This window comes from Nyctibius grandis, chromosome 8, assembly GCF_013368605.1.
Source record: "Nyctibius grandis isolate bNycGra1 chromosome 8, bNycGra1.pri, whole genome shotgun sequence".
Lineage (NCBI taxonomy): Eukaryota > Metazoa > Chordata > Aves > Nyctibiiformes > Nyctibiidae > Nyctibius > Nyctibius grandis.
Window position 1 is genome coordinate 9,116,962 of NC_090665.1, and position 72,089 is coordinate 9,189,050.

Consider the following 72,089-nt stretch of genomic DNA (forward strand, 5'->3'; position numbering starts at 1 on the left):
AACAAGTGAACTTTAAAAAATGTTTGCAGATATATGAGAGATCTGATAGAACTGGGGAATATGCCAAAAGTTTGAACAGACTCTAAAGGCCTCAGAAGAACTTTTTGGATTCTACTGTCATGAGATTAGGATTTTCCTGGTGAAAATGCTTCATTTTATCAGACCTCTGTCAGACTTAATGTTAAAGAAAAAAAAAAACCACACAGAAAATGAGGATATGGCGTTTTTGGCCATGTGGATTATGTTTGAACGTGGAGATTGTGGTACGTAGGCAGTTTCCAGACTTTCCTACTTTTGATGCCATTTTAGACTTTTACCCTATTTTTTCTTTTTTTCTTTTCCAATTACATTTTCATCCTGTGGGTGACCCCATATGGGTTGTGATGCCTAATTTTAGAATTACTGTACTAGTTGTTTGAATATTTTTTTATGTTGGCACACCTGAGCAAACTGCACATGTTTAAAAAGCAGATTGAGTAATTAAAGCCCAACTTATTGGATGTTTAGAAAATTGTTATCACTTGTAGATGGTACCAGGTGGGGGAAAAAAGGCAAATTATTGGGCAAGAAAGGGCTTGTCAGGGAGAGTAATGAGTTATGAGATGGATAAACACAAGGCGAGTGATGAAAACAGTGACTGGTAAGATTCTTGGCAAGAAGCTAGCAATACATCGCAGAAAATGTTTCACGCAATGGGATGGACTGATTGCTCAAGTTTCTATGACTATGTGACCTGTCACCCTGGGTATCCTCCAAACCCAGAAAGGCCACAGAAAATAGAAGAAAGAATTTTCTTTTGTTTGTTTCATATGAATTTTAAAAAGAACAGATTTTTTCAGACAATATTTAAGTATTAAGTAAATGTTATTTGATAATAGTCTGTCACTTCATCTGAAGAATTAAAAATGCTTCATGCTTGAGCTGTTGGTGTCATCACTTTTTCAAATGATATCAAGTATAAATAAATTATATTACTTACAATAAGATGCAGTTTTTGTTTTGCTGCAAAAGATTAAAATGAAAATTAAAGTGATGTTGCTTGAAGACTAAAAATGTGGACTGCATCTTATTCCAAAGCAGGTACTAGAGACTTTAACACAAAAAGTGATAGTGAAACAGAGTGATAGATGTTAATGCTCCCTTGTGTCTGTCTGAGAGTGCTCTAATATAAAAGCACGGCCCCTTTTAATCTAATTCAAAAGTTTGTCATTTAAATATCCCATAATAAGCACCAGCTTTGCAACATCCCTCATCCTACTTAACTAGCACACAGCTGTTTTGAAAATCTGTCTGTAAGAGCCATAGTGAAAGATCTGGAAATCTGAGCCTTATTGTAGAGGCAGGATGGTAAAGAAATTCAATATTTACCTGGTATAAAAATATATACTATAATTTTTTTCTTTCTTTTGACAGCAATATTGGTTGATTCAAGAAATATTCTTAACTTTGGGGTAATATTTTCCTGGTAGTGGTATACTTTAGCTCATCATTTTGCCGCCTTAGAGCTGGAGCAGTGGTTGTGTTGTAAGGAGGAATAATTTCTTGTGCAGCTCGATTTTTTTTCATTCATTTGTCTCCACCTCAACTTTCTGAACTCAGAGTATGTGCACTGTCAGTTATGTGCCTCTAAAACATTTTCAGTCAGGTTGAAGCTGACTCTGAATCTCACAATTTTCTTGTGGATTTAAAAGAAATTACATCATCTATTGTCTGGTAAATGATTGAGCTGCAGTTTTTCTCGAGGCAAAATAATCCAAGGATTTGATTGTTGTATAGAAATCATAGTCACAGCATACTGGCAAATATCTTTCTCCTGGAATGAGTTATTTTAAAAAGTATCTCGCTAACACCAAAACATCCGAAGCAATTAAGAGCTTTGTATCTTGCTTTCCCTGAGACCCAGGTGGTTGCAATAGGTTAAATTTCTTCAGGTTAGCAGTGTTTCTTTGTGAGGCTGGTGAGCCTTGGATGTGGTACTTGTTAGTAGATGTTCTTGGGGCAAGCAAAAGAAGTGAGGGAATGGAAAGCAAGCAAAGAGGTGAATCTAAGGTGTGATGATTTTGTGTAGTAGCATTAGTATGTTGAAGATATCTGGTCTATCTATTGGCCTCAAAGGAGGCAACTGTATTTACATCATTCCTAGCTGTTGGTTATCCATGCTTTTCTCCAAGCCCTGTCGTAGTGGAGGATCCATCAACACCCAGGCAATCTGGGTCAGTATTTTGCTGGTCTCATCAGCAGGGTTTGTTCCCTAAGGTTTAGTCTGGCTCTTTCCTTACTGCAGCTGCTGTCATCACTACCTGGTCTGTCTGTCCTGGCATGGAGAACAGACTGTCTTTTCCTGGTCTGCAACAACTTCAAATGCATTAGAAGGCAATCTTCTGTATCCATGCCTCTCTTGAAAAGCAACCTCAGTTCTACCTTCCCACATGTTTTCCAGACCTCTGATTATATTGTGTGACTCTGAAATCAATAATCATCACCTTCTTGTGTCCATGCATTGAATTTCAGGGCTAAGGAAAACCACACACTCCTTTTTTCTTTCTTGTCCAGGGTGATGCAGTCTCCTGGAATGTTGTTTTTGGAAACCACAGCTACTGCAGAGTTGTGTAATAGAGCTGAGTGACAAATGATCTGTGGGGAAAAGCAATGGAAGAATGTCCCAGAGGTGTATCTCTGAGAAAATCCCCTTTGATGCATGGGCAGCTGCAGGGTCTTCTCTCCTGCTTTTTGGTTTGTAAGCAGCAGAACAACAGAAGTCTGTCACTATCTCTAAGCACAGTAGCTCAGATACTTTGATAAGCATATATCTGCCTTGGCTAAGTAACAGCTACATCCTTAGCATTAAAATCCTAGTGACTTTGACAGGAGGTGTCTTGGCAGCAGAGTAGAGGGATCAGGCCCTAATGCTGCAGTTACAATTATGGAGCTGTTGTGTTGTAGCTGCAATGAGGCACTCCAGCTGAGCCTTCTCCAGGCCCTCTTCAGGCACAGGATGGTGAACAGCCTGCTCTGAAGGACTTAAGGTCTAAGGCAGGGGTGACAGACCACAGTGTAGAGGAGAAAGGGAAGAGTGAGGCTGAAGTTGTATGCCTTGTCCTGTTGTTGAGGAAGCAAACAAAACTTACTGCTCTTTGCACCCCCTTAGCTGCTGCGTAGTATCCTGCTCAGATCACCAGCCTCCCTATGTGTGTGATTGCTCCCAGGTCCAATTCTGCCTGCATGAAACTAGTTAATAAAAATGTTTTTAGTTAATAGCTTTCTCTAAACCAGACTCTTTCACCAAAGTCAGGCACAGAGGAGCTGTGAGATAGGAGCAGAGTGCTGGTTCCTAGGGCTGCAGGCTGGCCACAGCACCAAAATGGTTCTCCTGAATAAGCTAATCTGACCCATGAAAGTGGAGAGCAAAGCCCAGCTTGCCTGTCCCAGTGCTCTTTTACTGATTGCTATTATATTAATGTGAGGGCAGAACTCTTTCCTGTACATTAAAAAAACCTCCCCCTACATGCCTCTGTCGTATTTAATTTCTTTCTATAAAAACCTCTGCAGTAAAATGAATGCAGCAGATGTCTACTCTTCTGCAAAAAGATTATGCTTTGAAGCCACACAGTAGCCTTGCTTTTCATGGCATTAATGATGTGGACTAAGCTTTGGGAATTGTATTTAAAAAATACTCCAAAGAGGGCTATTCAACTGCTAAGCACACCCATATTTTTAATAGCTAACGTGTGTGTGTGTACACGTATACAGAGAGTTCTTTTCAATTCTTCTTTTTCCCGGGTGTAAGTGCAGGCTGTTTTTTTTTTTTCCAGTTTGAAATAACCAGAACAAGATTTTCTCTTTGGATACATGCAAGCAGTTTTCAGTGGTGTGGTTCCCTGGTTGTTCACTGCAGGGATCTCCCCACAGTAGGAAGTGCACGGCTTTTGCTGGGAGTTGAGCCATGGGCTGAGCAGCTGCGGGTGGCTGGTGCAGTCTCTTATCAGGGACGAGGTGTTAGGAGCGTCAGTGTAGTGCCACCAACATTATCTTCACAAATCCTGCACATTTGTAGATTTTTTTTTTTTTCCGAGTAATTGTTTTCACAGGACGATGAGCTTCAGAGATGGATCAAGTAATCTCTTAAGTCAGGTACTGTAACCTTTCTGAAGGTACTTTGAGCTCCCTGAGGTTGAAGCAGCCTGGGAGAGCTGGAGAGCCAGGGTCTGCTAAAGTGAACTGCAAGAACTTTTTTGAACTATCTTTGGAGAAAAGAAAAACCGAACGCAAATCCGAAATTGAAAAGTTTACAGTTGAAAAGTGAACTAAAAATTTGGTTTCCAGGGGGATAAAATGCAAAAAACGTTCTGTGGGATTCTTCTCTTAACTGAGAATTCAGTTACACATACCTGTGTGATTCTGGAGTGGTGGTTTCTCTGTACTTGTCCTTGCAAAGACCCAGAGGAGCGAGATTCAGTCAGTTCATAACTAATGATACAACCATGTCCTATGTAAGAGAATAATATATGTAATAAACTCACAGGCAATGCAATTCATCTTCAAATCAGTCCATTTATATGAAATGGAGGCAAGACAAGTTTTTTCATGCTGTAGTGTCTTTGTAATTCTATAACAATTTACCTGCTTTTCATATGGAATAGATGAAGTGAGAATTAAATCCAAATAATTTTCTTACGTATTGGCTTTGTTTCTGTTTTTGAGGCAGTGTTTTAATGCCCAACAAAACAGTTTTGCCTGAATGCCAACGCAGTATTTAGAGATGCTCTGGTGTTTTGGGTTTGGGGTTTGTGTGGTTCCACCCCTCCCTTGTTGATAGTGCTTCTGTAGATAAATTTCTGCCTTTTATTGTTTGCATTTTTTTTTAAACATGACTTAGGTTTAAAGTGTGACCTAAAGCGTGAATCCTAACCTGTGAAGCTTTACTATATTAAAGATAGATCACACCATCTATTTAAAAAAAAAAAAAAGTTTATTCTTTCTACTAAACTGAAAAATCCACAAAGCTGAGGGCATTTGAAAGCTTTGGAAACATGATCTTTACATATTTACGTTTTCTCCATTTGATGATGTATTGTACTGTTCTGCTATGAAAAGTTAAAAGAATCACATTGTTTATTATGTTTTATTTTTAGAGGTAATAAATTCATCAAAGTAACCACACTTGTTTAACATAGACTGAAATTAATCCAGGAAAATACTAATGAATAATATCACCGAATAATAGTATCAATGAATGTTTTAAACCATTTGTGATATTTTTGTATTTTGTAGAATCCAGTGTTCCGCAAGTATTCAACATTATGTTGACATAAGATTAGAGAATGTAGTCCCACGTAGCAATGTAGCTAGCTAAAACCATACAGCAGTGCTATAGTCCACGAGTGGAAGATTGCATTAATAGTTCCATATGTTTTTCAATAAAATTCTGTAATTTTTCATCAAATGTACGTTGCATAAACTTTCAGCACCATTTTTCCCTGCAGTGAACGTTTCTGGAAAGACCAAAGAATGAAGCTCTGATGTTTGAATAAAGATAATTACATCTAATTGATTAACTGTGTGGGGTATAGTTGCAGAATTTTCTGTTTTATCAGAATTTTTACATACTGGGTTGTTTATCTGTAGAAAGCTGGCTGTCTTACTGCTAGTTCTGCTGGTAAATCCATTGTAACAGCAGAGGACTAAAGGGTGACCTGATGGCTTTTTAGAAACATTTATTTATGCAAGTTATCATTTTACCTCTGCAAAACCAAATAATCTGAAATGCTTTTACGATGCAAAGTTTGGGACAGGAGTTATTAAAGGTGGTCAGAAGCTCCATTTGGAGAAATTGTTTTCAATGGGCTTTAAAAACTTAGATGGGAAGCAGCTACCATTTGCATGCACCATGTTATTGCCTAAATTTGAGAGAGATGAACTTATTTGTAAGAGAGCTGCTGCGCTCAGTTCTGCAGAGCTGAGTTCTAGGTAACCCAGGGAGACTTCCCAGAAAGTTGAGAGAGTGTCTTTGTTCCAGGGTCTTACGACAGGGAATCAGCAAGGGCCTCTGGCTAAAAAGTGTAAGCTGACCTGCAATATTGCAAGTGCAGGAGGTCAGCTATTTGATGTGGGATATATCTTCAGGCCATTCGAATAACTTCATATAGCTGGGTCTCAAAATGTGACTTCCTGCAGTTGTGACCCATGGACCTTTCAAGTACAGTGGAAGTTTTGAGAGATCAGTCATGCAGTTCCCAGGACTCTCAAACATAATTTGCTTCTCGGCTGGTTTTCTGGTCTTTGCAACATTAAGACAATCATGCAACATTAAGACAATCATCCAACATTTTTCTTCTGTTGTGAACTAAAGAACACTTTATTAAAATATATATATTGTAAAAACTTAATAAAGCAGCTCAAACTTTTTCAAGGCTAGACAATACTTTGAAAACTGGTTCCAAATCTCTGGCCTCAATATATGAATACTAATTGTATCTTATCTACTGTCGGTTACTGAAATCCCAACAAGTAGGAAAGCTAATCTGACATCTCCATTCACATACACCTCCTTTTGAGCCTCTTTACAATTCAGTCAGTTATCAATGATTAAATATCCCAGTCCCTACAGTTTTAACTTTTTTTTTTTTAAATCCCTTAACTTTTATTTTTGGTTGTTACTTTCAGTTAGTGAACAGCTCATTTTTGAGCGAAGACATTGTGAATTCCACTTAAAATGGTTGTTTGAATATTTTATTTAAAAAATGTCTCTATGGACAGACTCTGTCCTTCATTACAACAATAGAAATCCTCATTGTCTCAGCAGTATCACTCCAAATTTACAGGAAGGCTAGAATCTGAACTAAAAGATGTAAAATACATTTGAATGTGTGAGCTATCAATTGAGAACAGTGCAGGTGTTTGTTTTCACTGTGACTCATTTTGCTCACAGCTAACATGTAATTATTGAGACCATTCTTAGGTAGATGCATGCAACCCTTGGAGACATCAAAGCAGATGGACCCAGGTCATTGAAATTAGAATTTGACCCTATTAGTACAATAATGGTTAAAACTGTATGTAGTTTGTTTGCGTTTTCCAGAGCTTGCATTTCAATGGTTTTGTGCAAGTTATTTCTAAATTGAATAGCTCTTCTCTAATTTCACTCTTCGTGTTCAGCTTTAAGTCAATTTTGAAGAGTAAGTGCAAAGCCAAATTGTCCAAGGCACTCTCCATTTTGTACTCAAATCACAGATCCAGGCCTGGAAGAATATCAAAGTATATGCTAGTATGATTGAAAATATTACTACAGTCCTTGGATTTTTGACCAACTGGTGTTGACTTTGCAATGAAAAATGCAACCAGCTGTATATTTTCTGTTTGTGACTTTTGTTGACTTTTTACACAACCTCGATTTATTTACTTATTTTCAAGCACCCCTATTTTTATAACATGGGAATAAGGAGAGGAATTAAGTTGAACAGAGACCTTTTTGCTGAGGCCTTACAAAGGAACAGATACTTGACTCCTGCATAGGAAAGCAACATTTTCTGTTTCTTTGTGATGACTCACTATGGGTCAGATAATGGAATCCTATTAGTGCCACCACAGGAGTATTAAGGAGGTTTGCGTGTTTTAGTGGCGAGAGGAAAAAATGAGGGCAAAAAGACTTTTTTTAAAAGAAAAATCAACTTTTGAGAAATAATAGATAAGGCGTTTGTTTTGTTAATTAAAGTTAACAGTGAAGATGAAGGCTGGCAAATGGTTGAATTTGGACTCTGGCCGCTGTGTGTGTACAGTCTGCTTGGAACATAGAAGAAGCCCATTGCTTACAAGCAATTTGAAATGGGTTAACTTACAGCAGTCCTGCTAATCTATAGGGGGTTTATTTGGTTGGGGTTTTTTTGGTATTTTCACTTCTTAACCAGGAAACATCAAAGTCTGGGCTTCAGCCCAGTGTTTTAGGAGCCAAGCTGAAGGAGTTTGCTTTGTTTTTCATCAGATACAACTCTGCTCTGTTTCCACAGGATTTCTCTCATATGTATGTGTGAGACTTGAGTCAGATTTTTGCCTGTGAGAGGCTTGCAGTGGGTGCAGTCAGTATCATTAGCTGTGGGTATTTTTCTCTCTGAGTTTGTAGAAATAATTAGTGTTTTCTTCAAGTCATAACTTCTGGAGTCATGTGTTAACATGACAGGCTGAGTTTTCATTTAATGAAAGTAGTAAATTTGTCACGTTTGTAGTTTGCAAGTGGACATTAACCTTAAAGAATCAATCATGAAGATGCTACAGGACTTCTTGTAGATCTTGCGAGTAATAAGAAAATTTTGTGACTTTTGGTTGGCCTGGGTAATGTTTAAATATCAAGGCAAGTGTTCTGTATCAAACAAACTAATAACCCAAAGTCAAAAGACTTGGCTGGTGTAAAGTATTGTAAATCCATGTAGCCGTGGCAGTTACATGTGAACAGGATCCAAATTTAGGATACTGAGAACAGGATCCAGATTTGCATTTTGGTATCTGATACATGTGTATACTTTTAAACTGCAGTGCACCTTATATATTTGCATTTTACATGTCTAAGAAGCACACTTAAGGACAGGCTTTCAGCAGCCAGACCTGAACTCAGACTTCCTACTGTTGGAGAGGAGAAAAATGCACAGTGCTCTTTCTTATATTTTTCTTTTTTTCCTGCTTTTTCCCCTTCATCTGTGACTGTATGTTTTGCTCTTCGTTTAAATATAATGATCACTGTCACAGATTACAGGGCCGGGGCTCAGTGAAATGTTTTTAAGCATCTGAAGATAATAAGGAAAAAATATATTTCTTTTAGAACAAGTAACAATTTACAACGTTTTGTGGAAAATGGTGATTTGAAAATGGCTGATCACTGCAAAATATGAAAATTAAGATTATTCCCCCCAAATATATAGGAATTTTGCATTTAGTTGTGACTTGACACATGTTCAGAACTGTGCAATTCAGACATTGGCTCAAGATATCCCTGGAAGCAGATCTGGGTTGTCGTGTTTCATTATAGCTATTGAACTATTGCAAGCATGCTATTATGCTGTAATGAAAGGGGTCTTCTTCTCTTTTCAACTTGCAAATCTAGGAGAAAGACCATATGTCGTTAGTCCCTGGCACAGATTCCAGGGAAAGGAGTACTCCAAAGTGCTAAAATATATGCGAGGCTTTTTCCCTTGAAAAAGGCAAAGGAAATATAGTTTTGTCCAGCTGAACCTCAATCTTTTAAGTAAAGTGTATATATATATATATAAAGTATATATATAAAAAAATATGTATAATTGCAATCACAATGCACTTTTTGGAGGATGATCCAGGTTACGTTTGTGTTGACCCATGAGGATAGCATTTGGCCCTATGGGATCTGTGGAAAAAGTGATTCAAATGCTATCTGTAAGTGTAGTGTTCCCTGCTGAGCCCCTCTAGGCCAGGGGTGCCTAACTGGGGAACACCTGGACAGGATCTTAGGCAGCAATTAGGCTCTCGGGATCTGGGGCTCTGCTGGTGCTTCATTCATCATTGTTGCATGTGGAATCATTCATCATTGTTGCATGTGGAATCATTCATCATTGTTGCACGTGGAAAAAAGCTGTGCTTGTGAAATTAAGAAGTGAATCACGGTGGTGGTATATTGGGCATCTGAGACTGAGCTCTGAACCGTCCACCTTCCTTTAGCCTTGGTGTTTCTACACTTGCTTCAACTTGCCAGGGTAATGTCTTCAGTAACATATGTGAATCAAGCATTAAAATCTCTGGTCATCTTCTTGAGAAATCATTCAAACAGCCTGATATTGCAAGGTTGTTTTAAAAAGATTAATGTGGCATTTATTTAATTGGTGAAATATGCATGAAATAGAACAAAAGTCCTGACATTCAGTATACAGGACTTTCAAAAAAGCAGATGTCTTATCAAGGATATGGATGCATTTATTCCTTCTCTTTTCTGTTGAATTCTCTGCTGCAAAATGGACTTCTGGAGGAAGTATGTCCCTAGACTATCTTTTCCTTATGATATAACAATATCTTCCTTTTGATAAGGATCTAATGGTACGTTAATCTCTATTCAAGATTTTGGGTGAAGGTGGCAGTATCTTTCAAGTCCTTTGGTGCCTTCTCTTACCTGTAGACGCCTGCAAAATATCTACCTACCTAACTACAGAATGAGTAACATCTGCAAATGCATTGGGTAGATTAAGTTAAGTGGGGATGCATCCTGAAGAAACATCATGTGGTTTCAGCCATTTGAAACCCAGCCAATACAGATGGAACTTGGAAAAATACCATAAAAAACTGCATTGAAATCTTAACTGTTAGTGAGATAATGAGAGATGATTTTGTGGCCATGGCCAATGAAATTTTCTGTTGAGCTTGCTAGAAATACTGCCTTTATTGCTGATGGGCTGCAATTTCAGAAATGGGCAAATGTTGAGTTCTTCATGCATGCTCTCTATTAAAAGAAAAAAAAAAAAGCTTTTGTAGGTTTACAGCCTTTTTTTGTTCCTTGTTTTTTGGATTTTGGTTGGGTTTTTTTTTTTTTGGGGGGTGGAGGAGGACGGGGTTGGTTTTGTTTTGTTTCTTTTTCAACTGGAAGTAAAGCCCCTATAGGGAGCAGCAGGATGCTGAGTGCTCTCTATAAGAGTCTGTTTTTGAGTCCTTTAGAATAAGTAGAAGAGTCCCCATTAAATCAGTGGACTTTGGATCAGGCCCTTGATATAAAACCAGCCCTTCTGAGACAGACAAAAAGCCCATCTTCCCTGATATTGCCTTCCGTGAGGATGGCCAGTAGTGGATTCTTAGGGACACCACATTCTCAAAGCCAAGGATTCAAAGAATTCCTGAGATGCAGGTTGCTACTGATCCAGCATGTCATTAATACTTGATAGGTCTTTCTTCACATTAATTTGTTTAATCTCTGTTGGAGCCAGCTTATGTTTTGGCTTGCAGAGCATACTATAACACTGCCTTGCACAGTTCTGCATATCGATGCATTGTATGTATGGACCTGCCTTACAGAGAACGCTATGGATTCCAAAATTGTAGGAAAAGATAAGGACAGTTTGTGGGCCAGATGCAGAAACATGGATGGAATTAATTTAAGTAGGAGGAAAAAACACTGAAAGAACGGTGAATTTCTTATGGTCTAGATCACCAATCATAATCTGAAAGAATATTAAGGAGTGAGTTAAAGTATTTGCAAGGCAAAGACAGAATTCATTATTTGGCAGTGCTAGCCCAGGGTGGGTTCAGGACCACAGTGCATCCTCATATTTCTTTAGGGACCGGCTACTTTGAATGTTAATTTTTTGGAAAAAAAAAAAAAAAAAAAAAAAAGAGAAGAAAAAGGGAAAAGGAAGAGAGACAGGCAATTAATCTTTGATAGTAATATTTTCGGTTAACAATGTGTCATTTAGGTGTCTGTTTTCTGATATTAATTTTCAGAAACGTTGGAGAATTCAGCAGTATAGTACTATATCATGGGGATTTGTTTGACTTGTGTTAGGATAAGAGGGAGTGCCTCTATTTGTATTAGCTGGAGGAGGATTGTGAACTATTATCTTACTTTGTTATCTGAGCTAGGAGTGTACAAGGAAGTTTCTTCTACTAATGGTTGAGCCACTCTTCAGATAAAGCCCTCCACAGGATCCCTGTAGCCCTAATTAATCAGCTGTTAAAACAGTAGTTGATAGACAGGCTTGCTTTAAGTTTGAATTGCCTGCAATCAGAGATAACAGGTTAGTCCCATTTGGCAGCGAGATATGAAAGTAGAAGAGTGATCTGTTATCAAAATGATTATGACACTCAAATCAAAATTGCAGTGTGCAGAAGGAACCAGCAAAGTAAACCAAAAGGGAATCTTTTTTACTTTAAGTGATCAAAATACCTTCACTTTAGTGATTGTTTTAGACAGGTTTGAATCCGTTTTGTAAATCCTTGTACTAAGAGCATGCGTTATCAAGACAAATTTAGGCTTTTGGAGAACACTTGCTACTCCAGTAATATTGCTAAAATCATTGGCAGGTAACACTAACAAGGTGCTATAGCAATTACTGCTCCCACAGGACAGGCTGGTGGCTAGCAGACCCAGCCAGCGTGCGGGAGCTGCAGGTTAAATGGCTGTGTTTCAAGTCAGGAATTTAACATGTGTCTTTCTGTATACTGGCCTAATCATCAGGCTGTAGAGTAACTTCTTTCCTTATTCAGTTCATATTTAATAAATTATGCAGAATGCTTCAGCACCAGTGGTGTAGAGGGGAAAAATGTATCCCAATAGCTGGGTCACTTGCCTGGGTGTTATGGCAGGTCTGGGCTTGAGTCCCTCTCTGCTGGGTTTAGAGCCACAAAGAATGACCTTTTCTTTGCTCACATTCAGCATTAAAAGACAGATTAGAGGGATAATGGCAAACTTTGTAGGCAGTAGGTACCTGATTTATTTTAAAACATTATTTTGTTATTGACTCGTTTGTATCACACTAACCATCAGAGGCATCTCTCAGGCCTGATGCCACTGCTAGTTCCTGCACAAGTAGTGATAAAAACATTCTCTCAGTCTAGATTAAATTTACATTTTAAATTCTCTGTATGTAACAAGAAGGTACCTGCTTCAGAGAGGCATGCAGAGAGCCTGAGAGAGAGATAGACCTCTCTATAAACAACCAAGCGCCTTTCATGTCTTTCAGCCTTGGCATTGTTTGATAGTCCCATGTTCACAAGTGGGATAGAAGTCCCTCTAAAACAGAGGTACTGTTTCTTTTGACTACTCTGTATGCAGGTGAATATTCTTCTGTTGACCCCATTGTTTAGTCTCAAGACTGATGCTTATCCGTGCTTCAGGAATGAAATTACCACTGGCTTCATACCGATGAAAGCAAGTTGGTCACTGATCACCACAAACAGTCACAAACAGGGCAACAGCATGGCCAACAGCCTTTTCTTGAGATCACATGCCTTAGTATTTTTTTTTTTTTAAATGTGCTACAGACCTCAGTAGATGTGTTAGTTCTCATTGGAATTCTCTGTAACCATAATTAGTTCATGTACATTTACTTTTTCTTCCTGGGATTCCTGTCATTGGGACACAGAGTTCTATTTTCCCCATTCACCATGGGCAGACATTGTCTTTCTTTTTCTTTCCATATTCTATGTCTTAGGTCATGGACCCTCTATTTCTTGCTCCTTATCTCTGCTAGAAACTACGCCCTCCTTATGCTCTAGTACTTGTTATTACTTTGTACTTTTGGGCGCCTATTCAGCTGTCCTTGTTGTCCGGAGGCAAGTTTCTCTAGGCTAACACTTCTTTTCCCTGTGAATCAATCTTCTAAGTTCAAAAGATGTATCCTGCTCTTAAACCACTCACTATCTAGAAGATCATATAGGTCTTCAAGATTACATGTGTGCGCGCCATGGCTTTCAGCTCTGAGGGTAAAATTTGTTCCCTTTTTTTAATAGGTAAGCCCTATCCCCTCTGCGTAGCCTCATTCTGGTTTGGCTGATGCTTCTCATCAAATACCTCTATCTGGTGTTCTGCTGTTTTAGATGTTATTTTTGACACCTGAGTTTTACTTGCTCCTAATTCTTTTTCACTGATGAAATGGTAAGGAAAAAAAAAGTTTTAACTTTCTGTTTTCCTTTTCATCCATCAATGTTCATCTCTCTGTACCAATTCAAGTCTCAGTTCTGCTGTGCCCTCAGGTTTACTTCTGAAAATCCGGCATCCTGGTGGTCACTCCTTTTGATGCAGTCTGTTTGCTCTGTTTCAAGGTGCTGCTTGGCCCCTCAGATAATCATGCTTCTTTTCTTGTGGCGTCTGTTTTAGGTCAGCTGATTCCTGCATCTATTGCCTACCACCTGGTGGGTAAATAATATGAGAGTACTTCATGTTTCTAAAATTAAACTCTCTCTTTTACTTAGAAAACTCTTTTCGGAGCCTTTGCAATTAATTTACTGCTGCTATAGTGGCCATGTGCATGTATACTAGCTCTCCAGTGTACCGGCCAAGCTTTCTCCCAGTAGCCATCCAAGTTCCATGTAGACCGCTACCCAAGGAGCCCACAGCTGCTCAATGCCAGATCAGCAGGGCATACAGCCATCTAGCAGATTTTCTCACCACTTCAGTATGCATTGCTCCCAGGTACCATTGACCAGATTTTCAACAGCCCTCCTTTGCTAGGGATCCTGTTGGAAGTAGAGCAGTGACTGTGGAAAAGTCACCCTGCCTTAAGACACAGCAAAGGGCATAAGGGATGCAGACCTTGCTCCTGTGAGCCCAAACGTGTGCGACTGATGTGATGTTCCCCATTCCTACCAAACCTTCAGAGTAGATTTACCCACTGCTGTCAAAAAAATCATTCTTCTAGGACCCATATTTTACTTCCATTTTAGTCATATATCATGGAATGAAACAGTAACACTTGGAAGCGTAATGTTCCTATTTATACATTTAACCGTTAACTAGACATGCACACACATGTATGCATGTGTGTGTGCACACACAGCGGTTGTATTAAAGACACATTAGAAGAAACATTTCCAGCACAGGGATTTAGCTGTGTGAATCCCATTAACATTAATGGGAGTTGTTCCTCTAAATCCCCAAGTATCTTGTTAAAATATACCTATTAGTGACAGGCTGAAGCCTACAAAATCCATCAGTTTCCAAGTTAAAACTGAAACTTCATCATTAACTTATCCTATTGTGCCTAGGTAATGCAACACCCTTTAACTTCTCAAATTCAAAGGTATCTTTTCTCTATAGAACTTAAAAAAAATCTTGTCTTGTTAATACAATAGGTTCTGCTGTAGTTAGCCCACTCTAATTCTTGATCGTGTTGGAAATGTTTTCTCTCTCAACCAATACCATTTAAGAAGGGACACTGTTACAAAAATATCTTTGAAACCATTATGAGAAATAGAATATAAAATATAAATGGACTAATGCATTCTCTAGTAGTAGGTCATAGTATTGAAGTATGTCAGTGATAAACTGTCAGGTACTGGATTATTGTTCTTGGGATTTTTAAAAATAAAGACTGAGAGCTTGATATGTAACACCCGAGTCACTCTAGAAGATGAATACCTGAAGAAATCAGATACATGAAGGAAACTTAATGTACAGTAAACTCATTTAACAATGCCATTATGACAGACAAAGACCTTAAAATGGACACTCCAAATTTTTACCAGTGTAGTTATATGTGTTCTAGACATGATGAGGTTGTATTCCTGTGTGATGATAAAGGTCTGTATTGTAGATGTTGTAGGGCAGCAGTAGAGATGACGAAGCTGAGTAAATTATCTGTTTCGGCTGCAGAGTTGCCTTTTCTGAGTTACTGGAGAGGGTGAGTTTAAGGGTAGATTAGCATGTGCGGATATCTGTACTAATGCTGTTGTGTTGTTTCTGATACATGAGGTAGCTCACTTACTGTTGGCTCAGGTAACTCTGCACTGTAGATATAATAGAATGCCATGCTTTTATAGCTTTGATAATGGTATAACTTTTTCAGGTTTTGGTAGGAAGCTGAAAAAAGGAGTGCCAGAAAAAGCAGGATCCACAGTGACATACTGGTAAAATATTTGGAACATAGACCTGCATCAAATATAATTTCCTCCCAGTTTAACATCAGAGATAAAAGGGTTACAGTGAAAGTGAGTATCAGATCCAGTAAGTCCTGCTCTTTTTGAGTAGAGCACGGCACAAAAATAGACATCTATGCAACCCCACTGCGGTTGCTTTCATTTTCACCACAGTGGAAACAGCCCTTCACCTCTGGGCTGGAACCAGTAAGTGAAAATATCCTCCCATGCAAGAAGAAATGACTGTAATTGCACTGTATGTGTGTATTTATTTCCCCCTTCCCTCTCCCAGTGTAGACCTCTGTTTTAATATATTGCAAATAATTTTTCTGACTATAGGTCCCCAAATGGCTCTTGTTAACCTGTGACCAGTACTCCTGCTCTCAACAAAATGTGCTCCCTGCTAGACCTAGCACATGAGTTTGTTCGGTCAGGAGGAGCTCTGGTAGGGCTTCTTCCAGTAGCTTAACTATTAACAATAAGCAGTGAAATGAGTCATCCATACTTTATTTTTAATTAGAGCTGCAGTGAGCTCAAGCTTGAGATTTTTTTTTTTTGCCTGCAGAGCTCAGGAGCTGAAACCTGCAGTACTCTCCTGGTACTGGCTGTGCAGGGATTTCTGTAAAGCAACATCGTTAGGTTGTTGTGGATACAAACAGTGGAGCAAAACCAACACAACATGCAGATTCACAGGGGCAAGTTATCATAATTCCTGTTGGCTTAGTGTGGCTGGAGGTGTTTTTCTTGCTCTGTTTCTGGTTTCCCTCTCACCGCCCACCCCCTCTGAAACAGAAGCCCGAATAATGAGTGAGACAGCACTGGATAAAGGGGAAATTAGTATTTAGATATGAGGGTTGGTTGTTTTAGATGCATTTAATTGTTTGTATTTTAGATATGCTTAACAAGCTTAGTATGATGTTTTCAAGTTACCAATGGACTGGAAAAATATCTCCACTGACTCCTGGATTCAAGTGGCACATTTGCATTTTAAACACCTTTTGAATTCATTTCACATCCAGCACATGAACAAGCCCAGAACTTCCCGTACAAAACAAAGTTCTGATGAACTATCCCTGATAGTGCCTGTGATCCGTCCAGAAATGGTTAATGCCTTTAAAATGAGGAGTGCATCCAGTGCTCACCTAAGCTGCAGTGCCAGCCTTTGCCAAAACGACACTGCAGTCGATCTGCTATGCTAATACAGACACTGGCTTTAAAGGAAAATAGTTCTTGAAATGTATTGGAAAGCAGCAGGAAAATGTGTTGTGCTGTTTGGCATTTTGTTATATCTTGGTGAATTAAAATCCTCAATAGAGAGTTCCATTTTTTCTTATCTGGGTTGCTGTTATCTGTGGAGGAAAATCTAACTTGTTAAGCCTGTATGCTTTGCGATGTCAGTGCCAAGCATTTGGGAAGCTGGCTGTCGGAGCCCTGGACCCACTTCTGGCAGCTTCCATCAGATTGGTCACAGCAGCTCTTCACTCTCCTTCTTCCTTACCTGTGTTTTATTTTGTCTCTTGTTTTGGAAGTTTGTTGGGGCAGAAAATGTCGTGAGATTTCTGAGATGGTATCCTTAATTTCAGCAAGCAGGACCATAGTGAAGGTCATGCTGTTTGTTACGTACGCATGGTATTTATTTCTCAAGTGCTGTAACTGTTCCTTTCTACAAACGCATTAGGCAGATAATGACTTAAGCTTCATCTTACGATGGGTGCATTCATTTTTAGCCTGGGTCGCTCTGAGATTTCTTTTGCATCCCTAGTTAATGGGTGGGAGGACAGGTTGTGATGGAACAACCAGTGTGGTAATGGTGAAAGGGTAGGAAGCAAGCTATGCTGGGCCAAGGACCTGGGCTCTGCAGAGCGTTTCAAAGCAGCACACAAAATATTAATCAGTCAGGTGCTTCTTTCTTCACAGCCTAAACACAGAATCCCTCGTTCTGGGGTGCAGGCAGAGTCACGCTCATCATGAGGTTTCTGTGGCTCAGGTCTAGATGGCTCTAGTGGTGCTTTTGCTTAGAGGGCAGAGACAGTCTTTGGTGAGTGTAGCAGCAGAGGGGAGCAGGTGAGAGCCCCGAACCCAGGCTGTCTGCCTTGCTCCTCATCACTGCAGCTATACTGGGTGGCTTGGGAGAGAGGCAGAGGTGGCATACAGGTTGTGTGTGGCTGGTGACGGTTATATTCAGGCAGGAGAAGTGTGCAGACCAGTAGCAGGGAAGGACTTGTGGATAGAGGCATGAGTGCATTTGGAACAAGAGCTCACCCAAGTTGTACTGGGATGGTATTGTGACAGTTTGCTGTTATCTGGAGCCCTCGCTGAAGCAGTGCACTGGAGCACCAGTGGGGCCTGTGAGCCAGGGGAACATGCAGCTTCTTGCTGGGCTGGGCTAGTTTAGGCTGCAGGAAATTTGATATTTACCCTCACGAAGAACAGCCTTGATAAAAGACCTCACTTTGTAGCATTTTTCATGAGAAGAGCCACACTGAATAACACAGTTACAGAGAACAATGCAGATAGGAGCTTGTCGGGGGGAGGGGAGATTAATTGACACAGAAACTGGAGAAGAACGACCACTACGATGGATAAGGCAAGGAGTTAGAGATCGAGATACCGGGCTTGGTGGACAGTACTTGAAAAATAAGCACCCTTATGCTGTGCAAAAGGACCAAGAGGAGGACAATGTAGCTTGGGGAAAGAAGCACAGGAAAAAAGATCGGTGAGGTGGGTTGGTTACAAATCCAACAGTAATTTAGAGTTTCAAAGCTAAGAGACTTAAGCATATAGGTGAAGAGGGCTGTCTGTGTGTATGAACCAGACAATATCTGCTTCTGATCTGAGATTCCATCTTTCTCTGTTTCTCTCACTCTCTGCACCTCATTGTGATTAGTACATGTTTTGGTAGTAAAATCCAAATTGCGAAGTAGCTGAAAAATTATATTCAAGAGTATCCATATAGTGATTTGTCATTACTATAGATTTTTATGTCTTTGTGTAGTTAATGTAACCTTTTTTGGAGAGAGTTGGAAGGCAGCATTAAAAAAATCAGTTGCTTCACCACTGGTTTGAATTGCTCTAATTGAAACCAGTATTATTTCATTTGATCTTGTAATTAAACAATGTAATTTATATTAATCCATTAAATAATTTGGCTAATTGCTTTTACACTGATTGTATCTTAGCCTTTTTTCTTTTAAATTATTATTGGAACCAAGCGGATATCTACTGAAAACCAGTAAGCCACAAGTGAAGAAAAAAATCTTTTTTATTTGTGGGAATTTTTTTTTTTAGGCTCTTTGATAAAAAACTGTGTTAAAATATAATCACAGAGGCCCTGATTCAGTCAAATGTTTAAGCATATCATTTCACTGCTGCTCAGTAAACTTTGGGGCTTTCTTGAATCAGAGTCTAAATGATGAAAAGCCAGACTTTCACTGGAAATTAAAGCTTTGCATCCTAGGGAGGGAAAAGATGGTCTCATACTAGCAAAAGAAATGGACTTTATTCCTGTTTCCATATCACTGACCTACATAGGGTAACCTCTGTGAGTTACTCATCCTAAGCCCCATCTGCTTGCTGTGTACAGCTGAGAACGCTCACCGCTTTCCAGGGAATGGTATGAGGCAGTAGCAGCTGTAAACTGTGCTCACATGCATAGGGCTTAGGTGACTAATGGAGTACAACAAATAATGCCCAGCAAACAGTCAGCTTCACAATCTCTCTTTAAGTTGAAATCTGTTTATATGCATTCAGATAACATTCATTCATAGGAATACATTTGCAGAGATCAGATTGTGAACTACCTGAGAACCTGAAAAGTTCTCTTGTACTTCGAAAAATCTGTTCACAGTTCACACACTTGAGTATAATTGGACTTGCTGAAGTTAAGATCATTGTGTTAGGAGTACCCATGATGCATATGCCCTAGTGACAAATTCAAAAAGGACTCGCCTATTGCAGTGAATTCTTGCTTCTGTACTCATGGTACCTAATTATTGCCTTGCTATATGCAATTCCAACTGAGAACCTGCCTGACCATACAGGAAAGTGCACATACCAAAATAAGCAATGGTGTAAGAAACCAGAATGGATGAGAATGCATTAAGCTAATTCTTCAGGATAAAATAATTTCCCTCCAGGTCTGCCAGAGTTCAGATTTTTTAGGATGCTCACCTCTACCGCTTGTCAGCAATGTGCCTGTCAGCTTAAAAGAGCAAAAAAGAGACGAGGTGCACCAAGATGTTTGACAAAGGTAGGAGCAAGCATCAGAAGACAGCAGATATGTCCATGATACTTGAGTGCATCACGCTGCTTTTGCTATCTCTGTGTTGTTTATTTTTGGTGTCATTTTGGATAGTTGCAGTCATGAATGTCTTTTTTTTTTTTTTTTTTTATTATACAGTCTGTGGTCCTCTTCTTGGCATCTGCTTGCTGTGGTATAGTTGGACTTTGCCATGAGTGAAATTCTGCAGCATATTCATTGTTGATATGCTGAGTGGGTGAGATAGTTTAGTGTTGGTGGAATAGGCAATAACTTTGCATCTGAGGGAGATCCTCCAAAATGTTGTTCTGCAGATGTTCAAACTTTAGCTTCTGAGCAAAAAACCGATTGCTTTATATCTATCTCACTGATTACTAGTCCCGGGTCCCTGCGAGCCTGTTTAGTGCTTTGCTGTGTTATTAATCTTGTTATTACTAAGGCCCATAACCTGAGGGCTGCATGAGTTAGACTAAAATTTACAATGTATTTAATAGATGTATATTGCCGCTTTACACACTGCCCTGTGATACCTGTATGTTGCTGTTGCCGTAACATTTTTGAAATACACATATTGCAATTTTGCCATCTATTATTGTTCTTTTTCTCAAGCATTCTTACTCTGTTGAGCTGGCCCAGACAGCCAGATTTTCCCTACCCATCCTTCTATCCATTTAAAAAAATATAATTTTGTAGATTCAAGCCTGTTTCTTACAGTATTTCTGGTAAATTGTAGTTGGATTAGACTTATTTCTTATGGCCTCATTTTGTCTTTTTATTTCTACATTCTAGTACTAATTACTAGTGATGTGATTAATGTTCCACATACCTGGTAGCTTTGCTCTTTCTGGTTTTGAGATAATGTTAATTAATCCAACTTTGAAAAAAATACCTGCAGTCCTGATCGTATGTCACATTTCTAATTCTTCCTGGAAACCAGAGGCTATATAAAAGCAGAGTAATTAGAGATATATTTATGCGACTGTGCTTGCAGAAACTTTCAGTCTAGGTATCACTGTTAGAAATACCGATTGCATTTAAGAGGATAACTATAAGCAATTCTTTGTTACATTTATTTTATATAGGATTAACACAAAGGCTGTAATATCATTTCAGTGTCTTTTCATAGAACTATAGTGAGGGGTTGTTCAGTTTGGAGGAAAAAAAACCCACACCATAAACCACCAAAAACTCCACTCTTTAAAAATGTCTAACTCGTTCTGACACATTCTTTAAATGTCTAATAAATACCTGAAGTGGTTTTGGGGTTTCCTGTATTGATAACCTTCTGTGTATGAATATTAAATTGCATTAAACTGCCATGATTTTGTTGACTCTAGACAGGGTGAGATCATAGCATAATAGCAGTTTGGGAGAAAATAAAGAAACAAGTATACTAGCTGCAATGCATGCTAGTCACATCCCTTACTATGCTACTGGAAAGTGATCAGATACAACAAGGATAAGGGTAGTTCAGGAACATAGAGAAGAAAGAATAGCAGTTACTTTCAGAGCACTTTGGTTTATCTTGTGATGCCTGTTTTCTTTGCAAAATCACTAATGGTCACTATTACTGGAATTGTTAAAGTGACCTTTAAATTGCTTTACAAATATCGAGTTGTGGATGCAATCTACCTTTGCACAATAGTCAATTGTCCATCCCAACTTAAACAAAACAAAAACCAAGAGTGTATTTCAAAGTATTTCAAGTAAATTCCTTCAAGTATTTTTAAGAGTGTCACCTATAGTCCTTAGCTTTGCAATAATGTCACCTTTTATACAATGTTAGGAGTGATTTTTGTCCTGGAGAATGGCTAAAATCTTGGAAGATGATAAAAGCTGGGTGTTTTGTGTTTTTTTTTTTCCAGCCATCCTAGATTTTGGTACTGTACGACTGAGCATACAATTGTCATTGAACTTTGTGTGTGTGTATATATACACGCACTTATGTACATAAATGTATGCATAGGCACACACACCTTTCAGGTCAGAATGTAACAAGAATTTATACAATTGAGTGCAAATCTTTTCCGCTGCCAATAATTCTGATGCGGCAGCTATCTCTCCCCAGATTTATGGGTATCTGCCCTCTCTCATCTTCTGAGTTGCTAATATAATCTCCCCCCAACCCATATGGTCAGGTTAGAAAACTGGCAAATGGTAGTGCTTTGGTTCCCAGGTCACATTGAGACAACTTCGGGAGACTCATCAAGCAGTGCAGCTGGCACATCTGTGCAACCAGTGTGTCCCATATGATGGTGGGGGCAAGTCCCACATGAGGGTGGAACCTTATAGGCTCTTCAGCAGAAATGAAATGCATTATATGAGCAACTTTATACATTTATAACTCGCATTTATTGTACAGTGGCTATAGCACTGTATTAGTTGAACAGCACGTTTGTGTGCTACTAAAAGGTTTGTCTCTCCCTATAGAGAACTGCAGTCTTGATGCTTACACTTTACTAACCTGTATACCAAAAGTCATTGCATTAAAACAAACTGGAGTTCTGTTAGGCTCTCATCCCATTCATGATATTTCAGATTTACTTACTGGATTCCCAGATTAAAATCTAATTAAAACTTTGATGCTAGTTGTTCTGTAAATTAGGACAAGCAAATGCTTTCCATATGTTAGTGTGACACTTCAAAAAAAATTTTTGTGTGGAAGATCAATTCAAGAGAAGAGGTTTGGGTCTAAGTGGCCTCATACATTTCTTTACCTCCTGTGCATCAATACAGTTCTCTGTTTTTCTGGCACCAATATCCCAGGTGATGTGACTGATATTTCAGTGATGACCTGACCCCCATCTTACAGATATTAACCCAGATGAATGATTCTGATCAAACTTTCCCAGCCTGAAGTTATTTTCTTTGTCTGCATCAACAGAGTTGATGTTAAGATCCTGCAGTGGACTCTCAACACCACTTAGGGTATGAGTTGTTAAAGTGCCTACTTGTTATATTATCATTGTTGCTGTTATTTATTATTTATACACTGCTATTGCTGTTTGTGAGACTTTACAGAAAATACAAGTCCCTGACCTTGAGGTGCCCCTATGTTGCTGCCAATGGAGTGTAGGAGAGGTGTCAAACAAAAGCCTGAAGTGAGGTGAGGGTTGATGTTTATGGGAAGGATGAGCGTGAGGGTGGGTAAAGCACTGAGGTACATTTGGTTATGTAAAGCTCATTTTGACTAAGCTGAGTGTTGCCCTGAGTGCTGAGAGGATTTCTCTGCACAGAGGAAACTTGTTAAGATGAAAAGCAGTGTCAGCTCAGTTGGTCCCTGCTTGGGGATGGCATACAGGTGTGCTGTGTGTCCTGGCAGGTGATGGAGTGTGCTGCCACCCACCAGCCCTGCTGCTGAGATGGTCTCCCAGGACAGTGGAAGTTGCAGGGTGGCACACGAAGGTGATTGAGCTGCTGGCTGGCTCAAGCACTCTTTCATGCAGTTTGGGATACCTCAACTTTCAGCACTCTTGCACCGAAGCTAGTCTAATGGGTCAAAAGGTGGCCCCTAGAAAAAGTTGCCACATCCCAGAGATAGCGACATTCTGGCATCCCCTGAAGGTAACAGATAGAAACTCTTTTAATGAGGGGGAAAAAAAGTATACTGGACAAGACTGATTAACTGTAAGCATAGAGACTGGAAGCAGCCAGCTATGTAACTGCTTGATAATTTTTCTCTATACAGAAACTGAGGGAAATATAGACTTTTTTTTGTGAATACCCAAATATCATACATAAAGAATAACTTTCTCACACTCTAAGGTAGAGGCAAAATGCCTGGTGCAGGTGGGGAGAGGACCCAGTTTATTGTTCTGGGTCTTCAGTATCGGACACTGCTAAGGGTTCAGGTACCCAGTCAGGTTCCTGTATGTCAATATAACCGCATGCGTGCCCTTTGATCCATAGAAAATGCAAGATAATTTAACATAGCTTGGTCAAGACATAAGGATAGTTAGCTGCAATCTTGCTTGTATTTTTATGAATGCAAAACAATATGTAAAATGTCCTCTGTACACTGGAAATCTGAAATGTGCCTTGAGGCAAAAGGCAGAATTCAGACCTGGTATAAGTATATTGAACTCCATTGAAATCTCTGTCCTTACAGTTTTACTCACTCAGGCCTGATTTTGACCCTAAATTAATCATAAGGGACTAAATTTAACTTGACATAAATGTACTCTTGTATGCACGTATACATAAAAAGGCACAAAAAGGTTCAGTTAGCATAGAAAATAAAATGCAGCTAATTATTGCAGATCTTTTTTAAGTATGTTTGCAAGTGATGTGTTTTCAAAACAAGCTAAACAATAATTCATCAGCTTGTGTACCACATGCTGGCTAATGAATAAAGTCAAGAATCAGGAAGCAAATGTAAATATGGGGTCTAATTCCCAACTGCCAAATTAGAAGTATTTTGTGCCCACTTTGCACAGGTGCAAGTGACAACATAAGTTACAAAACAGCTGGGAATCTGGTCTCACAGTCTGTTGTACTGTTCAAATAATTGAATTTAAAGTGCGGTTACTGACTAACTAAAGCCTCTCCAACTGTATTGGTCCTCATTTCCCAACCCCAGGCCTGAGAGAAGACCAAGCCATTTGAGAAGATTGTCATTCAAGCTTATCCTTTCAATCAGAATCCACAGGAAAAAAAATGCCAGTTTCTTTTATGGTGGCAGTTAATCTGTCAGGAGCAGATTCAAGTTTTGGCAAAGATCTGTGGTGAGATAAAATGAAAAAGCTGCCAAACAGCATTGTTAGCATGGGGAGGAGGAAGGGAGGGGAGCTGACATGACTTCCCAAGTTAAATGCCAAGCACACCTACATCGTTTTCAATCAGGCCATGTGAAAACACGGATATTTATAGCTGTAGTAAGCTTTAGTGCTCATTTACCCTGGGGCCAGTGTGTTCACTGCAGAAATGGATTCATAATAGCTAATGCTCGTTTCTACAAGGTTTTTGTAGTTTACTTGAGTAAGTATAGCATAACACGCTAATAGTTTTTATATAAAGCACATATAAAAAATTGGTTTGCAGTGCCATGTGGTTTGTGGCTCAGTGCAGTGTTGTGCTCATCATTTCAACTTCATGCTTTGACTGCTTTCAAATGTATTTCTTTCTTCTCTTGCCATTGTCATCTGCATTTGAGACCTGGAAAGGATTTGGTGCCAATTTTAGGATGGTAACTTGATTAAGCAACTTTTCTTTTCTAAAGGGGATTTAAAAATCTGTCTTCAAGTGTGTTTTTAGATAGTTGCTGTTGGCTGAAAATGCATATTTATGCCTTGGTGGGATGCTGTTTTATCTGCTAAGTCAGAAACAAGATATGTTTAAGGGGAGATGTTAATAAATAAACATGACTGTGAGCCTGTATCATATTCAGTACTTGCCTCACCTGACTGTCATTTTTTTTCATGGGGTCCAGATTTGAATATAAGCTGCTAAAATAACACATAAAATTAAAGACCAGGTAGTTGTACAGTTTCTGTGTTGCACGATGTCCTCACACCACTATGCACTTGTAATTCAGGAAGCGTGGAGCCACGTTCTCCTTGCTGCTGGGGCAGAGGAGCTCACAGACACCTGGATTAGCTGCCACGATTCTGTTTTCTGCAAAGGAGGAGAGCGGGAATCTTTCCTTCCCTGGGTTTCCCCTTGGTAACTTGAATGCTGTTCTCATGTTTTAGTTCACGAAACTTTGTGCTACCCAGAGCACAATCTGGCTGGTGCTGCAGAGCCTGGTGGTGCCTGGTGAGGGGTGCTGAGCCTCCTGCTGCGAGATCCTGCCACTGGGTAGCCTCCATCTGTCTGTGCCAACTGTCGTCTCTGCTTTTTGCTGCTTGCCTGGTGCTTTAGGGCACAGCTTGTTCTTTTGGGAGTGAAGGATTGGAAAGGACCATGAGGGTTACCAAGACTGCTCTGCTGTAACTGCAAGTGTCTGCGGAGTTCGTTTCATGTGTAGATGACACCTGGTAGGATCCTCAGCCAGAATAATCCAGCTAGTTTTATTAATAAACACTACATGGCCATTTTTGTCTTGAAATATTCTGACTCCACAGAGATTACAAGTTCCCTGAATTTCATTTGCAGTTTTAAAATGAGCATGCAGAACAGCATATTGGGTCATTGGGATGCTCTTAGGACATATGTTTTAAGTGTCTCTGTTTTCTCACAAGCTTCTATTTTTATCCTCCATTATTTTCACAAGTTCATAGTTTAGGCAGAAAAGTGTTTCAGGGGTTAGAAGTGCATCCCTTGAGGAAGCGTGTCGATATAATAAAGCACTGAGTGCATAGCTGGCGTGGTACTCTGCTCTCTGGTTGGGTAACTTCTAATGAGATCTTTTGAAGATGTCAGCTGTTTGCATAAAATGTAGAGGAAATCTGGGATAAACAGAGCCTTTCAGCTTTTGTGGGTCTCTTAACTCTGTTTTCTCTTCATAGCCTTTCAATCTTAGCCAGCATTTTACTCCCCTAGAGCTGGTCAGGCTTGTTTGAGTGAAAATTAGGTCTTAGTGTCTTTATTTCCATTGAGTATCAGATAGCTTGATCAATTTTAATTACAGGAATGACCTGACTTGGTTGTAACCCATTACTGGCTTTGTACTGGAGAGGAAATCTGACCAGGATTTCTAGAATCTTTTGGGTATGGTAACTATGCAAAACATAACCTACAAGATAAAATAATGAAAAGGTGAGGAGAGGCTTTTCCTTGACCATGGGAAAAACAAGTTTCTGCATCTAAAGACAAACAGCTCATGTAAGTGGAAACACTTGAGAGTTCATGCTGGCTGGAGGTGGCTTATAGTACAGCACAGGTCAAGGATCAATCCTGGGAGGCCTGATTTTGTTCACTTTATATGTTAATAGTCTTAAAGTAGAAACATGAAGTAAAGTGATAACACTTGCTGATGACAGAGTCTTGTGGAGAACAAGTTAATGTGAGGTCAAAAGACTGTAAAATTCAAAATAACTTAAATAGACTAAGAAAATGGGTAGATAAGTGGCGTATGGAAGCTAGTTTAGAGAAGTTTAAGGTAGAGAGGCTCACACAGCTACCTGGTGTCCTGCACACAGAAATTTCCTCCTACCTGTGGCAGCTGGAGCACTTGCAAACTTGAAATGTAAGGAGAAGATGTAGCTACAGGAGTTTAATGCTTACAGCCACACCAGCAGCAATGGGTGGGAGATGCCATCATAAATCCCAAGTGACTATACTTACACGTGCAAAGGCTTATAGTAAAATATCTGGAGACTTCAAGGAAGCTGTTGAAGTAGTTCCTAATTAAAGATATCACTGTAAGTTTTCTTATGGCAAATGAATTTTCAGTGGATAGAGATAATCATCCATGCAAGGTTTAGAGACCATTCCTTGTGCAGGGGGTACTGCTGTGGAAAAGGGTATAGTAAGTATACCCTTTACTCTTATGGTAAAGAGTATAATAGACCTAACACTAGATACACTTTGAAATATTTCATAGTGTGTGTTTAATCATAGCTACATGTAAATCCATTCACATTCCAACATTGCTCAGATTTTCTAATTACAAATTGACGGTTGGTTTTGTGTTTTTAATTTCAAAGCTGCTATCTACTCCCATTTTTTTTTTTCTCTAAACTGCCATACAGTAACGTTGAGAAATTGAGTTGGCTAGGACTGCTGAGTAACCCCATGAACTAATGAAGTAAACATTTGCAACCACTGTGACATGGAAATCATCCAGCTCTCCCTGGTGTACACCTGCAGAAACCTGTGATTCACCTCTGAGTCACTCTGCAAATGTTAGCAGGGCAAAGCTGACAGCCGTGTAGAGAGCTCACTCTGCTGCCAGTTCTCTCCCTCTCCCCTGGAATAATGACATTAATGATGCTTCCAAATGGCTCACAGGGTTGCAAAATGAGAGATCTAAAAATCCATGTGGCAGCTTCATTTCCTAATAGGATGCATTAAGTAGGACATTGCATGTTTTACAGGCTGAAGTTGATTAGACAATAAGATTTAAAATATGTAACTAAAGTGGTTGGAAAAATAGGTTTTGGAAGCTCAGATCAAAGCTTTACAGGGGGGTGATTAGATAAATAAAAAGTTTAAGCCTAACTGAGCAAATAATTGCACATCCTCTGAAAAGAACAGTTCATAGGGATTGATCAAATGTGAGTCACCCGAGGCACAGATGTCTTTCTAAGAATATTCCATTTAATTTTCTTAATGTACACCAAAAGCAAAGAGATACTGCTGCTGATCAGTGAATACTCTTATTTGCATAAGGAAAGGCTCTTTAAAAATAATGGAGAATGAAAAACAATACAATGAAGTAACCACCAAAAAATGATTCAGTTCCTGTTGTCTAATAGGGATAATTTCCTTTTTAGCAGTGGTTTCCCTCCCTCATTACAAAGTGTAGGCTTTCTGTTCTTTAGTATATACTAGAACCACATAGCACATGCTCAAAGCTGAAGAGAAATGCAAGTCTCATTGCAGTCTGTTCTTAAGGGTGGTTTTGTACTTTCCGTTGGAAACATCAGCCTCAGGAGACTGGTAAGAACCTTAGAAGCACAAAATAAATAGATCCTAAAAATCTGTGAGGTTCTCACTGTGCACTATTGTCTCCTCAGGTAAGGAATGGAGTTTGAGGACAAAGTAGGAGAGACTGGAGGTAAAGAGGGTCTCTGTAGAGGGGAATCCTGTTCCCTGAGGACAGACTTTTTGGAAGAACTTTTCCCTTCTTGACTTTGGCATTGTTTTTTGTGAATCTACCTGCAAACCCCTGTCCTCTGAAGGATGTGTGTATAGGGAGGCTGAATTAACATTACAGAGAAGAGCCTGACAGGGTGAAATTCTGCCCTTCAAGATTTTGGCATGTGTTCCATTTATTGCAACAAAGCCAGAGTTTCACCTTTGCTGTTTCTGAAGGGAAATAAATAATAGCAGGGAGCTTGGCTTCTTCCAACCCATTCCTCAGACCTCCCTCTGACACGGGGAGTGCTTATGGAGTGAAGCTGGGGAAAAAGTAACAAGAAAAAGGTTATGCAAAAAAATCCCAAGATCCTTACAAAGAAGCTCTGTGCACAATCCTGAGACATGCAGCACTGTCACATTAAAGGCGCCATACAGATGTTGAGTATCTCACTGACTGGAATATATTTTTTTTATTCAAATACTTATGTTTTGCTTTACTTGTTCACTCTTTGAACACCAAGCTGTTAAATAAGGGATACACAAACTCAAAGAAAATTCAATCTGCCCCTGTGTTCCCCTCTATCATATCTTTTATGTCTCTGCAGATTGCAGTAGGCATCTTCTGAATGCTTCCAACAAGCTGATAGTGGTAGGACGTGTGTATCCGTTGGAAGGTTAGAGTTGGTAATGAAATAATGGCTATTGAATTTCACTTTAATGAGTGGCTTGGAACCATGACTAAACCTGCTTGTTCTTAACAAAGGATACCTGACCTTCTGTCTTGAGCTCTTTTATTTCATGTAATACCTAATTTCTGAAGGCAGCTGATCTTTTCTCACTACTCCCTCCCTTCTCTCTCCCTCCTCTACTTTCATGGCAGGCATTCATATACTTGAATTTGGCATTAACTGAAATCCAGTATGAGGAGTGCCGTTCAGAAATTGTCTTGCTGAGATGAGATGCTGTGTAGGTTTTGGTATGTCTCTGGCATCACTAGTGTGATTGCCAGCTCTAGGATAACTGGCTACGCCATGTGAGCCATGGTTTGCAAGCACCTTTCATATATACTTCACAGCTGATGTAGAAATATTCCTGATGTAGTAAAGAATGTTGTAATTCTGACTTTGAGAACCATTTGTGATCTCCAGTAGTGTGGAAAGGAGGTAAATAATGAAAAAATGGGAGTGAAATTCTCACTTGGTTTGTTTCCAACCTTTGCATTTGGTTTGACTTACTCTCTTTGTAATTTGGTTCTTATGTTCATATTTAATGCCTACCTCTTTCCTCCTGTAACTTATATTATCTATTTAAGTTCAGTAACAATCTTGGGCTGGAGAACCAAAGGCTCTATAGAAAGTTTGACTCTGTGGTGAAAACAATTTGCTCTGTGATTCAGACTGAGGGGTATGTTCTCTTCTGTCAAGTGGAGAAACTTTCCTTTATCTAACAGCAATTTGCTTTTATTCATGATTAACATTGCCACTTGTGATGTGTCCTTAAAACTCTTACCTTCCCACTCTCGCATCTTAAATCCTCTTTCACTTGGGAGATGTAAACATTTGATGTGTGTTCATATAGAAAAGGGCTTGGTCTTATGTACAGAGTGGGTTAAGGGTGTGAAGCACCTCAAGGTAGCTGCCTAGTACTTTGGAAAATCAGACACATTATGTATCACCAATTTCTCCTTGCAGCTGGGAAATAAATACATAGCTTGGTATTTCTAAAAGAAAAAAATTACTAGTTCTGATTGAAATGTTTAGCAGTGTAGACAGTTAAAGTAAACATTTTTCCTGTCTCATTTTTTATAGCCATACACTTCCTTAATTTTGTTCTGTTATATATTGAACTTCAAGAAAATGATATGTCCAAAAAATGTGGAAAGATTAAAATTTTTCTTTTATTTATTCCAAGCAGCACCTAGAAAACGTCTATTCATTTTTCAATACATTAAAACTGATAAACTGATGTTCAGGAAATGCAAAAGAGCTAAATTCAGGTCAAGTAGTAAGTGTTTACATGCTTTGAGACAAGGCCGCTGTTGCAAATGTCTCAGAGGAAGATTATTGCATTGTTGCTGTACCTGTGGAGAGGAATCTCCCAACACCCCCTTTTTGATGTAAAGTTGCTTCTATGACAGGGAAGGGTAATTCTGATTGCCTTGAATCTGGTATAAACCGTATGTTTATGCAAAACAGATGAGTACAAATGTGAATAAACATTTATTTTCTCGGACGTACCTCCACTCTGTAGCTCATGTCTTACTTCTAGCATTGCTCTAGATTTACACCAATGCTATTGAGTTGAGGTAACACGTAGCATATAGATTTCAAATTTACTTTATGAAGAATTCAGTGAAAGACACTATGTTGAAGATCAGCTTGTGTTTTTATTATTGTAATTTTACATTTTTGGGTCATATTTAGAAGAGATGATTTGAGCATGGCAATTAACTCAGTTTCAAGAGGATGCAACATATTAACATGCAGTTGTTGCTTATTGATGTAAGAACTTCTGTTCAGAAGAGGCTTATTTCATTACTACCCTTGACTACAATTTTAATTTTTCGACTATATGAGAACTATTTTTTTTGTGGGGTGGATGGATAAAATGCAAAGGAAATGGGGATTTAGCAGGGTCCAATCAGGAGTTAATTAGCTATTTATATGACAGACAGCCTCAGTGTAGCCCTACTAATCCCCTCTTTTGTGGCTTCAGTCTAGAGTAAGGCTCAGACCTGGGTAAAAGTCAGTAATGCTGGCAGAGTTCTGAGAAATGTACACAAAGCTGCATTTGCTAAGTATCTCTTCATGGGAATGTTCCACAAAGCTCGAAAAAGCCACACGTGTTCTTAACATCCACTGTCATTAGGTCACAGGATGTTGAAATTCTTTTCAATTTCAGAATTTAGCAATGGCATTTTCTGTTAAAATAGGAATTGGTTTTAAAAAATAAACTCACATCCATTCAGCATACTGTGCGGAAAAGAGCTGCTTGGGTGTTTTTGCAAAACCAGCAATTGCCTCATGAGCAAGTGCGACCCTTGAGAGGAAAGATACCCTGTCCTCAGGGTGCTTACCTGGAGTCAAGAAAGGCACAGCCTTAATGATGGGACTTTGGGCAAGTCACTTATTCTCTCTATATTTTGGTTGCCCTGCTCTAAGATAGTAATTACAACAGTTCCTTTCTCCATAGAGGTGTTGGGATGTACTCAGATATTTAGAAGTGTCCATACAAGCTAGATAGGCAGGAGTGAAGTTCCTCAAATCTAATATGGAAATGCCCTCTTGTGCAATAATTCCTAAGCCCTCTGTTTTAATGGTATCAATCAGAAATCTAATTTGGTGATCTAAAGGCAGCTAAAAATAATGCTGAAGCTGAGCATGCTGTTTAGGAGACTGGTATAGAAGTTTGTTCCTGTTCCTTTCCTGCATCTTCGTGCTCCTTTTGGCCAGGCAGTTCTTCATTTATTCTTCCTTCCTAGCCTCTCTTCTTCCCAGGATGTGTGTGCATGGCTCAGGCTCTCATAAAGCACTGTCACAGGGCATGACAACTGTGGTGTGAAACATTTTCATCCCACTGCAGGAGCTGCTCTACGTTCCGGTCAGCCAAACTCAAGACTGTAATGTTTGAACTTGGTCCAGTGAACTGAAGCAACTTGGTTTCAAGCAGCTTCATGTATTTTCCCAAAGGGTTTTCCCAAGCGCATTATCTACTGCTGCATTGTGTTTAGTGGTTAGCCTCAAAGAAATGGGTTACTAATGTATTCGTGTCATTCTTTTCTTTACAATAAACCCTGTGCCATTAAGTAGGTTCATATGACCTTCAAATGAGACAATAAAGACCTGAACCCAGTTACTAGCCATTATTTCAAGCACATCTTTCATGCATCAGTGCTGACTATGCTGGGGGCCTGGGCAAAATGGTCAAGTACTCCAGCTCTGCACTGGATAACTTGGACTATTTTTGGGTGGACAGGGATCCACGCTGCCAAATCGTCACTTGGCCAAGCATGTCATAGTTAGATGCTTTTGAAAAGTGATAAAGACCTGGAGCCAGCCTGATGGCCTCCTCACACCCAGAGCTGGCTTGAGGTGAGCCTTGTATGGGGATTCTTTGGGCAGCACTGGGGTTATTTATTTTCCCTGTAATAGCTGGAAGGCCAAGTTATGGAATTGGGGAAGTTTGGTGCTGTATAAGTACAGATCACTTTGGTGTCTTCTATTCTGCATCTGGTTTGTTGACTTATACAAAACAAATACTAAAGATAGATCTGTGTAAAAAGCAGAAGGCATACATTTTTCCTGAAATATCTGAGAACTGAAACTTCTTGCAAGTATGACTTGCTTACTGGATGAGGGAAAGGCCGTGGATATTGTCTGCCTAGACCTTAGTAAAGCCTTTGACACTGTTTCCCACAGCATTCTCCTGGAGAAACTGACTGCTCATGGCTTGGACGAGTGTACGCTTAGCTGGGTAAAAAAACTGGCTGGATGGCCGGGCCCAACAAGGCTAAGTGTCGGGTCTTGCACTTGGGTCACAACAACCCCATGCAACACTACAGGCTTGGGGAAGAATGGCTGACAAGCTGCCTGGTGGAAAAGGACCTGGGGGTGTTGATCGATGGCCGGCTGAATATGAGCCAGCAGTGGGCCCAGGTGGCCAAGAAGGTCAACAGCATCCTGGCTTGTATCAGAAACAGTGTGGCCAGCAGGACTAGGGAAGGGATCGTCCCCCTGTACTCAGCACTGGTGAGGCTGCATCTTGAATACCATGTGCAGTATTGGGCCCCTCACTGCAAGAAAGACATTGAGGTGCTGGAGTGAGTCCAAAGAAGGGCAATGAAGCTGATGAAGGGTCTAGAGCACAAGTCTTATCAGGAGCAGCTGAGGGAACGGGGATTGTTTAGTCTGGAGAAAAGGAGGCTGAGGGGAGACCATATTGCTCTCTACAACTACCTGAAAGGAGGTTGTAGTGAGGTGGGTGTCGGTCTCTTCTCCCAAGTAACAAATGATAGAACGAGAGGAAACGGCCTCAAGTTGCACCAAGGGAGGTTTAGATTGGATATCAGGAAAAATTTCTTCACTGAAAGGGTTGTTAAGCATTGGAACAGGCTGCCCAGGGAAGTGGTGGAGTCACCATCCCTGGAGGTATTTAAAAGATGTGTAGATGTGGTGCTTAGGGACATGGTTTAGCGGTGGACTTGGCAGTGCCAGGTTAATGATTGGACTTGATTATCTTAAAGGTCTTTTCAAACCAAAATGATTCTATGGTTCTATAATTCAGTCTTAGTCTAATTATTTTTAAATGCTGCTTTTGCAGGAAAAAAGGGGGGAAAAAAAAGGTGTGAGCTTTTACAATCTTATTCATTCAATCGATGTAAAAGCTTTTTATTTGGCTTCAAAGTGAATCTACCACTTCACAACAAAATTTCATTATTTCCCAGCTGAGTTCTGTTTAATGGAATTAAATTTCCCCCTTTTAATTATCTTTTGGAACAGACAATCTTTACAGAATAATTAGTAATAGAAGTACACAATGGATCATTGTCTTTATTACTTGCAAAGAAATTCTAGATGGTGTACTAAATCTTGAGGTATGATCTTACAAAAAGTAAAATATCTCACCCCTTTCCTCCTAAATTATATAACATTCAACATAGTCAACATAATTTAGGCACAATGGGTGGTAATTTTGCTTCTTTGAGATGACCAGCTTTAAGTTGCTTTTATAGAATAACTTTCCTGATCCCATTCTAATTAAGCAAGACTAGAGATAGGCAATCTTTTTGTCTTCAATTAATTTTCAAGATTCCTAAATGAAGGACTTAATGTGTTTTTATTAAGGAGATAAAAACAACTGTATATTTCCTTATCAAGCCTCTGGTTTTCCTTCAACGGTCATTTATATTGTGGCATTGTTTTAAAACACCTTCTTCCAGTTCTGCTAAAATGAAGTTAATAACCACACAAGTACAGGATTTAAAAAGGTAGGTACCCCTGCACTTGAATGAACATGTACAATCATAAATGAAAATAAATAATCCTGGCATAGGTGAAAGTCATTTGGAATACATGGCCTCTTCCTCTCTGGCTTTTCCAAATGTTATAAAAATTATTAAGTCTTCCTGAATTATACTCAAAGATGTAGTTCTCCTTGTCAAAAAAAGGGAGAAACAACTTAATGAAAAGAAAATTAATTTTGTATCAAAATGTGTTGTTTCTCTAAGAATCAAGGTTGAAACCAACCTTTCATTGATTTAAAATTTGCCACAAAACTGTGAGAAAAAAAGAAAATGTGCAAGAAAAATTGTTAGGGTGCTCCTTGGACTGCTAGTCTTTATAATTTAATTTGTTGAGAATTTAAAATTACATTAATTGTGCTTAAATAACTGACATTATTTGACACTGCAACAACAGAGCAACGGAAATGAGTGACAAATACACAAAAGACTTTTGTTATCTTTGTTTGTCTGCCTGAATAAATCTCAACAAGTAGTTCAAAGATTTAAATTTATAGCATACTTAATCGTCATTAGATGGCCAATCCTATTGACTCTAAACTGCATTTCACTGATATTGAATAGTTTTGGCATCCGCTTCAGTTTGATGCATCAAGAATCTTAATTTTCAAATCACTGAAATTGTGTAAAGAGAGGTCATAAAGAAGGATTGTACACAGTGTTATGCTATACATGTGTTTTTAAAATGTGTATTTTTCTTTCTCTTTCTAAAGATGTCTGTTTATATTATTTCAATACTACAGTGCTGTTCAGAAATGCAACCTGTGATGGGGACAACTAATAAAGGTTTTCAATTTAAAAAGTAATTAATTATTTTGAGACTTACCTTACTTGCATGAATTGGTGTATTTTTAGTTCATAATAGCACTCACCTGAGAAAAGCAAGGTTGATCTTTCCCATTACCCAAAAGGGCAGTGCATCCTGACCCAAAAATATCATGGACTGCAGTGTGAACAATCCCTTTAAAACAAAATAATTTGGTTAAAACCAGCCAGTCACAATTGTGTGTCTGATTATGCAGTGAGATATACAGACACATTGTTGGATCTTGCTATCAGAGTATCATATTAATGCTCTTTGTTTATCCATTTGCCTATAGTTGTACAGGAAAAATGTATACTATGCTGTCTGGCAACAAAAGCCTCTTACAACCAGTGTCTGAGATGGGGAGAAAAGCCAAACTCCAAACCCTTTTCAAGAACTCATATTAACTGCTTCCTTTTATAAAAATCTCACAAAATATGCTTAAGCACTGCAGACTCTACAGTGAAATGAAATATCTGTTCTATTTGCTAAAAACTAGTCAATTTAAGTTAATGGAAATGATTTACATATTTATATTGAATTTTCCCATCTCTCTGCATTGAAAAGAATTAATAAAATTGGATTGCTGTCAACTTTTATTTTCACAATATTATATTTAAACAGTTTGAATGGGTTTTGGTTTAGTTTTTATTTTTGTATTTGAAGTTATAAAACCTTTTCTCTAAAAATGACCCAAATTCGATGTAAAATAGCTGTGGTTTTGTAGGAAAATGGGTAAACTTTAATTTGAAGTCATTTGTTTCTTATCTTCCCCACCCTTTCTGATTTTCAGCTAACCAATCATTTATTGAAATAGCACTATGTAATATATACCAAACACCAATGAATATAACAAATACCTTTATTTAGTATCAATGGATATTTGTTAAACAGCATTACAGTCCTGTTTGAGAAGAGCATCTCTCTAGCAATGACATGCTAGATTCAGCATTCCATTGAATCAGTGTCTCTTCACATGCTGTCAATTATACTGAACTGTAGGCTTAAAATTAAGCAGGCATTTTGAACTGTTCTGAGGAACAGGGATATGTAGTTATTAGTTAGCTACAGAAGTCCTAAGTCAGGAAGTTATTCAGACTTGTCCTTCTTTCCATACCTACTGGTATGGAAATGATGGAGCCAGTGCAGCACTGTAACAGAAATGAGAACAAGTTCAGAATCTGTCAAAGAGATTTGCCTCCATTAAAATGTTCTGTACTTTGCTGTATAAAATTAATAGCCAAGTTTCGTATTTTCCCTTATTCTAGAGAAGAAAGGGATTGAAATCAAAACCAGCCTGAGAAGTTGAGGGACAATTACGCATTCAAATGTGTGAGAGGCTGATGTTCACTAGTGACATTTACTTTGATTATTACATCTGTATGGTCCGACTCTGAGTCCATTTACAACAGTAGCTATATAAACTCAATATGAATATTGAATTTACTAGAGCCTTCCAACAGAAATGAAATCAGAATTTGGCCCATCTGGACTCAACACTGATATTTGGTGGGGGTATATTTTCCCTTAGCTGTTGGCTGTTTAATTAATCAGCTGGATGATGTTATTTCACTCCAGTGTCTGTTTATGACTGTGAAATAAATTAAAAAAAAAAAATCAGGATCTTGTCCTTTAGGCTAAGCAATAACATTCCTCACTGATGTAGGTGAAGAATTATTTTCTTGTTTGAAAAAAGCTGCTCCACAAAGTCTTGCTCTGAACTTATGGCTAATGAACACATTAGTCTCAGTGTAAAAGGAGGGACACACCTATTGAACCACTCTTACTGGAAACAAATATATTTTCAATTTTCTTATACGTAATAGCAAATATGAAGGGTTGAAATACAGTACCTGTCTTCCTGCAGCTCTCATGTAGCCTTACATAGTAAGAGCCCATCTTGCCTTTATGGGAGGACTTAGGCAGGAAGGCACAATGCAAGACCAGTAGTATCCACTCTAAAATTCCGGGGAGAAAGAGGAACGCAAATGTCTTGGGTTTGCTATTAGCAATTTTGCTCCCTCCTTCAATAAACGCAGACAAACCATTCATTGCCATTTATGGAAGAACCCCAAATTCCATTATTTATAGTGAATCCAAAATGCAAGGGTTAGGCCTTTCAGTTCCTAGGAGACTGAGAGATTTTGTTATTATATGCTTACTCTTGAAGGGCCAAAATCTCCTGAAATAAGCAACTTGAGCATCTGCGAGTGAAGCAGAACAGGGACCGTAACCCTTGATCTTTGTATTGGCATTTGAAAGATTTCCCTTTGAACAGCACAACTGAAGGCCCAGCTGGATGCTGAGCAATCATTTCCTTCTGATGATGTAAATAAATAAGTAAAATGTAACATTGCGATGAAAAAAATACTAGCTGGTCCCAGTAATTCCTGACTATCTGGTTATTTAATTTGTTGTACACTACTAAGGACGTGCTAGAGTGCCTGATGTCTTTGCCATGCTTTAAAAAAGGACATAATAGTCAAGAGCACTAGTGCCTTCTTTTGAGTGTAGCAGTGTGCTATTAAGCTGATAGGATCAGTAAACTTCCTAAAGCCTGCAGGATGAATTGATGTTTTTCAAAGACTTGTTTAGGAAAACAAGGGAAGCAAATGTTCATAGTCTTTTAAGCAGGGGAAAAAGAGAGCGAGAAAGAGAGAAACCTCTCAACAAGGGATTATTCCTTTGTCGATTCCATTCTGACAAGAGAAGAGAATGTGCACTGATGATGTTTTGCTTTTGCTTGAATACCTATTTTTACTACTCCATGTGAGTGGGGGAAGAAAATTTGTCATGTCAGTAGGATGCAACAAGCAACGGGAGATTTATAAACAGATCGCTTAAAGGTAGGGGCTAGTTTACAGCTTCAGTTCATGTACTTAAGCCTTCGTATACTGAAACGTAGAAACATACAGTGATGGATGGTCACTGATGAGTGTAGTGATGAAAAAGAACAAGTTACTGGTAGGCTGAGATTTTTCTTTGGTTTGCTTAATAGAAAAAATTCCTAACTTAGTAATTCTAGCTTGGTGATGAAGTATATAACTGTTAAGAGGGATTTCATCCATGGTGTTTTGGTTTGAGAACTCTTGGTTTTGTTCCTTTTAGCTAGAGAGATAGAGGGACCCTAAAAGACCCTTGCTTCTCTGAGGAGAACCGATAAAATTTACGGGAGAGTCAAGTCCTGTTCTGTATTTCCATGCACACCCAAAAACTGATGAGATGGGATTAAATCCTTGGCATAGGGGGTTTATATTAATTTCCAAAAGATTTTCTATTAGCATAGTTTGGTAAAAATCCTAGTATTGGTGCAAAATTAATCTCTACTCTTTTTTAACTCCTTTTTTAAAGAATTATTTTCTCTCTGGAGAAGGGATATTTTCTGTCTTATCAGAAAGATAAGCAAAATGGAGGTGTAGTGAAGAACTAGTGCTGGCATGAGAAGAAATGAGCAGGGATTGGCCATGACTGGTCAGGTTTAACATCAGAAGACTGATCATCAGAACAACATTTCCCCATGAGAAAATGGGCTAATACATATTTTTAAATTAATCTTGACTGGTTTATGTAAGAGATTTTGCAATAATACCGGAAAACTGGACTTGAAGACCCAGGGTGGCATTTCCAGGTCAGTTTTCCAAATTTTGTTTGGCTCCTGCTTTATTTTCAGTCTCCACAAGCACCTCTGTAGATGAACTTTATCAGCACAAATGTCCACAGAAGAAAATTACTGGGCTTCCACACTTGTATTTTTTCTGAAAATAAATGTGGACTGCTAATTTAAGAATCAGATAATGTGCCTGGCATTGCATGAGATGTATATTAAAAAAATATATATCAGCATGAGTCTTAGACAAGACACAAGGTTGGCTGGACTTTGGGTTTCATTCACTGTGAGAGTTTCTGTGTAATCAAAGGTATCTGTGCACATACCCTTTTATGTAGGAGCAATACAGCTCACAGAACTCCTGGCCACCTATTCCTGACCCAGGCTTGCCCCTCCGTTTTATTGGTATGACGGTTTATGAGAGTGTCTTGTTGGGGAGAAGGCAGCACACTTGGATACAAACCTTGCCAGATAAAAATAACCGTGATAAAAGAGAGAGTGAGGGATATTTTAACTGGAGATCCATCACAGAGTTTGTTTGCTGTTGTGGCATGTGTTGTGTTGCTATTTGTTTATGCTGGTGCTAGCACATAAAACTGTGCTGTTCTGATTTGGAAGAATTTTACACCCACTCAGCACAGGTACAAGTGTCTGCACAAAGGGCAGAGCAATGGAGAAGTGGATTTAACTAGTGCAAGGACATTCGTACAAGTTGGGATGCTTAGAAGCAGAGAAGAATCCTGTCGCAGTCTTAAATGAAAGGGTATTCACTTATTCTGTTAAAGTATGTACTGTAGATATTTACAGATATAAATATGTTTACAGATGTTTAGTCTTCCTCTTGAAGGAAAGTTTTCCCAACAATGCGTTTACTCGCACAAGTGAACATAAAAAAGAAATAACTCTGTACATTGTTGGTTTTTTTTCCTTGCCTTGTCTATATTGCCAATAGGGAACTGGCATAATCACGTAGTTGAATTAAAGTTAAGACTGTGCAGCAGAAGAGTTAAGATGTATTAGATTTAGGGCTACATTCTGACACATTTTCTCTAGGAGAATAAATTGTTGTTTACTCTGTGAGTAACTGAAAAAGCAGGATCTACAAAAAATGTACAACTTCCAGAAATCCCCAGCAATTTCTAATGTTTATACTTCTGCAATCATCTCTGTGTATAACTCAAATTCCATCTTAAAATTCACTTATTTTTATTTTTGTTCGGAAAGGAGGATTCCACAGAATTCTAACTGCATTTGAGTCCAAGAGATTTTTTTTAGCTGTAAAACTCTGAAGAGCCTATTATGCTACTGCCCTGTCTAAAGTAATGTAAAGTGAAGTTGTTCCAGTATGAGTAACGATGTGTCAGACTAATTGTTTTGACTAGCTGGGCATCCTCTGAGCTCACTGGATCATGAATACAGCGGCTACATTAGGTTTCATGCCACTGCGCTCTGAATGTGGTGCTTGCTTCTAACTGTTGCTTTTATAGCATTTTACTTTGCACCTATTGTGTTACATTTTTGTTGCTCAATGTTTGTCAACATCATATTTCAAAATACCACGGAAGCGCTAAGTGCTATACAATCAATGCCTAATGGTTAAAGAACACTATTTTGTATGGGACAACCTGCTGTTAGTTTGAATATCAAGTATCCCATTTACATTTTGGTGGATAGTTCAGAAATTTGATGTTTGCCAAATACGAAGTGTTGAAGAACACTTCATATGCTGGATTAGTTCACTGTTATGATCTCCTTCGCAATGAGCAGCCATCTAATAAAATTTTGTATGCACAAATTTACATGGCTGCATTATGGTATCTTGTGGGTGACAGTTCAAACATGCAGTAAAAGAATCTTTAGATTCCTTTATTGTTTTTATCAGATGGGCAGAAGATCTTTCAGAAAAGGAAACCAAAAGAAAATATTTGCCTACAGCTGTTAAAAAAACATTCATAAATCAGCTGTAGCAAATAGACTGGAAAATAGTTGGCTTGATCATAGATGTGTTAAACTATTTTGTGACAGTTCATAGTGAATTATTTTAAAAATTCACTTGGCATATGCCAGAAGCGAAACTTTACAATGTTGTGCGCAGTAGTAAAAATAATATAATAAATCTCCTTAAGAAGCTGTTGCCAGAAAGTTTGCCTTGCCTTGCAGTGTAACATGTGGCTTCCACCAGAGGAGTCCAGTAATCTGTGCAAAACCTGTGATTTGTGGAAACACCGCTCACATCCTTTTTACCCTGCAAATATCTCCTCATCCATGAGTTTTGGTAGCACAGCCCAGAATACCTTGCTGACTGGAACCCCCCACCCTGCATAAAACATAATAAACAGAGTTGGTAGTGGTGAGATTTGGTACAAAATAAGGAGCTTTAATTAATTTTAAATGGTGCTTTTCAGAGTGTCAAAAGCTCAGCCCACTGAAGTGGAAAAGGGGGTTAGAGTGGCTAGAGCCTGGCAACACAGCTAATCTAGGCACTCCTGAGCAAGCTCATTTCAAATGCTTACATCAGTACATCGGCATTTCGAGGTAGAGCTGCCTGGGGACAGCCAAGGGAACAAGCCACATTAGACAGGCCGGCTAGTGCTGGGCTGAGAAGTTAAGGGTCTGTGGCAGCTTCTGTGACAAGCACGCATTGTCACAGCACGGGGCCTGCGCTGCTGGGACAGGGTTGTTGGAGCTCTTGGCGGTTGGAAGTAACCCAGACAAAGTGGGAGATTGATGCTTGGTGCACACAAAACCCTCTGAGATGGAGGCTGTAGAAATACATGGATTAGATACAATACTGTGGCCCACACTTTCAGTCATCATAAATCAGGGCAGCCCCACTGCAGCAAACTGTTGCTCTGCTGGCCCAGGGCATTTAGATAGTGTTTTTAAAATTGGTGGTTACATGTTTACTTTAAAAGACAGGGACTTTGCCCATGAAAGTATTCAGTTTTAATTTTATAGTGCATAAAGCAAAATGTATTTTGAGTAGTTCCTTTTTGATTGTTTAAAAGACAAACTAAATTGTTTTTGAACTTAGTGTATAGAGAATTTGCTCTTCTGGAGGTTGTTCTGGAATCTGTTTTCTAAAGGCTAATAGTTATAAGCACAAATACCATTAAATAAGCTATCAAATATTTTAAGCTTTTTTTTGTTTTATATTTTCTATTATCATTTTAACAATAGCCAAGATATGCTTGTCTACCCAGTCTTTTTTCTCTTTAATTCAGTGGCAGAACTCCCATTGACTTCTACTGCAGCACATATTGTGAATCAGTACTTAATATATGTTAAACTTAGACAAAAAAGTCTAGAATATGAGCCTGGTGCTGAAATGGATGTGCAAGACTTCAGCTAAAAACCCCTCTCAGACTTATAAGGCCTCTGGTAATGCCCCTTAAAATTAACCTGACACTTCATAGTAAGTTCTTATTCTTTCGTTATTTACAGAATGGAAAAAAAAGAAAATCTCAGTTTCTGGAACTTCTACTAAGCCCTGAGTAGTCCTCTCCAGCATCTGTGTTGGTGACATATTTTCTAGCTCTTCTGGTAATATGTTATCTGTGGGGTGTAGAAGCTGAATCCAGACAGTCCTTTGGAAGCTGCAGTAGCTCCTGAGGTCCTGCCAGGGAACACAGTTAGGAGGATCCATGAAGTAGCCTCCCCACTGACCCTGTGCCCGGCCTTGTATTGTATACTCTGTGCGGATCTGCCTGCTGCACAGTGACCTGGGGCTGCCTCCCCCCCACATAACACCCTACTCCCATTCCCCCTCTGCATTTTCCTATAGAAACACTTGTTCTCCCAGTTGCATAGGAAGGGTGCAGGAACTCTCTTTGTTCTGCCTGTAGCAATCTCTGTTCATTTAGGGATTTTGTCTGGGTGATGTGTTGCCAGCCCCCCTGTGATCATATTCATACTGTGTAAGAAGTGACAGCAAATTTGGTTATGTGTAATTAAAGGAACAGTTTTCTCCTAATATACATTGGTTCCTATTAGTCTCTTCCAGCTTAAATTGTTTCCCAAATAACAGACAGAAAGCTTTAGCTTAGAGATTGATTTTAACCAAAAGCTGTCAGGGGGACCAGATAGCCGGGGAGATGGATTTTGGCATAAAGAATAAACATCCCCCGAGAAATATGTTGGCTCAAGTTTTTGTTTATTCACGGTCTATCTTGAAAATATAAGTGTTTTGCTTCTGTGGTAAGATACCTTTACTGGGAAACCTCATCTCCTCATGGCTCTATTCTGGTACTGTACTGTGGCTTGTCCTGCTTTCATAAGTAAGTGTTTTGGGCCTAGTCCTGAACATTAAATGAAATTTCATTGACTTAGGTTAACTCTTGGTCTAAGGAGATCAAGACTAGGCTGTGTATTAAATACATTTATTCTGCATTCTAGATCCATGCTGCACAAAAATAGACCATTGTTACAGTTCCTCTGAATGTCAGAGGAACTGACATTCTGAAGGTGTAAAAGGAATTATACACAAACCCAGGCTGAATGAAATCCATACTGGGTAGCCACAGTATAGAATGTGATTATTTTTAGCATTCATTCACATCATATAGTGACAGAGCAGTCACTAGGAATTACAGCAGGCTTCAGAAACCTATTGCTTTCCTGAAAACGTGCTATATCAGAAAATGTCCACAGACTTGTTGGAGCAATTCAGCTTTTGCTGGTAACAGAAATTGCCTCCCACGTTTGTCTTCAAATCTATCCTTAGTTTTTCTAATGTACTTAATATAATGACATTAAGAAGAAAACATTCCTTATGTATGTTGCTTTTTCTTTATTCTGTTTTTTTGCCCTGGGCTGGGAAGATTTTGACCACAAGCACGTTCCATTGAGTGCCAGGGAAAGGGACAGTCTCATGGCTAAAACACAGGACTGGAGACTAAACAGGCAGAGGCCTGGTACTGGCCAGGCTCTGACACAAATCTGGGGCAAGAAATGTTCTCTCTTCATGATTCAATGCTTGCAACAACAGCAAAAAAACAATGGCGGGGATGGGGGGGAGTCTTTTGTTGGTGTGAAACATGTTTTCAGATCCTCTGTGCAGTATAAAGGTTATTTGCTTTTGGAAAGATTTCAGAAAAGAGCAGAGGCCGTGAAGAGGCTTCCTATATGTTTGGAAGTTCATTCAAAATTTTCCCTGGCACTACAAACATTTTGCAACTGGCAGTTAGGAAGGGTATGCTTTTTCCATGGGATTTCTATTACAATAAGGTTGCGCTTTGAATATACATGTATTATTTAGGACAGAAGTTTAGGTTTTTACCAAGGTAAGATATTTTCCTTTCTGACTCTAGAAGATGCAAGTGAAAAGGGAGGAGTGGAGGACAGGAATTTAAAGTGTCTTTTGTCCTTGGGATTAGTTTCTTCTCAAATTTTAAGCAGTGATTTGACTTGCTATTTATTTTATCCAGCATGGCTTGCTCATCAGAGGTGGTTCTGCATTGGGGCAGCCAGTGCGCTATTCCACCCAGATATTTGAGATAATGAATTTATCTTCATTTCAATTCTGTGCATCACTCACAGATCTTAATTTAACAACACATGCAGGTGAAAGATTTCTGACTCGAGGTATCTGTGATGATGTAAGGAATAAGAACTATTTCAGGATTTATTCTTCATTTGCTTGCATAATGCAGATGTTTTCCCAAAGGTTGCCAATAGCAAAGCTGATACCTGGGAGCACTGTGCTCTAGATATGCAAGTCTCTCAATGGTCTGAACTAAAAGGTCAAACTCTGTGAGCTCAGGGATGTAGCCGACTATATCACAGCCGGTTCTGCCACAGGAGAGAGACAGAGTTGTACTGGGTTGATGTGGGCAACAGGTTTTTGCGCTTTGCAGGAATATGAATACAAATTTTTTTTTGTGCGTTTGACTTTTTGTAGTATTTAGATACGCTATCATGTTCCAAAAGGGCAAAAGAAAAGTGGAGAAGAGAAACAGGGTTGTTCAGACATGAACATCACATGAGCATCTCTAGATGTCTTATAATTTCAATCTATACATTAATTATGATAAGAGTCGCAATTTTATGCATGTGTGCAGATCTTGTGCAACAGAGTGTATTTTGTCATTAACTGAATGGACAATTTTGTCACTGAGAAATTTTTGCTAAAAATAAATAAATCCATTTTGTAACTAAATGCATTTATTTAGAAACAAGGGACGTCTGTCTGATTGGGAGGGAGTGGGTGTTTTGAGAAAGAGGTGGCTTGTGAGTCAGAACTCCTTAGATCTATTCTTGGTTCTGCTTCTGATTCAGTATTGGTTGGATCCCAAATCAGTGGAAATTGGGCCAAACTTTCTGTGACCTAAAATGAATCACATCAAAGTAAAAGCCATTTTTTAGGCAAAGAGTTTCTTAACCTGTCTTGCTTATTAAAACACAAGAATTCTGATGCGAGAATTATGATGTACTACTTGTCCAGTCCCTTCCCTTTGAATGCCTGATGCTGGGTATGCTGTTTCCCTTCTATAGCTGGTCAGTTTTATTTCCTATTGCTCAACCAACACAGAATTTTTTCTAAAATCTGGGACTCTAAATATACCATGAATAGCAACACATACTTATATATAGATAGTATGCCCAGAGCGACTTTTCTTTTTATTTTTGAGGGAACAACTCTGAAGCTGATGATGTCCATTTTTGTATTAAAATTCTGATTACATTTTTGTTAAAAGTAAAATAAATAATTATCTTTTTATAATTAAGAGGCTTTTTAGACAACTGAAAGATTCCATGGATAGTCAATGAAAGTAGTAATTCTGTATACTCATGCAGTCTCCTACCTGCTTTGACTGTAGCCATGTTCACTTCCTTTCATTGAGGATCACAGAAAACAGAAGAGCTTCCCCAGGTTATCAAATCCAGTCCCTACTGTTCACTGGAAACCATGCAATTAAATAACAGATGAGAAAAATCCAGAGTCTATTATCACAGTCCCCAATATGCTTTCCATACCAAAGTTCTGACCTGTAGCAAAAACCCAAAGCCAAAACTATACTGCCCTACAGCAAAAGAACAAAACAAACAAAACAAAAAAAGTGATGCTAATGTTCTAGTTCCTTGCAATAAGAGAGAATAAATCTTTCAGATAAAGCACTTATTTGGCAAATTCACCTTTTTAGGTGCTATGTCCAGAGCTGGAAGGATGTGAGATAACTGCAGGGCAATCCTATTTCCAAAGTGCACCAAGAGCCTGCCTTCCAGCAGCAAAACAACACTGAACATTTACCTTTCTTCCTTGAAAATACTTCCAGTGAGTGAGGGAGGGTAATGTAATGTGGTATACATCCCATTATTGCAGATGGGATTTTGTGTGTGTGTGTGTGTGTGTGTGTATTTCAATTTAGACTCAACAATATGGAAGCAATTCTCAAAGGGCACCATGTCCTTGTTGCATGTATAGTATAATGCTACTAAACATTAGAATAACTGAATCAATAGAATGTATAAATAGATATCTCCTTTACCCATCTGCACAGCTACAATGTGTTTAATGTATTAATTAAAACTTTCAGCTAAAAGAAAAATGAAGCCTGAACACTAATCTGAAAACATTCTTTTTTAACATGTCAGGAGTGTACTGTACAAAACAGCTTCCTTAACAGCTTAATAAGTAAGGGATAACAGCTGATAACCGCTATTGCAAATGACTGATTTTTTTAAAAAAAAAGACTCAGTTTAAATCTGTTAACTTGCGAAGACTTAGTTGCTGCTGAGTAAGGATCAGGTAAGGATGCAGGTAAGGATCTGGTACCTGCTCTAGGTGAAGGGAGAGAGAGAAAGGTTATAAGTCCTACTCTTAGCTCTAATACAAAATCAGCCATCTGTTCCCCCAACAAGGAAATTTGCAGATAGTAATGGAGACTACACATCTAAATCCTTTCTATGTTCATGTGAGCATACATTTTATGAGGTGCATTCGAGATACATTTAATTAGAACTAGAGTAGTCTAAATGTATTTTGAAGACTTCCAATACGCTGACATTTTTTGTAATTGCATTTCCCATGAAATGCTATGCAGTGGGCAAAATTCTCCTTTCCACCAGTGTGAAAATGAGGCCACTTCTCTGATGCTGTTGTTATTGATGTAGATGAGCACAATTTGTCTCAGTGTAGATCTGCAAAACAATTTACTCCTGCACCAGAACTTACTTTCCATCCTGTAGGAGGTAGCATTCAGAGATCACATCTTGTATCAGCAGCATTGTCTGCCATGAAATAAACTTGTTTCATATGTCTACGACTCCTTGGAAAATTAATTTGATGCACAGAGTGCAAATACATTACTAGCTTTTGAGTCTTTTCTGCATGGTTGTGGAGCTGTAGTAACATAAACCCTACATTTCCTAGCTGGCAACCTTTTTTCTCTATAGATTTTCTAAGATGTGACTACCAATTGCAAGTCCTCTTTCTGGAACTGAACTTCTCAGCTGAGAACCTCAAATGAGGATGTAACAGGCAACAAATGGCATAGCATACTATTGTAACAGGTAGTGCAAAACATACGAAGTGTCAGGTAACCCTCATGTTATTAGTTAGGACACTGGCTGGACTGTAGGAAACAGCTTTATATTCCATGAGGACTGGGAAGCCCAGGGTAGGGTGAATAGGGATGAGGTGCTTCTACCGCTCTGGTGCAGAGAAGGTTATGCCCAGCAGTCTGCTCAGCTCTTCAACCTGGACCACAGAATGACGGTCCCTTGCACGGCAATCATTTAAAAGGTACTCCATATGTTGTAGTGAGATCGCATTACTGAGAAGTGGGGGACCACTTGAGGACAGAGAGAGAGAAACCCCACAATCTGAAATCCCACTGCATCATTCTTGCCCTGTAAACTAACATGGTTTCATATTATCATTGTACTATTTTTTTTTGTTTCACCATGCAATAGTCAAAAGATACTACACATCACAACTGAGATCTCTGGTCTGAGGTGGTCATTGCCTGGACAGTCTGTGCCCAATGCACTTTTATCCTGGGTTGTGATGGCAACAAGTTAAAGCTGAACATCTCTTTTCAGGAATAGTCAGGACTGCCAGATAATACACAGAGAAACTGTGTGTCACTCCCTGCAATGGGGAAGCTTTAAGAAAAATCAGGAAATCTCAAAAACAAAACCTCTAAGCGTAAGGAACTCTCAGTTGTCTGGGTTTTTTTTGAACGACAATTCACATTTTCTTCAAACACAAGGGCTATGGACTTCTTTAAAAAATAATGAACTAAGGTTCTCCTGTAGCTAGATAACTTGAGGAGTTGGGGATTTTTGAGGATCTCTAAAAAACACAAGACTGCAATCAGTACAAAAGATGAGGCGATTCGGGTACTGTATAGGCTAACAAGGTTTGATCTATGCCTGCTGTTGATGCATTGCCGTTAACTTTAGTGAGACTGTGCTCAGCACTAGTAGACATTTAACTAGCAGTTTACAACAAATAACTATCCATCAACAGGCTGTAAAGGGAATGATCTGAAATCCATGCAAACAAGCAGCAGAACATTTTATTTAAACTATTTCTGTGGTACTCATATTGAACCTTTAGTAGATTACCCAGCTAACTGCATTTTCCTCAACGGGTAATCTTTGAAAATGATTTATGTTATTTATTAAATATATACATGGTGGTGTTTTTTTCTTTCCCCATCTGATTTATGTTGTTTTAGCAAGATATTATTTTACTTATAGAAATATTTCTGCATTTTGTTTGTAGAATACATTAACAAACATTTGTTATAGCTAACAATATTTTTTTTTGCCACAGCACATTAAAGATTCAGGACTAAACCTTAAGCTGGTGTAAGCTGATCTGGCTTCCAGTGAAGTCAATCCTTTAACTTTGTGAAGACTTTCAGTCATAGCCAAGAGAAGAATAAGAAAGTCAATGTAGCCTTGTACCCATCTTATTGGTCAGACCTGTAATTGCACCAGGAAATGGAACATTTTAAAAATTCTTTTGTTTGGGCTAGAACAGCTTATGAAAAATATATTTATGGCTATACTATACTTTGTAGAGTGAGTTTGTGTATGGTTGGGGGGAGGGTATGGAGCTAAGAAAAACATTCATTTTAAAAGGGTACTTTAATTGAAACTATGCAAACTAAAGTGGAAAATTATTTAACCAAACAAACTTTGTATCCTATAAAGATGTGGGTACATAAAGCACGCAAGCCCATTGCTTATTAGATTATTTCAGGCCTTTGCAAACTGTTTGCTTACTCCAATAGCAACTTGTTGATAATAGGAAGCCTTTTGTGAGAAATGGCCCGAAAAACAATGGAAAGCGTCAGATTTAGTAAAGTGTCTAAGGAAAGTCTTAAAATGACACCCATGCTACGAAGGGAAGACCAAATTTGCTTTTTCTGAAGGGAATTTGTGTTTGTCAGGAAGGGCTCCTGGCGGCTTTGTTTCCAGGCCTTGATGTGTGACCAGGAGCCTCCAGGCCTCCCATCACCCCTGGCCTTGTTCTGCCACCGCGCTGCCCACCCATACCGACACCGCAGGGGGAAGGGTTTCAGAGGAGACAGAATCAAAAGCGGAGGGAGGAAAAAAAGTGCTTTTCAGGGTCTGATGTGTGGGAATCAAATGAGAGGCCTAGCTCAAATCCGGTCGCCAGGCAACCATAGTGATATGCTGAGGGAATATCATTAAAGTTGGAAACTAAGCAGTCGCTCTGAATTAGCAAACCTGACCGCCGTGTGGATGATGCACCAGAGCCACCTCAGCCCCCGAGCTCAGTTTCTACACGTAGAGGGGGGAAAAAAGCAGCTGATTTGTGGAGTTTTTCATAAAAAAGACAATGGCTGTCCAGACATGGAGTTGGTGGTGAAATATGGTAACTGCCAGGCTTGCAGCTGGCCCTCTGACACAAGATTAATAAGTTGCCGTTTCCTAGCCGACCACAACCTAGTGGGAACTATCCGGCATTTTTCCATGAATTGTGGGTAACAGCATTCCCGCAAGCTGGCCTACTTTACTGCTTTGCTTTCTGCGGATCGCCGAAAGTGCAGTAAACATCTGTGGCTGCAATGAGGTCAGCGGGGACGGTGTCCAGCAGCCGCCACCTGAGCTGGCCTAGCCTGTCCCCACACACAAAACCCAGGACTGGTTTTAAACCACGGTGCTGTCTGCCGGAGAGGTGGCCATGGCTGTGGATTAAGCACTTCAGAAAGTTTTGCTGCAACTCGAACAGGGAGGGGGTGGCGGGGGACCGGGTTCAGAAATGACAATGTGTCAAGAGAGCAGGAGCGAACCTATTGAATTAGATTTAGGCTGCGCTGAATATTATCGTTGACACGAACAAGCAAAGCTTATCTGCTCTTTCCTTCTTGAAAGGTTGAATGAAATTGAATTGCCAACCTCTGTATTTTACCACCGTCTGGCTGAAATGGCTCAGAGGCATACATGATCGCTTAAAAGGAAGCCAGGTTGAGTCAAACTGCAAAGCGTATGTATGCGTTTCTGACAGCAACAACTCAAACACAGTGTGACATGGCATAACATTTAGAGGTAATTTGATTACAGGCACTGTGTAATGCAAATCAGACTTTCCCAAACATGTTAATTTTTTATCACAATAGCTCACCAATGCAGTCAAGTTTGGTTTATTTTAAGGTGTCTTCAAACTACATTTTCTATTATATTAAAGCATTGTAGTATAATTGTGTGCATTTGCACACCATTTATAAAGAGCTAAAAGATCAGTGAATCTCCTGGCTTCTGTCTTTCTAGGTTTAATTTTAAATGATGATACGATGAAAATCTTTCTTTATAATACATAGACGTTAGAAGAGAATCGTTTGAATGTTCCTTTAGGCGTAGAAATTTGGAAAGAACAAGTTGCAACTCAAATTCATAGATTATTCTGGGTAGAAAAAGACGTGAATGCATTTGTAAATCTCTTTAAGGTTCTCTATGGCCAATTTATTGACTTAGGGCCACATGCAGCTGAGTTGCAATTAATTTTAGATATTAATTTTGTTGGTATGTAGGTAGCACCTGTCAAAGTAACTCTGAATGTGAAAGTGCAAGATTCTGTTTCTGGATTTTCTTGTGTCGTTCTGTGCAACATTGGTGAAACAGGTTCCTTCTTTCTTGTCTCAGTTTCCCCAGCTTTACACAGTACATTCAGATTCACAAATGAAAAAGATCACAAAGAAGCTAAATTTGAATTATAATGTCGCCCTGGGGAGAATATTCTTAAATTTTGAACTTCTGTTTTTAGAAATTGCTTTGTGGAGCAATATTATTCTGATGATTCAGAGCTAATGAAACTTTAAGTGGTGACAGAGTCCTGCTGATAGGATCTATCTCCCAAGCTGGAGCACAGCATAGCCCCTCACATCCAATGTCTGTCAAATACCAACCAAAAGACTCAGCATTGGCAGGTGGTTGCCATCGATGTGCTATATAATTGGCACTGGAAATCAGTCTGATTTGAGGCGGCATTGAAGTGTCTGTCTTGGTGGAATAGGAGAAGCTGATGAGAAGTGGAGAGATGGTCTGGCACGGTTAGCTGAAGTTTGATCAATCCATTGAGTGTAGAATGCAAACCCAGATTTGAAGTGAAGCAGAGCTGAGCACAACCAGGAGAAGCCCAAATGATGAGAACCCCAAATGATGAGAACCCCAGGTGAGAGCACAATCTGAATATGTAGTCATTCACCTTTGCTAAAAAGGCAAGGTTTGGGGGAGAAGTGGTGTCTTGTCTTGCATCTGTGTTATAGCTGGAAAAAATATTCTAGCATCAACCAGCCGTGATTATTCCCTCTCAGTGTATGTGCCAAGGACTACTTTTTAACATGTGTAAAAATGTAAATAAAAGTATCCTTCAGTCAGTATTAAAGAGGAACTCAAAACATAAACACAAGTGAAAGCTTATATGTGGTAAACATTTCCTGCACATCAACTGATCTACCACAATCCTACAAGCATGCTTTTAGCTCCTGAAAAATGTGAAGTAATTCATGTTGGTTTAGCCCTCTGCTCTGAACGAAAGAGAGGAATTAGCTAATTCCAGTTACCTGATCTGCAAGCTTAGAGCACATGCACAGACAGTTACCATGAATCGCAGGTCATGCAATAACCTCTTTGTATATGAACATCCCAAGTTTATACAAACCGATCCCACTCAGTCATAATGAGAGAGGACAAGTTGCCTTCGGCTCTGCAGCCACAGAAACATTAGTGCTGTTTGCTGCTTCTGCGTCTTTTTGGGTCAGTGTAGCTTTTGCTTTTTCTCTCGTTCTTCATATAATCTCCAGTGCTTTCAGAGCACACACATTTCTCTTGTGAGATTTACCTGGCCTGGAGTGAGGAGAGAAGCTTAACAACATGGGTCCCTTTTATTTATAAGAGCATTCCTCTCACAATCTCTGCCCGTCACAGATGTGAGGATTAAATATGGCTGTTTCTTGAACACATTTCTCTCATATGTCCCAGTGATTCTGGACCCTGTGGATACTTAGAAAACAGGTTTTCCAACAGCCTGAATACTGTAGCCTTTCATTCACATCTTTATGGCTACAAAAATATTCCTAATCTGACAATTAAGATTTACTTACATTCTATGCTCTGAATTATTTGTGACTACCAGGTTTTAGGTATTTTAATGGTGAAATAAAATAAAGGGACATTAATTTACAGTTACAGTAATAGTACTTCGTATTTACTGTGTTATGCATCTACTTTTGAACAACAAATGAATATGTTTTCCTGAACTGGTTTAGCATTACCGTGTGTGTTCTTTCAACCAAACGTGCCCTAAGCCTCTCTGTTTGGTCCTACAGGATCTCTTCATCCTTACCATTCCTTGACGTATTTGGCCATTACTACAGCACAGGCATTGCAGTGTTTTCCACTGGCCACTCTGCAGCTTTTCTGGTTTCACTGGTTGCTGCAGTCAGCCGGACTCTCTTTCTCTTTATGCAAGGAACATGTCACCTGACTGACTGGTCCACTGGAAGAAACAGCTCTCCTTAAACTGGGCTAAGAAGAAGACAACCTCTCTTCCCTCACAGCTTTCAGGTGTGAGGGCAGAGCTGGCTACGCAGAGGAAGGAAGTGGCTTGCCTCATTTATGGGATTTTGAATTATCGCAGCGTTAATGCAGACCCATTTCCTAGCCACAGAGCAGTGACTTGCTGCTCGGCTTTAAAAATCAACAATCAGTTTGCATCCGTGCCTGTCTGCCTTGCTGTATGTCAGAGGGAGAAGAAAGGGTGGGGTGCAGAGAGCTCAGTGGTTCTTGATGTTAACGAGAAGCCGATGTGATCTCCTGTGAGTGTTCTTCAATAAGTGATGAATGGGATGTGTAAGCACAAGAGCACATCTTCTTGTTACCCGTGTGTACCTTTCTTGATATCAGATGTCTGTATTACTACTCCTTCCATTGTAACCTGGGACTGTGATTGTGAACTGAATGTTCTTTATCTATTTAATAGTCTTATATAATTGAGTATCTGGAAAAGTAGAGTAGCCTGGTCAAGAAACATCATTCTCCTGTAATCCTGAACCAATGAGGTTCATTTGGGGATTTGAATTTATATTGCATTTTTGTTTCGCATAAAGAATCATAGCAGTGCTTTGGGTGCTGTTCTGAATCTGCAGGAGGGGTAGGCAGAGAGTGCCAGTTTAGGTACTGTAAGAAATAGTGTGTATAGGACAAGAGCTTTCTGATCAGATGCTTTCTGATAGAAAGTAAGCACCCATTGGTTTTTGTTAATTTGAGGGTTTCTGTTCTGCTGTGTACAGCGTAGGAAATCAGTTGCAGAGTGGCTAAAGTCTCCTGCCTCTTCTAATAATTCAATAGTCTTCTATAACACCAAAGCCCACAGCTATCTAGTCTGGAGCTGGAAAGTTCTCCAGATGATCTTTGTCCCCTTGAAATACTTTGTTTAGATTTTCAAGTGCCACCTAAAAAATTAACTGATTAGCAAATAAATAAAAATCCCAACCAATCTATGCAGAAGGTAATATATATATATGTGTGTTATCAGTAGCCCAAGTTCTTTGTCAAAAGTGTGCTCACCTTGGAAAAGCTAACTTTTGAGACAAAGAGAGCAGATATTAGGCAAAAGAAAGCTGTTGAATTGGCTGATTGAATTTTATCTATGCAACGTATGTTTTTAATAAAAACTTCAACCCCTCCCTAGATGAAATATATGACAAGAATGTGATACCGCAGAAGAACTCTATTGGGTTTCATGAGCAATTTATTGGACAACTAGTTAAGAGGAATTACCTCATGATCAGCTTGCCATTTTCCTCCTGCAAGTGTTACAGTAAAAGGCTAATTCCCTGCGCTCTTGCTTTTCTTGGCTACCATTGCAGTATGCCTTGGGACAGCAAGTTTGGTCTATAAGTAGATGTGATTTAACCCTTATGGTTCATTTTCTGCTTGGCTGTCAGCTGGTGGCAAAGGGCCAAATACTAACAACCATAATGGCTGAGCCGCTGGGTCTACATGCATGACATCTTAAAAATTACTTACATATTGGCTCTTTCATTGCAGTATGTTGGTCTCTTCCTATTTGACTGGCATTGGTGGCAGAAGCAAGATTAGCATCCTCAGGGAATAGCCAGGGCTCAGTTTTCCGCCTTTGCAGGAGAAAATATTTTATTTTAATGTGGCTGAGTAGGGCAGCCACTGAAGTAAACATTCTCTCTAATTCATAAATAGTTGAGCACCTTTTTTCTTTAATTATAGCTACAAAAGTTTGAAAGGATTTCTTCTGGTTATTGCTCTCATCTGTGATTTTCCTTTAAGAAATGGTAAATTTCTCCAACTCATCTATGTCCTGAACAAGCTGGGATTCAATTCTGCCTGTTGGATTCCTGTAGACTATTATCAAGGACAAGGAAGACAGATTTGCCCTTGAGGTAGAATTTAGTCATCATGAAATCAGTAATGAACAGGAGAGAGAACTGTTTACTAACACATGAATATTAAAAATGTTGTATGCAATAATACTGGAAGTTTGTTGTTGAGTTGATAGAAATGGAGTGAAATTTGAGGTAGTGAGATTACTTGTATAAAACTAACAAATGTAATAAGGTAGCTTGCACAACATTCCATATGCAGGAAAAGAAATCCTTTATGTCTCATTTTATTTTAGGCAAGCCAAGTGGTTTTGCTGTCAGCAACACTTGTAGCAGTATAATGAAACTGAATCATTTTAAACAAACCCTCAAATACTCTTTACTTTGTGTTAGGATTATGCAACTGAGAGAGAATAGTAACTTCTTAACAAAAAAAGAAGCAATATGTGACATTTTGTCTGTCAGCACCGGTGAAGTGGAATACACAAGCTTATTTAAAATTATTCTTGAGTTTTACTTCACATAATGATATAATAATAACGGAAAAAGAAAGGGCTTAGAATATAATGAACCCAAGCCATCCACAGCAAGGGGTATTATAGCATCAGTAAGGAAGAATATACACAAGCAGCCTGTGATGAATAACATATCTTGATATAGGATTCCTATAAATTATTTTTAATATTGTGGAAGTGGACACTGAGGAATAATCCCACCATGGCTGCTAAGCATATGACATTACTCGCGTAAACTGGAAAGGATCAGGCCCTGTATGGAGATGCGTAGATTTTTTCCAGTACTGAAGGATTAATGTGGCTAAATTTAAGCAGCATAGAGGAATTTTAAAAAACACTCAGTGTTAGGACTTCTGTTGACCTAAATGAGAGAAGAGCTTGGACAGCATTGAAGACTTTAGAAAATCCTACTTGTTTCTGTGTACCTGTTCTCAAGTCTTTAACTGCATGCTAAATCAGCCGTTCCAATTTTAAAAATTATTAATAACTCACTTAATAGACCAGATTGAAAACCCTTCGAAATCTGTGAAAAGAACCCTGATGATTTCAGAAAGCTTTGGATCAGTCTCGGAATTAATTTTGTTTTGGAAGAACTTGGATATTTTGTGCAAAAACAGTTGGGCAAAGGGGCATTGGAACTGGATGTGTTGATTGGTACCAGTTACATTTTTACATTTGGGGCATTTGAAGTGAAATTCATATTGCTCTGAAATTTAAAATAACAGTAGAGATTTCTCTGAGATACAGGTACAGATTACATTCAGCATTTTTTCACCCCACACAGTCTTTATAATTTATTTCACTACTGTCGACATTATTGAGGGACATGTAATCTTGGAGAGACATTCCTTCAAGTAGATAGATATTGTTGAGGCTGAATTAGAAGTTAGTTTGAGGAAATTTATTTTGTGGGTCACTGTGTTTTAATTCAGTGCAACATAGCCTCAAGCTGCGCCAGGGGAGGTTCAGGTTAGACATTAGGAAAAATTTCTTCGCAGAAAGGGTTATTAGGCATTGGAATGGGCTGCCCAGGGAGGTGGTGGAGTCACCATCCCTGGAGGTGTTTAAGAAAAGACTAGATGTGGCACTTAGTGCCATGGTCTAGTTGACACAGTGGTGTTAGGTCAAAGGTTGGGCTTGATGATCCCAGAGGTCTCTTCTAACCTAGTTGATTCTGTAATATCTGGCTATAACTTGATTTTTTTTCTTGCTTCTTTTGGATTTTATTATGCTCGATTGTGATGCAGATGGGGGGATGAGAGACTAGGCAAAAAGCACTTCCTTGAAGTGTGCAGTAATGCAGTGTGCAGCAATCACCTGCTCTGCCTGATGAGTCCCAGGCTTGCCCTTGGTCTCGTGGGATGCTTCCAAAATAATACAAATGAACCTGTTGTTATTCTTGGTTTTGTTACCTACGAAATTTGATATTGAGCTGGAAAGGATCCAGTTTCATCTTATCTAACAGGTAAACTATGATGCTATTTACATGAACTTTGCAAAACTCTGTGGTTAGAACCAGGGATTGCCAAAACCTCTACCTGCTCCAGTCTCTACAGATAAAGACCCAGCTTCTGTAGCAGTGCTTTGTAAAAGACACAGGGCCTCCTTGGCTCACACACGAAGGACAGATGCTTAATATTGGCTAGATGCATTTGTTTGTATGGAACTACATTACTGTGTGTTCATGCAACTTCCCCAAAAGAGAGATATTTTCCTCCTTGTGTTGTGTTTAAATATTTTCCAGTTAGTAATCTCATAATACTCTTGACAAAAGGAAATAATTTCATAGCAGAATAGACACATCCTGGAGATATCATGTCTTACACGAGGACTGGTTCTTCATTAGTGCCGCAGTGGAATTCAGTATTGCTAACAAAGCAGAATGTGCCCATGATATTAATGTAGTGTGATCGGCCACTCGATGAGGGAATAATTCATAGGCATGCACTAACAAGGCTTTGACTGAGCTTTGCTCACCCTTTTAAAGGAAGACAGGGCTGTTGTTTTGGGGTTCAGGCCTGGCCCTTCTGAAGGCATGAGGATTATATTGTCTCTTTGAGGTGTATAACAATGAGAGCGCTGCCTCTTCCTGACAGGCCCTGTGCTATGCCTCTGTTAGAAAACAGAGCTCAGAGGTCTACCAAAAAAAGCCCACTGTGCCTGGAAGTATCAGACAATAAAAAACTGAATTAATAGAATCCGACACAGTTTTACTGTAGCAGCATGTTTTTCCTTGCTTAAATATATTTTTCCTTCTCTCATCGACAGATTACTTGGTGCTTTTTTGAGAAACAGAAAAGTTGCAAAAACAAAACAAAAGCCCTAAAGATATCAGGTTAAGGATTTTTTTCCCCCTTTAATTCTGTGTTTAAAAAAAAAATACCACACGAAACATCAGACAGTCTGAAGCGCTGCTGGCAGAGTTAAGAAAGTGGTTCTCCGACAAAAGAAGACAGGTTGTATTTGACTATCCATTTGAACATGTAGACCTGCTTGCAAGCCCAAACTAGGATTCTTGTCCAAATTTTGGGAGTGTTTGGATTCTGCTTTTTTGGGTTGGTCTCATATTGACGCATGAATTAGTAACTAAATTTGTACCCATATCTGTCTTTCCACACAAAATACTTGGCTCGTTTGAAGCTAGCATTCTGACCTTGGATTGCAAAGTACCTCAGTTGTACATAATAGATAGTGGTTGGGTTTCTTATTTTAGAAACATATTTGCCCCAACTGAATGCTCGGTCACTGGGCTTGAGACCTGTATTTTGAGATGCAGGCCCAGGCAAAGGGAATTGACTCAATTTTCAGTGCTCAGACGGTACTGTCTGGGGTGCAATTCCGAATCCTCTGCTATCCAGTGATATTTTGCTGTTGGCTTCAGTCTGGCTAGGTTTTTCCCTGTCTCATATTCTTGTGCTGCCCAAACAGCTGCTCACCTGGAAAGGGAGGAGGCAAAGGCTCCCTTTCATGTTTTGGATTCTATGTGTTTCTAAGGCGTGTTCTCAGCCTGGATTAAGTGAGTTATGAACTGTTGTACAACGCAGAATATCTGTGGCACTACATATGTAGGGTCTGTCCTCAGATCTCCTCCTTTCCATCTCCAGCAACCCCCTGCAAACAGAGTCTGGAAGCCAAGCAACACCTACCAGTCGGATGAGACAAGGAATCCTGTAGCCATAGCAGTAGTAGAGCAATTATGGTAAGCCTTTAACTAGCTACACAGTGAACATTTTACATTCCTAAATCTGCCATAATGCAAAATAATCTGTTTATATTAGGAAAGACATTGCATTCTGCTCACTCATCCCTTCCCAGGCTTGTCTGCACAGGGCTAGGTTTCCATAACCCATGACAGGAAAACATACAATTACCAAAACCTTAGGATTGGCTTCTTTTTTGAATAATACCCCAGTTGCACTTTCTTCATAGCCAAAGGGTCTGTTATTGCTCCTATAATGAAGAGTCATAGATATTATGGAGCTCTATGCTCATCCCACAGGCCACAGGATCCCCTCTCAGCTGCTGGACTCTCTTCCCAGTTAGCACATCTGGCCTTGAAGCTGTTTTCCTCAGCAGCACTTGGTAGAGTTCAGACATTCTGGCCCTGTAGGTAACCCACTAACCCTGCTTTGCTGCCATTTTGTCTACAGCTTATAAGCAACTTTTGTTGATGTTCGTTGCTATCTGACATTGGAAGCCTCCGAGTCAGAAACACCTCTGCTTTTTTCCCAGCCCTGTTTAAATGAGACTATTTTAGTAGGCTACTATTCCATCTGATAGTTGGTCAGGTGGACCATAAGCAGGTCAGTTTTAATAATTTCAACAAAATGATTTTTAAATTAAATTTAGCAATAACGTTTCACTAATGAAGTACTCACAGAGTTCCAAGAACAGTGCAGGCATTTAGTGGGGCTTTATAATCATGGGCTTGCCTCTAACTACAATTATAAATGGCTGAATTCTTGTCTGGTTAAAGGGAGTTGGATTGTGCCCTAAACAGGATGCCAAGTTTCAAGAGCTTTCAGAAATCAGATTTAGATCAGATGAAGGCTTAAGAAGCTAAATGTTTGGATGAACCACACAGTTTCAAAAAAATAAAACCAAACCACCTTACCGTGTTTTTTTGTTATAATTTTCTAATATAACAAATGCATTGATTGCTGTCTTCTGTATGAGGCAGGGTAATAAATGCATGAATAGCTTTAAGCGTGGGACTAGCTCCATTGAAGGGTTAAATTTTTGCACATTGTTAAATTCTCTGTATGCTTGCCATTCCGGAGCCCAATCCCGCATTCCTGAGCAGCCAAATTTCCCCTGGAAGTCAGTGGGAAGTTTTCAGGTGCATAGCAATGGACTACAAAGCAGAGAATTTATTGAGAAACAGGGGACCCACCATTTTCAAACTAAAAACTAGTCACCTTAAAAGCGACCTTTGTGCTCACTCAGCCAGAAGCATTGAAAGAAAACCTTCATTTGTATTTATCCTCTAACACTGAGTGGAACAAGTATTGCGTACCCATCAGAGAAAACACTTTTAAAAAAAGATCCCTAAACATGAAATGTTTAAATCTTTTTGCATCTTCCTTTCAGTGAGGAATTTATTTTAATAAATGCCGTTAGGCAATCATCCCAGGTTGTTGCAAGTAGTATTTCTGTGAGAGAAAAGCATAGTTCCCTTATATTTCTCTCCCTGTTTTCCCCATGTGATTCCCAGTGTTGGCTCTTCCCCTAACCTCATTTGGGCAGGGTGCCTGTGAGCAACACTGAATACAAAGAAAGGAAGCAGCCCAAGTGTAAGTTTCCTTTGCCTTATGCCCCATATTATTCCTTATTTGTTGTGCTAATTCAGCAGCGTAATTCCCAAATACAGCCTCCTTGAATTGTTGTGATGAGAACTGCTAACTCAGTGCAGACTATTTTTAATGAGCTCTACAGCCCAGAGCCAGAACTTTATGGTGTGAAGGCTCCATGTACTAACTGTTTAATAATATGGCCGATTAGTGAAGTCCCACTACTATAAAAAAATAATTTCTGAGATGTGATTAAAATTTGTTTCTCAAACCATAAAACAGCCTGTGCAGATTGTGCAAGTTAACCAACCAGGCCACTCTTGTCCTTTGTCCTTGGTGCCTTTTGGAGGTGATGTGGTAGTGCCCTCTAGTGAAAAATCCCGACAAGTATTTTATAGAGCACAATGCGGCACTTTGTTCCAGTTTCTGACGATTTTTTCTTTTGGACTCTATTTAGGGACAAAACTGATTTATGTCTAAATATTTCCAAAGCTAACAGCTAGTGAAGGCATTACAGTCCAAAAATAATACCTGTTTCCATACTTTTCAGAATCAGTGGGTGTTTTTTCACCTTTCAACTACTGTATTAAAAAATGAGCCATGGTTAAATGTTTCAAAGAGGCAGAATTTTCACTTTTGCTCTTATGCATTACTTGTGCCAGCAGGGTTTTGCATGGCTGAAGCCTTACAAAGTCAGTAGTTGTAGGCTCCGTCCAGTTCCCAGGGAACACAGTACCCAAACTCTCATTAGACTTCCACAGGAGCAGGTTTGGGTTCACTGAATACAGAATTAAAAGATAAACAGTCAGCCTGAAATGCTATTGGAACTTTTAGCTTCCTTGCTCAGGAAAGAGGGGCATTCAGAAATATTCAGAAAATAATAAATAAATAAAAGATAAATATATATTAGTTGTAGAATATTTCAGAAAGTGCATGAAATACCTACACCTTCATTGCTGTCAAAGAATATTTTCTCTCTGTGTCCTCCTACACACATTTTATTGTCTCCTTGTGATCATAACAATAACATATTAGAATATGAACAAACTGGTGACCCACTGCATTCAGACATCAGCTTGATTTTTGGCATTTTTCTGTAGCAGTGAAATCAGTGAACTATAGTTTACCTACAACGTACAGGGGTTTTTTTTTGTGCATGCTGTAGTACACACTGTTAATATGGCATATTTTTTCCATGTATTCTGTAATGAGAGTAGATCTACTGTTGTTAATCCTGTAGTTTGTGTCAGAGTACTCCTGCTGTTACTGTTATTTATATTGTAATAGCACTAAGGAGCCTTACTCAGAGACAGATGTGCTTGGTGCTGTACAAATACAAAAAAAAAAAGCAGAAACTATAAAGTCAGTCTCTCTCTTGAATATTTTGTTTCATTTAAATATCAAACTTCCTGCGCAACAAACAAACAAAAAGGCATCCTGTTAACTGATGCATTAAAGAGGTCAGATCCTGTATTTCTTCTGTGATGGGGAGGGGGTGAAAGGGGAAGTGATGCTATTGACCTATATAAGTGCTATTCAAAGTGAGCAAAAGTTAGCCTAAGAAAAGCTGAAATGTTCTGCGTGATCCTCTTCACATGGAAAGGTCAGGAGGTGGGGAGAGAAAATCAGGAGAAAAAGATGTGATTAAAATGAGGTTTTATTTTTGTTTCAGGTTGGGGGAGTGGGAGCTGATTGAACATTTCAGACATGAGAGCAGAGTAAGAGACGTATCCCTCAGTGCCAGGGTTATCCATGTAACCCAAAGACCCTTTTTATTTAAAAAGCTATTGCTTGTGATCTTTTCCAAAGAGGGAATCAATAAATGTCCGCCAAAGTTGCTCTTTTGGTCAAAATGATAAATGGGCATCGAAGGGCTATAAATTGGTAGCAACCATTGTAATGATCCTGGAATTCAGCAAGAAAACCAATGAGAGCAAAGCAACACCAGTATCTTACTGGCTCTGCAGTTGCTGATGACATTCTCAGAAATGACCCAAATATTTGGCATGGAATTTAAAAAAAAAGTTAGTAGTTTTTAATTTCTTTTTTTTCCCCTCATTGGAACTAGATTAAAAAAAACAAGTCCTCTGGTTCTCCATCAATGTCTGTAGTTTATATGTCCAGTGAGCCATCGACACAATGACCAATGTCTGTACCGCACAACATCTAGAGTCAGCCCTGCCTGCACTGGAGGCTTCCAGCAACATAGGAGGTGAGAGCAGGCACCAGTATCCTCCAGTACCCTCCCATGCTCAGGGAATGCTGTTGAGGTTTGTACTCCACTCCTGAGTTAGGAACAGTCCTGGTGCTTCACGGGAACCCGGAGTCTGTACTACCAGCAAAGGCAGGGCAAGGCACATCATTTTCCTGTGCACCACTACCCAGTATAATAAATACAAACTCGCTGTGTTTCCTGGGGGTTGCAATGCCTTAGCCTACTTCTGGTAAAAGCACACTGATTTTCATACTGAAGATGTAGACCCCAAAATTATATAAGTTATCTTTATTCCTTTACTCTTTCAACTTTTTAAAAAGCAATCTGTATTTCCAACCAGGCTTTCGTTTAAAATAACCCTCTCATTGAAAACCTCACCTGTAACTTTATCCCAGTGGTAACTCTTGCCTGCCATACTAGCCCTAAGCCCTTGTAGCACTTGACATCATCTTTTGGACAGGTTACAGAGCCTATTGAGACAGTTGTTAGAAGCAGATTTACTTCGCAATGTGGAGCCAACCACAGAAGAAAATTAGTGCATTTATCTGTCAGCATTAGGCTAGATTATCAATCCAGTGCACTAGTCACAGGATCTGGTTTTTCTTTCTCTGGGGAAGTGAAATTGATATAGTGGCAGGCAGTAAAGGTGTCGATTATAAACAGGACATTAGCATGAGAAAGTAGGCAAATGGCTAGTTTTAGGCAACAGTCCTTTTTCAAGTTTAAGTATAGGCTTGAAAAGTAGGTTTTTCTTCCTCCTAAATAGACTTTCTAAAAAGAATGTGAAAACTTCTTCCTTCAAACTTGTTAGTTTTATTTTCCCTTCAAAGAAAATTGTCGATTGTGAAAAAAAGAGAAAAAAAACCCTTTCTCCCTCTTTTTTTTTTAAAAAATAACTGTGGTAGTGAATTTGAAGATTCTGCAAGGACCACAAAGTATTACCAACCTGTAAGGTTTGAACTGGAAACTACCTGTATGACATGGAGTAAATAATTTGCAGTAAATTATTTGTTGTGAAAATTAGCTGTTCTCCTAGTCACACTTTATCCATGAGCGGATTGCAACTTTTTCAATCAGTAAGACTGCAGTAGCACCCAGATGTCCCCAGTCCAAATCACTGCCCTGTTTGTTAGATGCTGAGCAAATACCCTTCCTTAAATAGTCCCTCCATTACATATTCATGAAGGTGCCAAACACTGTTGGTTGCTTCTTAATTCTCTGGGTGGTTTATAAAGACTTTGTTCTGAGGAACAGCAGACTGACCTTGGTAATTGCTGTGTTTTAGTTTTTTTGCCATATCTGCAAAGCATTCTATTACCAAGCCCAACCAACCCATTGCTATTCCCATTATCCACCCACACATAAACATGTCTCATGAAAAAATGAGACAGTTGTTCCCTAAAATTACATTCCATTGTATATGAATGAGTATGAACTGTGAGAGCTAGGATTTTATATAAACAGGTATTGAATAGTAATCAGTTGTCCCTAATACTTGTTTTGTCCCTAAAAAGGGTCCCCAAACCCTTTTCGGGTTTTGGGCCATCATATATAGGATATATTTTGGTTTTTTCTTTTGAGTCCTGGTAGAGTGACTGCTGACAAGTGCTGCCAGCCAGCAGGTTGCCTTGAGTTGACAGGGGCTGTGAGAGTCAGCTGGTGTCAGAGGCTGGGATTAGTCCCTTGCACATACGAGTGTGCTCTGCTGCCTCTTGTGCTCCGGAGTAACCTCTCCTGAGTGCGAAGAACTTGAGCAGAAAAAGATTCTGTCTCAGACAGGCAGGGCGGTGTTGGAGGTTTTGCTGTACTCCTAATATGAAGGAAGCAGCCCCCCTGCCTGCCAGCAGCGTTTGTATTTTAAATATATTTAAAAAAAATAATAATCCCAAGAAGCTGAAAAAAAATGAAGTAAGACATTTCAGAGCTTGACACTGGGTGCCTAATTCTTATGCAATTTCAAAGGGAGCTGAGGCCTTTGCTCCCTTTGTCCTTCTTCCTTATCTAATTTTATAGGGAAGCTAAAATTTGCTCATATATTTCTAGGTTTATTCGGTTTATAAGGGCTTATTCTGATTGTTGGTACTATAGTTCTGACTAAAATGTGAACCTCAAGAAATACCACTTAATCTCAACAGTGAATATATTTTGGGAAAGCCTTTTCCGCTGCTGGCTGAAGTACTTAAAGACTTTCCTGTACAGAGTATATCAGCCCTTGTCTAACATTTGCCACACAGAAGTGCCTGAGTGTGAGGTTTAAATTCACCTCCCAAGAAAGCCTGGGGCACCTGAACCTGGTAGCTTGCTATTAATAGAAAGCAGGAGCAAATTCATGTTTAAATTTCTGCCATAATTGTGCATGAAAAATCATTAATCCTTGTTTTACGTTTTTCACTACTGGTGTGAGTGGGGTTATTTGCACCAGTTAACAGTAGTCATATGTAACAGGGCGGCAGGGCCAGGCCTCAGCTTCTGCAGGTCTCTGGAAAGATGTTTTTCTTTAAATCTGCATTTTGCTCAAATGGTGCCATGAGAACGTATTTTCATGGCCCATTTTGCCACCATACTCCTGCTGGTGAAGAGGACAGAACACAAGTGTTTTTATGAGGGCAACACTTTTCTGCACAAGGTAGCAGTGGTGTGGCACGTGCTGCCCATTTTCCCGATGCACAGGCCGCTGCCCGCTCACCACCTGCTCTCTGCCCTCCCAGCAATTAAAATGGAAACTGCTGGTAAATTGCCTCTGGTGTAAATTCAGAGCTTTCCTCCTTATTGCAGTATGTTGCATGCGAGTATTGTTTCACAGGCTGATCATCCTTTTCCCTCTCCCCCAGCAGGCGAACTGGGCTGTGATGTGTGGACAAGCACAATGCTGCTCTGTCTGTAGCTATAATTTCTGGTTTGTGGGTCTGTTCAGAGGCGCGTGTGCCCTAAAATTACCGCTGCTGAAGAGTTAGTGGGAAGAGTGAATTGCCTTGCCATCTGAGGCTGATTCCTTGGCCTGCAACAACTGGTGAGAGCAAAAAGCTGTGGATCAGAGAGAGCAGAAAGGAGCACCTTTGGCACGGGAAAGGGGGATGCTGCCTACAGCAGAAGAGAGGTAGGAAGCCTGAGGGACTGGAAATAACAAATTTCATTTCTTTAAAGCTGAGGTGCTTGGGTTAAATTGCAGAAGAGCAAGTAAGTTGTTTCCCTACATTCAGACTCCAGGCAGGCAGCGAGCAGAGGGTCTCCATTCCTGGGCAGGTGAGTCCAGCCAGGCTGTGGAGGACAGGCATGTTGATGGGACACGTATGAGTGCACCCGTGGGATGCCTCAGCCTTCTGCAAACGTCCTTCTTCAGTGGAGGTTTCCTGTGCCTCGGCATTACATCCTTGTTATGAAGGCTCCACCATTTTAGATACATGTTCCTACAGGTGCAGCCTGTTGATGCTGGAAAATAGCCTGAGGCAAACCGTGGATCTTCATCCGTCTCTGCTGTAACTTCTTATTTCTATGGGAAATTCCCTATCTGTTAGGCCACTCCTGAGCTCAGGAGCATGTACATGTTTGGGCAGAGGTAGAGATTCAAACCTTTGGTTTCAGGGCCTTAGGAAATCTTCTGGACATCAGTAGACTCTGACAGCGTATGGAAGACCTCTTAATGTTCATTTCTGTGCAAGAAGAGTAGCATTCAGTACTGCTAGGCTTTTCACAGTTCTTCAGTTGGGAGGGTGGTGCTTTGAAGGAAGGGGCTGTCTCTGCTTTTAAAATTAGCATAGACAAATGATTTCGATGCAAGACTTTGACAGGTAAAAGACTACAGAGCTGGTAAAGGGTAACAAGATCCTCTTGCCTGTTGCCTAATACTGCTGCAGTAAACATAAGCAGAAACCGTCTTGATAAGGCACAACGGACCGTCTCCCTGTGGAGCTGTCTGAGGTGGGGAAATGCTTCCATGTTATTGCCCAAGGTTTTCCAGATGGTTTGCTTTTGTTTTGCATGTAAGAAAGAAAACCCTATGGGAACAACTTAAGAAGAATCAGTGCACAAATCTTAGTTTCCCTCCCTCACCTGGTGAATCTGCCCAGTATCTTTCACTGCCCCAGCAACAAAATGATGGCTGGAAAGCAAAGCAAGGGTCTGACAGCTTTACCCTCATCAACAAGCTGCCAGCAGTGTTGGTCCAGACTCTTCATATAAAATTACTGCATTTTCATTGTCCTACGCTGTGCTTTTCATAGGTGACTAATATATATATTTGGCAGCGTTTTTAGACAGGGAGCTAAGCCAGAGTGGTTTTGCTCCATCTTTTCCCCAGTAGGCAACTCAGGATCACTTTGCTGAAATCAAGGGCCTGGGGACTTCTTGCTGTTCTACACAACTGCAATGCAGTGAGTCACTGCCGTCCATTGATCTGTGTCCCTCAATCTCTTAAAATTCTAGAAGTGTTCCTTAATTTGTTTTTACTTGTTTTTCTTCATCAGGCAGTGAAAAGCAAGCTAGATCTGTACCAGGAATAGATATAGGGAATTCTCATCCAATTTGGCAAATTCTGCTCACTCCCTCTTAAATGAAGCTATTTCCTTTAGAAAAGACTACTTTTGTTAGTAAGCTTTACCCAAATGTAATACCAGCATTCATCATTTCAATCTATAAGTTTGAGAAGCAAAAATTTCACATATTCCATCTGCTGAAGCACTATCTGGAGTTTCTGGATAGCTGGAAAAACAAGCTGAAAAACATCTTCAGAAATTCTCTGTCAAATGCGAAGCATAAATTTAAGAGATTTTAATATGATTGCAAAAGGCAGATCTAATGACCTAGAATTTTAAGACATGAATAAATTACTGAGAACAGTAATTGACATAGGAAGTAGGCAGAGCTCTAAGGCACTGAAGCATCTTTACTGAAGATGCTGCAGGGTTCTGTTTTACCCACTGACAGTCCACTTGTGGTTTCAGTTTTCTCACAGCCCTCTCTGCTGCTTGAACTTAGCAGACCTGAATGCTAAAGCTAATTGAAAACTTGTTTAGGGAGTTAGCAAAAATGTGCTTGTTCACTAGGTATGGAGGGGGAGCAGGATACCGAAAAATTGAAAAATTTATTCTTTACCCAACTTTAAAGATGGGCAAAACCCAACAAATAATGCATCTTTATTAACATGTTTCTCTCTCCCTGTCTCTGAACTTGAATTTTGCACTGCCAACATAGTAGGACAGCTCTTTTTTCTGCAGGTGCAGTGGAAGAAGGGGAGAAATGTGGCATTGCAGAAGAGCCCTGAGGGGGATGATAGCAGTAGGACAGATAGCATCTGTCCCTCCATCCCCAAAGGAAGGAATCCTCCACTCTGAACTGACATACAGGTGGTTGTGCTAATGATAGAGGCATGGGCTAGGATGGTTTTACTGTATCATATTACATACCAAATGCCTATAGATCTGTAAATAAGATAATGTTTACTCATAACAGTGATTGGCTAAAATTTCAGTAGTTTCCCTAGTTTTTGCAAAACTGGTAGCCCCAGTCTGGTGATGGATTTTGATTTGTTTTACTAAGGGAACCTATGAGCATTATATCAGAGGCAAAATGTTGTGAAAGGGCTTATTACAGTAAATATGATGAGAGCAAATTCAAAGAGGAAGCAAACTGCTTCTCCTGCTTGCTGATTTTTTTTTTTTTTGCTATTTTTCTTTGGTATAGACGACAGGCAATCATTTACATGAATCTCTCCATTATAGACCAAAATAACAGAGAAGTTTTCATTAACAAAAAGACTACCTTTTTCTTCTTCGTTTGTGTTGTCAAGATACTTTAGCTGAAACATACAGTGATTTCCGACACTTACCCTAGTTGTCACACTGAGAGTGAAATAATGGTTGACATTAGGAAGATTATTTCTCAGCAATAAAATTACCTTTCACAACATATTTCTATCTAAGTGGAAATGATGGAAAATCATAGATTTTATTTTCAAATTGAGAGAGAGAGAAAGATGAAAATGAAATCAACAGAATTTCCTTCTAGTCACACAAGTAGAGAACACAGGCAAGCCAAAGATGCTGCCAAAAATCCAGTGGGAGCATCTTCCCAGACCTGTTTTTATTAATTGAGCCAGTTGATTGAGACAAGTGGAATTGTGTGAAATGTTTTCTACACACGGTGTAAAAAGTGGAGGTTAATTAACTGGGATCCCAATCCTGCTGCCTTTGCTGTCAGCAACGTGACTCATGGTGGATATCATTAAGAGCCAAGACTGAGATTTTACTCAGGTTTGTTAAGGAGTTTGTGAACTTTTTTGATGAATCTCTAGCCAGATTTGACAGAAATGGGGTCAGTTCAAGGTTTTCTGTAGAAACTGTGATGTTCCCAGAAATGTATTATTTCAGTCATGGTCTTGATGAAAGTTGGCTTCTCTGTGCATGGAGTTGAATTTGAATGGAGTTCAGGGCATCTGAAACTATGTGAATCAAAAGAAAAAATGCTCACGTGATCCCTGCTGAAGTGTAACTGCCAAATTAAGACTGCCTGTAAAAATGAGTTTCTAAACAAAAAGTGAAAGGGAATGTAGGCTAGCTTTATAAATATGATTGCATCTTCTGTCATCAGGCAGGCATCCAGCAAACCAGTGGATTGTGACTTGGGTGATATGTTGCATAACTGTAAATGTAAATAAGTAAAAGGAATGGATTGATGACTTCCTATTTGCCTCTAAGTGAGGGTAGAATCAGGCCTTCAGGAGTGCTCATACTGTCCAAGGAAATAAACAGGGTGACTTTTCACTTTGCAGAAAGTAAACTTGTTACTAAAAACAATCAAATAATGCTTTCTCAAAAAGTTGCCCCCCCCCTCTCCCCGCCCCCCCCCCCCCCCCCCCCCCCCGATTTTAGCCCTATCTATTTTTAGACCTCTCTTTTCTGCCAGCATTGCTCCTGAGCCATTGTTCCCCTGACTCGGGGATGGTGAAGCAGCTGGCAGCGAATTGCAGCTAGGTTGGAAATGCACACAAACACGCTTGTCTACAAAGAGATTTTAGTTCTCATAGTGTTAACTGCCCCTTCCCTGCACTCCTCTCCCCCCGCTCAACCCCTGCCTGCCAGAGGCTCGACCCAGATCACATTAGAGTCCCAGAGCACAGGGAACGGTTCTCATCTATCCGTCACCAAGGAGGCAGACAGGACGGGAAACAACAAGTCATTTGTACCTGATGAGGAGGACACTCCTGGGAAACAAACAGATGAGCCACCACATGAATCTGAGCTATTCTCCGAGGTAAACAGAACTGCATGAGAAACACACAAATTATCAGGGGCATCATGCTTAACTCCCTCGCTTCAAGCTGCTGGGCGGACTGTGGGCCTGAAACTCTAGATTGTCCCAATATCTGATTGTGAAAAAGTTAACCCTCTGAAAGCATCACGGGAGGGGGAGAAAATCTCAGACCCCAGGTTTCTGGAGTGTTGTTCGCTTCACAGCCCTTGCTCATGTTCTGTTGTCCCCATGCCACCACAAATTTACCTGGGAGGCAGCCCCATGTCAGTCATGGAGGGCAGCCCAAGGCTTGCAGCATGGTTTGTAGGGGATACAGATTTTCCCTTTGGGGCCATTTCTGGTGAGATTTATTTCAAGCTTGAGCCAACTTTTGCTGCTGTAACACTCTAATGCTAATGGGCCATATCAAATGGTGGGGTCCCTTGCTAAAACCAAAGCACTGGCAGTAGGATGCAACCACTGCAAACTGTGATAGTGATGTTATCACTGCAGGGCAGTGGTTGTACCCAAATGGTTGTGTGTGTATGGCACATCTTGCTCTGCCTGCTCTAGTGGGTTTGAGGGGCTTACTCCAGCTCCCATTTTGTAAATGTTATCTCCTTCTGATTGAAGGGAATCGTATAAACTGATTTTGTAGCAGGCCTAAGCTTTCTAGCAAGGTATGTGGGACAACTTCCATGAAGGGAATCCAAGTCATCATTGCAGCCTGCCACTGTCTTTGAGATACCATTGCACCGGGCAGCTAGAGGCTGTGCTGCAAAGCTTTGTGGCATGTCCACACGGATAATATAATAATTTATCTCCACTTTGTAACAAGAAATTGAAGTGGAGAGAGATTTGATAAGTGATTTGTCTGAAGTCATGCAAGGATCCTGTGTTGAAGCAAGGAATTAAACTGAGAGTTTTGAATCCTAGTCCAGCCCTTTTAACCACAAGGTCATTCTTCCATTCTGCTAGATAGCAAAACAAGAGTTTTAGTTTGGTGCTTAATATTTAAAAAGAGATGGCTGTGAATCCCATCCAAATAGGCAAAGAAGTGTAGTGGTTAAAACAAATTGGAGAAAGAATAGATATCCTGCTGGAGCTGAGTTCAGAAGTCTGGCAAGAAGACGGATCTTGTGATTAAGCATGACTTTGAATGTAGGTCACTTTGGAGAGCCAGGTGATTTCTGAACACAACACTTAGCTAAAGTCCCTCTGCTCTTGGTGGATTTAGAGTAGTATAACTCAGCGGAGACAAAGCCTCTAATTTTGACATTCTCTTTCTTGTTTTTTCTCCGGGGACAAGTATTGTTTCATCCTTTTCTTTCTCTTTTCCCCTTTTGCTTGTTCTTCCATTGTGAAAATGATTATCCTCTGTTGTGAAGTGATTACTGATAACAAGTGATGCTCTTTGAGTAATGTTAGAAATACCTTTTCACACTCGTGAATTATAAAGTGGTAGGATTATAGTGTGTTGTCATTGTACCTTAACAATTTCATTTATGAAGTGTCAGTGAATGCTCCATATTATTTCTAATTTTTCTCTAAAGACTGGCACAATATAGAAATGCATAGTTCCAACCAGAAATGCAATAATATACGTTAAAGAACTTTAAAATGCTGATTCAAGAGCTAAAAATTACACTGAAAACAGATCATCAATTTTGCACTATGATACCAGCCCATGAAGTCTCTGAGAACGTGAAATGAATAAGGACAGTTTGTCTGGGCAGGTAGAGAGCCATGTACAGCCGGTTCCCTCTTGGAATCTGCAGGTGTGACTACACTGTCTTCATTAGAGTCGATTCATGAATGCCAGGGAAAAATTTGGCTTTTCCTATATAAAGGACTGTATTCGTCACTTAATATTCTCTGTGAAGTGTGTTGTTAAGCTTCTCTTTTTTACATACTGTGTTGATAAATCATTTATACTTATCTCCCTGACATATGAACACACCTTATAATTAATTTTATGAAAGCATTTTCTATTAATTATTTCCTTATTCTGAGTAGTGAATGCTTGAATATAATCCCATGAATGTCACCTTTTTATCATTAGTATTACTTTACTCCAGCCCAGCGAATGCCATTTTGTGTACAGGGCAGTGACTATAAATTAGCCGCTCTTCATAGTGGAAGTGTTAGTGTTTTGGTAAACAGAAGCACATATTGGTTCATTATCAGATTAGAAGGTAATTGAATGAAAGAGGGTTATATGTGCTTTCTTTCTAGGTTTGAGAAAATGGAGATAGAAGAAGGAAGAGCAGTTTCTCTGATTCCAGTTTGAGGATGTTAGCACAGCCATAGGGAATAAGGAATCACCATCAAAATGACAGTGGAATAGTGAGTTTAGACAAAGATTTAGCCCCATACAAAACCCAGTTGCATAAAGTTCTCTTTTCTTGCATCACCGAGAACAAACACTCCAGAACTGGCTTCCCTTAATCCCACGCTCATATGTTTTAAAACCTGTTTCTGCTAGTCTTTTCTGGGTATTCAGTGTACATCCTTGTCATGCTATTCTGCTCTTGGTGCACTTAATGGTGTGATTTCCATGGA